Raw genomic sequence first — 70,850 nt, 5'->3', positions numbered from 1 at the left:
GGTATGGGTTACGGTTAGGGTTAGGGTTAGTGTTAGGGTTAGGGCTCGGTTTAGGGTATTGGTTAAGATTAGGGTACGTGTTAGTGTTAAGGTAGGGGTTAGGGTTAGGGTACGCGTTAGTGTTAGGGTAGTTATTAAAACTATCCCACTCTCTAGATACCCCTTGGCACATAAAGGAATATTATTCGGAGGTCCAGCCATGGAGAAGAGTTTAGACACGAGGATAAGATAAGGAACACACGCATTATAAAGAAATCACATTAGGATTCTCTTTTTAAGCTGTTCCTTAAAACACTAGTGCTTAGGAAATCTATTGGAGGCAGAAGCAGTCAAGGGTAGCCTAGGGTTAGGGTTAGGCTTAGGGTACGGCTTAGGGTACGGCTTAGGGTACGGGTTCGGGGAGGGGTCCGGGTACGGCGTAGGGAATGGGGTAGGGTTAGGTTTAGGGTTAGTGTTAGGGTTAGGGCTCGGTTTAGGGTATTGGTTAGGATTAGGGTACGTGTTAGGGTTAGGGTAGGGGTTAGGGTTAGGGTACGCGTTAGTGTTAGGGTATTTATTAAAGCTATCCCACTCTCTAAATACCCCTTAGCACGTAAAGGTATATTATTTGGAGGTCCAGCCATGGAGAAGAGTTTAGACACGAGGATAAGATAAGGAACACACCTATTATAAAGAAATCACATTAGGATTCTCTTTTTAAGCTGTTCCTTAAAACACTAGTGCTTAGGAAATCTATTGGAGGTAGAAGCAGTCAAGGGTAGCCTAGGGTTAGGGTTAGGCTTAGGGTACGGCTTAGGGTACGGCTTAGGGTACGGGTTCGGGGAGGGGTTCGTGTACGGCGGAGGGTATGGGTTAGGGTTAGGGTTTGGGTTAGTGTTAGGGTTAGGGCTCCGTTTAGGCTACGGGATAGGATTAGGGTACGTGTTAGGGTTAGAGTAGGGGTTAAGGTTAGGGTACGCGTTAGGGTTAGGGTAGTTATTAAACCTATCCCACTCTCTAGATACCCCTTAGCACGTAAAGGAATATTATTTCTGGGTCCAGCCATGGAGAAGAGTTTAGACAGTAGGATAAGATAAGGAACACACCCATTATAAAGAAATCACATTAGGATTCTCTTTTTAAGCTGTTCCTTAAAACACTAGTGCTTAGGAAATCTATTGTAGGCAGAAGCAGTCAAGGGTAGCCTAGGGTTAGGGTTAGGCTTAGGGTTAGGCTTAGGGTGCGGCTTAGGGTACGGGTTCGGGGAGGGCTTCTGGTACGGCGTAGGGTATGGGTTGGGGTTAGGGTTAGGGTTAGTGTTAGGGTTAGGGCTCGGTTTAGGGTACGGGTTAGGATTAGGGTACGTGTTAGGGTTAGGGTAGGGGTTAGGGTTAGGGTACGCATTACGGTTAGGGTAGTTATTAAACCTATCCCACTATCTAGATACCCCTTAGCAGGTAAAGCCATATTATTTGGGGGTCCATCCATGGAGAAGAGTTTAGACACTAGGATAAGACAAGGAACACACCCATTATAAAGAAATCACATTAGGATTCTCTTTTTAAGCTGTTCCTTAAAACACTAGTGCTTAGGAAATCTATTGGAGGCATAAGCAGTCAAGGGTAGCCTAGGGTTAGGGTTAGGCTTAGGGTTAGGCTTAGGGTATGGGTTCGGTGAGGGCTTCGGGTACGGCGTAGTGTATCAGTTAGGGATAGGGTTAGGGTTAGTGTTAGGGTTAGGGCTCGGTTTAGGGTACGGGTTAGGATTAGGGTACGTGTTATGGTTAGGGTAGGGGTTAGGGTTAGGGTACGCGTTAGTGTTAGGGTAGTTATTAAACCTATCCCACTATCTAGATACCCCTTAGCACGTAAAGGAATATTATTTGGGGGTCCAGCCATGGAGAAGAGTTTAGACACTAGGATAAGATATGGAACACACCCATTATAAAGAAATCACATTAGGATTCTCTTTTTAAGCTGTTCCTTAAAACACTAGTGCTTAGGAAATCTATTGGAGGCAGAAGCAGTCAAGGGTAGCCTAGGGTTAGGGTTAGGCTTAGGGTTAGGCTTAGGGTACGGCTTAGGGTACGGGTTCGGGGAGGGCTTCTGGTACGGCGTAGGGTATGGGTTGGGGTTAGGGTTAGGGTTAGTGTTAGGGTTAGGGCTCGGTTTAGGGTACGGGTTAGGATTAGGGTACGTGTTAGGGTTAGGGTAGGGGTTAGGGTTAGGGTAAGCATTACGGTTAGGGTAGTTATTAAACCTATCCCACTATCTAGATACCACTTATCAGGTAAAGCCATATTATTTCGGGGTCCATCCATGGAGAAGAGTTTAGACACTAGGATAAGATATGGAACACACCCATTATAAAGAAATCACATTAGGATTCTCTTTTTAAGCTGTTCCTTAAAACACTAGTGCTTAGGAAATCTATTGGAGGCAGAAGCAGTCAAGGGTAGCCTAGGGTTAGGGTTAGGCTTAGGGTACGGCTTAGGGTCCGGCTTAGGGTATGTGTTCGGGGAGGGCTTCGGGTACGGCGTAGGGTATGGGTTAGGGTTAGGGTTAGGGTTAGTGTTAGGGTTAGGGCTCGGTTTAGGGTATTGGTTAGGATTAGGGTACGTGTTAGTGTTAGGGTAGGGGTTAGGGTTAGGGTACGCGTTAGTGTTAGGGTAGTTATTAAACCTATCCCACTCTCTAGATACCCCTTAGCACGTAAAGGAATATTATTTGGAGGTCCAGCCATGGAGAAGAATTTAGACACTTGGATATGATAAGGAACACACCTATTATAAAGAAATCACATTAGGATTCTCTTTTTAAGCTGTTCCTTAAAACACTAGTGCTTAGGAAACCTACTGGAGGCAGAAGCAGTCAAGGGTAGCCTAGGGTTAGGGTTAGGCTTAGGGTTAGGGTTAGGGTACGGCTTAGGGTACGGGTTCGGGGAGGGGTTCGGGCACGGCGTAGGGTATGGTTTAGGGTTAGGGTTAGGGTTAGTGTTAGGGTTAGGGATCGGTTTAGGGTACGGGTTAGGATTAGGGTATGTGTTAGGGTTAGGGTAGGGGTTAGGGTTAGGGTACGCGTTAGGGTTAGGGTAGTTATTAAACCTATCCCACTCTCTAGATACCCCTTAGCACGTAAAGGAATATTATTTGGAGGTCCAGCCATGGAGAAGAGTTTAGACACTTGGATATGATAAGGAACACACCCATTATAAAGACATCACATTAGGATTCTCTTTTTAAGCTGTTCCTTAAAACACTAGTGCTTAGGAAATCTATTGGAGGCAGAAGCAGTCAAGGGTAGCCTAGGGTTAGGGTACGGCTTAGGGTACGGCTTAGGGTACGGCTTAGGGTACAGGTTCGGGGAGGGCTTCGGGTACGGCGTAGGGTATGGGTTAGGGTTAGGGTTAGGGTTAGTGTTAGGGTTAGGGCTCCTTTTAGGGTATTCGTTAGGATTAGGGTACGTGTTAGGGTTAGGGTAGGGGTTAGGGTTAGGGTACGCGTTAGTGTTAGGGTAGTTATTAAACCTATCCCACTCTCTAGATACCCCTTAGCACGTAAAGGAATATTATTTGGAGGTCCAGCCATGGAGAAGAGTTTAGACACTAGGATAAAATAAGGAACACACCCATTATAAAGAAATCACATTAGGATTCTCTTTTTAAGCTGTTCCTTAAAACACTAGTGCTTAGGAAATCTATTGGAGTCAGAAGCAATCAAGGGTAGCCTAGGGTTAGGGTTAGGCTTGGGTTTAGGCTTAGGGTACGGCTTAGGGTACGAGTTCGGGGAGGGCTTCGGGTACGGCGTAGGGTATGGGTTACGGTTAGGGTTAGGGTTAGTGTTAGGGTTAGGGCTCGGTTTAGGGTATTGGTTAAGATTAGGGTACGTGTTAGTGTTAAGGTAGGGGTTAGGGTTAGGGTACGCGTTAGTGTTAGGGTAGTTATTAAAACTATCCCACTCTCTAGATACCCCTTGGCACATAAAGGAATATTATTCGGAGGTCCAGCCATGGAGAAGAGTTTAGACACGAGGATAAGATAAGGAACACACCCATTATAAAGAAATCACGTTAGGATTCTCTTTTTAATCTGTTCCTTAAAACACTAGTGCTTAGGAAATCTATTGGAGGCAGAAGCAGTCAAGGGTAGCCTAGGGTTAGGGTTAGGCTTAGGGTACGGCTTAGGGTACGGCGTACGGTACGGGTTCGGGGAGGGCTTCGGGTACGGCGTAGGGTATGGGTTAGGGTTAGGGTTAGGGTTAGTGTTAGGGTTAGGGTTCAGTTTAGGGTATTGGTTAGGATTAGGGTACAGGTTAGGGTTAGGGTACACGTTAGTGTTAGGGTAGTTATTAAACCTATCCCACTCTCTAGATACCCCTTAGCACGTAAAGGAATATTATTTGGAGGTCCACCCATGGAGAAGAGTTTAGACACTAGGATAAGATAAGGAACACACCCATTATAAAGAAATCTCATTAGGATTCTTTTTTTAAGCTGTTCCTTAAAACACTAGTGCTTAAGAAATCTATTGGAGGCATAAGCATTCAAGGGTAGCCTAGTGTTAGGGTTAGGCTTAGGGTTAGGCTTAGGGTACGGCTTAGGGTACAGGTTCGGTGAGGGCTTCGGGTACGGCGTAGGGTATGGGTTAGGGTTAGGGTTAGGGTTAGTGTTAGGGTTAGGGCTCGGTTTAGGATACGGGTTAGGATTAGGGTACGTGTTAGGGCTAGGGTAGAGGTTAGGGTTAGGGTACGCGTTAGGGTTAGGGTAGTTATTAAACCTATCCCACTCTCTAGATACCCCTTAGCACGTAAAGGAATATTGTTTGGGGGTGCAGACATGGAGAAGAGTTTTGACACCAGGATAAGATAAGGTACACACCCATTATAAAGAAATCACATTAGGATTCTCTTTTTAAGCTGTTCCTTAAAACACTAATGCTTAGGAAACCTACTGGAGGCAGAAGCAGTCAAGGGTAGCCTAGGGTTAGGGTTAGGCTTAGGGTTAGGGTTAGGGTACGGCTTAGGGTACGGGTTCGGGGAGGGGTTCGGGCACGGCGTAGGGTATGGTTTAGGGTTAGGGTTAGGGTTAGTGTTAGGGTTAGGGATCGGTTTAGGGTACGGGTTAGGATTAGGGTATGTGTTAGGGTTAGGGTAGGGGTTAGGGTTAGGGTACGCGTTAGGGTTAGGGTAGTTATTAAACCTATCCCACTCTCTAGATACCCCTTAGCACGTAAAGGAATATTATTTGGGGTTCCAGCCATGGAGAAGAGTTTAGACACTAGGATAAGATAAGGAACACACCCATTATAAAGAAATCACATTAGGATTCTCTTTTTAATCTGTTCCTTAAAACACTAGTGCTTAGGAAATCTATTGGAGGCAGAAGCAGTCAAGGGTAGCCTAGGGTTAGGGTTAGGCTTAGGGTACGGCTTAGCGTACGGCTTACGGTACGGGTTCGGGGAGGGCTTCGGGTACGGCGTAGGGTATGGGTTAGGGTTAGGGTTAGGGTTAGTGTTAGGGTTAGGGTTCAGTTTAGGGTATTGGTTAGGATTAGGGTACAGGTTAGGGTTAGGGTACACGTTAGTGTTAGGGTAGTTATTAAACCTATCCCACTCTCTAGATACCCCTTAGCACGTAAAGGAATATTATTTGGAGGTCCAGCCATGGAGAAGAGTTTAGACACTTGGATATGATAAGGAACACACCCATTATAAAGAAATCACATTAGGATTCTCTTTTTAAGCTGTTCCTTAAAACACTAGTGCTTAGGAAATCTATTGGAGGCAGAAGCAGTCAAGGGTAGCCTAGGGTTAGGGTTAGGCTTAGGGTTAGGCTTAGGGTACGGCTTAGGGTACGGGTTCGGGGAGGGGTCTGGGTACGGCGTAGGGAATGGGTTAGGGTTAGGTTTAAGGTTAGTTTTAGGGTTAGGGCTCGGTTTAGGGTATTGGTTAGGATTAGGGTACGTGTTAAGGTTAGGGTAGGGGTTAGGGGTAGGGTACGCGTTAGTGTTAGGGTACTTATTAAAGCTATCCCACTCTCTAAATACCCCTTAGCACGTAAAGGTATATTATTTGGAGGTCCAGCCATGGAGAAGAATTTAGACACTAGGATAAGATAAGGAACACACCCATTATAAAGAAATCACATTAGGATTCTCTTTTTAAGCTGTTCCTTAAAACACTAGTGCTTAGGAAATCTATTGTAGGCAGAAGCAGTCAAGGGTAGCCTAGGGTTAGGGTTAGGCTTAGGGTTAGGCTTAGGGTACGGCTTCGGGTACGGATTCGGGGAGGGCTTCTGGTACGGCGTAGGGTATGGGTTGGGGTTAGGGTTAGGGTTAGTGTTAGGGTTAGGGCTCGGTTTAGGGTACGGGTTAGGATTAGGGTACGTGTTAGGGTTAGGGTAGGGGTTAGGGTTAGGGTACGCATTACGGTTAGGGTAGTTATTAAACCTATCCCACTCTCTAGATACCCCTTAGCAGGTAAAGCCATATTATTTGGGGGTCCATCCATGGAGAAGAGTTTAGACACTAGGATAAGACAAGGAACACACCCAATATAAAGAAATCACATTAGGATTCTCTTTTTAAGCTGTTCCTTAAAACACTAGTGCTTAGGAAATCTATTGGAGGCATAAGCAGTCAAGGGTAGCCTAGGGTTAGGGTTAGGCTTAGGGTTAGGCTTAGGGTACGGGTTCGGTGAGGGCTTCGGGTACGGCGTAGTGTATCGGTTAGGGTTAGGGTTAGGGTTAGTGTTAGAGTTAGGGCTCGGTTTAGGGTACGGGTTAGGATTAGGGTACGTGTTATGGTTAGGGTAGGGGTTAGGGTTAGGGTACGCGTTAGAGTTAGGGTAGTTATTAAACCTATCCCACTCTCTAGATACCCCTTAGCACGTAAAGGAATATTATTTGGGGGTCCAGCCATGGAGAAGAGTTTAGACACTAGGATAAGATATGGAACACACCCATTATAAAGAAATCACATTAGGATTCTCTTTTTAAGCTGTTCCTTAAAACACTAGTGCTTAGGAATTCTATTGGAGGCAGAAGCAGTCAAGGGTAGCCTAGGGTTAGGGTTAGGCTTAGGGTTAGGCTTAGGGTACGGCTTAGGTTACGGGTTCGGGGAGGGCTTCTGGTACGGCGTAGGGTATGGGTTGGGGTTAGGGTTAGGGTTAGTGTTAGGGTTAGGGCTCGGTTTAGGGTACGGGTTAGGATTAGGGTACGTGTTAGGGTTAGGGTAGGGGTTAGGGTTAGGGTACACATTACGGTTAGGGTAGTTATTAAACCTATCCCACTATCTAGATACCCCTTAGCAGGTAAAGCCATATTATTTGGGGGTCCATCCATGGAGAAGAGTTTAGACACTAGGATAAGACAAGGAACACACCCATTATAAAGAAATCACATTAGGATTCTCTTTTTAAGCTGTTCCTCAAAACACTAGTGCTTAGGAAATCTATTGGAGGCATAAGCAGTCAAGGGTAGCCTAGGGTTAGGGTTAGGCTTAGGGTTAGGCTTAGGGTACGGCTTAGGGTACGGGTTCGGTGAGGGCTTCGGGTACGGCGTAGTGTATCTGTTAGGGTTAGGGTTAGGGTTAGTGTTAGGGTTAGGGCTCGGTTTAGGGTACGGGTTAGGATTAGGGTACGTGTTATGGTTAGGGTAGGGGTTAGGGTTAGGGTACGCGTTAGGGTTAGGGTAGTTATTGAACCTATCCCACTCTCTAGATACCCCTTAGCACGTAAAGGAATATTATTTGGGGGTCCAGCCATGGAGAAGAGTTTAGACACTAGGATAAGTTATGGAACACACCCATTATAAAGAAATCACATTAGGATTCTCTTTTTAAGCTGTTCCTTAAAACACTAGTGCTTAGGAAATCTATTGGAGGCAGAAGCAGTCAAGGGTAGCCTAGGGTTAGGGTTAGGCTTAGGGTACGGCTTAGGGTATGGCTTAGGGTATGGGTTCGGGGAGGGCTTCGGGTACGGCGTAGGGTATGGGTTAGGGTTAGGGTTAGGGTTAGTGTTAGGGTTAGGGCTCGGTTTAGGGTATTGGTTAGGATTAGGGTACGTGTTAGTGTTAGGGTAGGGGTTAGGGTTAGGGTTAGGGTTAGGGTTAGGGTTAGGGTTAGGGTTAGGGTTAGGGTTAGGTTTAGGGTTAGGGTTAGGGTTAGGGTTAGGGTACGGGTTCGGGGAGGGGTTCGTGTACGGCGGAGGGTATGGGTTAGGGTTAGGGTTTGGGTTAGTGTTAGGGTTAGGGCTCCGTTTAGGCTACGGGATAGGATTAGGGTACGTGTTAGGGTTAGAGTAGGGGTTAAGGTTAGGGTACGCGTTAGGGTTAGGGTAGTTATTAAACCTATCCCACTCTCTAGATACCCCTTAGCACGTAAAGGAATATTATTTCTGGGTCCAGCCATGGAGAAGAGTTTAGACAGTAGGATAAGATAAGGAACACACCCATTATAAAGAAATCACATTAGGATTCTCTTTTTAAGCTGTTCCTTAAAACACTAGTGCTTAGGAAATCTATTGTAGGCAGAAGCAGTCAAGGGTAGCCTAGGGTTAGGGTTAGGCTTAGGGTTAGGCTTAGGGTGCGGCTTAGGGTACGGGTTCGGGGAGGGCTTCTGGTACGGCATAGGGTATGGGTTGGGGTTAGGGTTAGGGTTAGTGTTAGGGTTAGGGCTCGGTTTAGGGTACGGGTTAGGATTAGGGTACGTGTTAGGTTTAGGGTAGGGGTTAGGGTTAGGGTACGCATTACGGTTAGGGTAGTTATTAAACCTATCCCACTATCTAGATACCCCTTAGCAGGTAAAGCCATATTATTTGGGGGTCCATCCACGGAGAAGAGTTTAGACACTAGGATAAGACAAGGAACACACCCATTATAAAGAAATCACATTAGGATTCTCTTTTTAAGCTGTTCCTTAAAACACTAGTGCTTAGGAAATCTATTGGAGGCATAAGCAGTCAAGGGTAGCCTAGGGTTAGGGTTAGGCTTAGGGTTAGGCTTAGGGTACGGGTTCGGTGAGGGCTTCGGGTACGGCGTAGTGTATCAGTTAGGGATAGGGTTAGGGTTAGTGTTAGGGTTAGGGCTCGGTTTAGGGTACGGGTTAGGATTAGGGTACGTGTTATGGTTAGGGTAGGGGTTAGGGTTAGGGTACGCGTTAGTGTTAGGGTAGTTATTAAACCTATCCCACTATCTAGATACCCCTTAGCACGTAAAGGAATATTATTTGGGGGTCCAGCCATGGAGAAGAGTTTAGACACTAGGAAAAGATATGGAACACACCCATTATAAAGAAATCACATTAGGATTCTCTTTTTAAGCTGTTCCTTAAAACACTAGTGCTTAGGAAATCTATTGGAGGCAGAAGCAGTCAAGGGTAGCCTAGGGTTAGGGTTAGGCTTAGGGTACGGCTTAGGGTACGGGTTCGGGGAGGGCTTCTGGTACGGCGTAGGGTATGGGTTGGGGTTAGGGTTAGGGTTAGTGTTAGGGTTAGGGCTCGGTTTAGGGTACGGGTTAGGATTAGGTTACGTGTTAGGGTTAGGGTAGGGGTTAGGGTTAGGGTAAGCATTACGGTTAGGGTAGTTATTAAACCTATCCCACTATCTAGATACCACTTATCAGGTAAAGCCATATTATTTCGGGGTCCATCCATGGAGAAGAGTTTAGACACTAGGATAAGACAAGGAACACAACCATTATAAAGAAATCACATTAGGATTCTCTTTTTAAGCTGTTCCTTAAAACACTAGTGCTTAGGAAATCTATTGGAGGCATAAGCAGTCAAGGGTAGCCTAGGGTTAGGGTTAGGCTTAGGGTTAGGCTTAGGGTACGGCTTAGGGTACGGGTTCGGTGAGGGCTTCGGGTACGGCGTAGTGTATCGGTTAGGGTTAGGGTTAGGGTTAGTGTTAGGGTTAGGGCTCGGTTTAGGGTACGGGTTAGGATTAGGGTACGTGTTATGGTTAGGGTAGGGGTTAGGGTTAGGGTACGCGTTAGGGTTAGGGTAGTTATTAAACCTATCCCACTCTCTAGATACCCCTTAGCACGTAAAGGAATATTATTTGGGGGTCCAGCCATGGAGAAGAGTTTAGACACTAGGATAAGATATGGAACACACCCATTATAAAGAAATCACATTAGGATTCTCTTTTTAAGCTGTTCCTTAAAACACTAGTGCTTAGGAAATCTATTGGAGGCAGAAGCAGTCAAGGGTAGCCTAGGGTTAGGGTTAGGCTTAGGGTACGGCTTAGGGTCCGGCTTAGGGTATGGGTTCGGGGAGGGCTTCGGGTACGGCGTAGGGTATGGGTTAGGGTTAGGGTTAGGGTTAGTGTTAGGGTTAGGGCTCGGTTTAGGGTATTGGTTAGGATTAGGGTACGTGTTAGTGTTAGGGTAGGGGTTAGGGTTAGGGTACGCGTTAGTGTTAGGGTAGTTATTAAACCTATCCCACTCTCTAGATACCCCTTAGCACGTAAAGGAATATTATTTGGAGGTCCACCCATGGAGAAGAGTTTAGACACTAGGATAAGATAAGGAACACACCCATTATAAAGAAATCTCATTAGGATTCTCTTTTTAAGCTGTTCCTTAAAACACTAGTGCTTAAGAAATCTATTGGAGGCATAAGCATTCAAGGGTAGCCTAGGGTTAGGTTTAGGCTTAGGGTTAGGCTTAGGGTACGGCTTAGGGTACGGGTTCGGTGAGGGCTTCGGGTACGGCGTAGGGTATGGGTTAGGGTTAGGGTTAGGGTTAGTGTTAGGGTTAGGGCTCGGTTTAGGATACGGGTTAGGATTAGGGTACGTGTTAGGGCTAGGGTAGAGGTTAGGGTTAGGGTACGCGTTAGGGTTAGGGTAGTTATTAAACCTATCCCACTCTCTAGATACCCCTTAGCACGTAAAGGAATATTATTTGGGGGTGCAGACATGGAGAAGAGTTTTGACACCAGGATAAGATAAGGTACACACCCATTATAAAGAAATCACATTAGGATTCTCTTTTTAAGCTGTTCCTTAAAACACTAATGCTTAGGAAACCTACTGGAGGCAGAAGCAGTCAAGGGTAGCCAAGGGTTAGGGTTAGGCTTAGGGTTAGGGTTAGGGTACGGCTTAGGGTACGGGTTCGGGGAGGGGTTCGGGCACGGCGTAGGGTATGGTTTAGGGTTAGGGTTAGGGTTAGTGTTAGGGTTAGGGATCGGTTTAGGGTACGGGTTAGGATTAGGGTATGTGTTAGGGTTAGGGTAGGGGTTAGGGTTAGGGTACGCGTTAGGGTTAGGGTAGTTATTAAACCTATCCCACTCTCTAGATACCCCTTAGCACGTAAAGGAATATTATTTGGAGGTCCAGCCATGGAGAAGAGTTTAGACACTTGGATATGATAAGGAACACACCCATTATAAAGAAATCACATTAGGATTCTCTTTTTAAGCTGTTCCTTAAAACACTAGTGCTTAGGAAATCTATTGGAGGCAGAAGCAGTCAAGGGTAGCCTAGGGTTAGGGTACGGCTTAGGGTACGGCTTAGGGTACGGCTTAGGGTACAGGTTCGGGGAGGGCTTCGGGTACGGCGTAGGGTATGGGTTAGGGTTAGGGTTAGGGTTAGTGTTAGGGTTAGGGCTCGTTTTAGGGTATTCGTTAGGATTAGGGTACGTGTTAGGGTTAGGGTAGGGGTTAGGGTTAGGGTACGCGTTAGTGTTAGGGTAGTTATTAAACCTATCCCACTCTCTAGATACCCCTTAGCACGTAAAGGAATATTATTTGGAGGTCCAGCCATGGAGAAGAGTTTAGACACTAGGATAAAATAAGGAACACACCCATTATAAACAAATCACATTAGGATTCTCTTTTTAAGCTGTTCCTTAAAACACTAGTGCTTAGGATATCTATTGGAGTCAGAAGCAATCAAGGGTAGCCTAGGGTTACGGTTAGGCTTGGGGTTAGGCTTAGGGTACGGCTTAGGGTACGAGTTCGGGGAGGGGTTCGGGTACGGCGTAGGGTATGGGTTAGGGTTAGGGTTAGGGTTAGTGTTAGGGTTAGGGCTCGGTTTAGGGTACGGGTTAGGATTAGGGTACATGTTAGGGTTAGGGTAGGGGTTAGGGTTAGGGTACGCGTTAGGGTTAGGGTAGTTATTAAACCTATCCCACTCTCTAGATACCCCTTAGCACGTAAAGGAATATTATTTGGGGTTCCAGCCATGGAGAAGAGTTTAGACACTAGGATAAGATAAGGAACACACCCATTATAAAGAAATCACGTTAGGATTCTCTTTTTAATCTGTTCCTTAAAACACTAGTGCTTAGGAAATCTATTGGAGGCAGAAGCAGTAAAGGGTAGCCTAGGGTTAGGGTTAGGCTTAGGGTACGGCTTAGGGTACGGCGTACGGTACGGGTTCGGGGAGGGCTTCGGGTACGGCGTAGGGTATGGGTTAGGGTTAGGGTTAGGGTTAGTGTTAGGGTTAGGGTTCAGTTTAGGGTATTGGTTAGGATTAGGGTACAGGTTAGGGTTAGGGTACACGTTAGTGTTAGGGTAGTTATTAAACCTATCCCACTCTCTAGATACCCCTTAGCACGTAAAGGAATATTATTTGGAGGTCCACCCATGGAGAAGAGTTTAGACACTAGGATAAGATAAGGAACACACCCATTATAAAGAAATCTCATTAGGATTCTTTTTTTAAGCTGTTCCTTAAAACACTAGTGCTTAAGAAATCTATTGGAGGCATAAGCATTCAAGGGTAGCCTAGTGTTAGGGTTAGGCTTAGGGTTAGGCTTAGGGTACGGCTTAGGGTACGGGTTCGGTGAGGGCTTCGGGTACGGCGTAGGGTATGGGTTAGGGTTAGGGTTAGGGTTAGTGTTAGGGTTAGGGCTCGGTTTAGGATACGGGTTAGGATTAGGGTACGTGTTAGGGCTAGGGTAGAGGTTAGGGTTAGGGTACGCGTTAGGGTTAGGGTAGTTATTAAACCTATCCCACTCTCTAGATACCCCTTAGCACGTAAAGGAATATTGTTTGGGGGTGCAGACATGGAGAAGAGTTTTGACACCAGGATAAGATAAGGTACACACCCATTATAAAGAAATCACATTAGGATTCTCTTTTTAAGCTGTTCCTTAAAACACTAATGCTTAGGAAACCTACTGGAGGCAGAAGCAGTCAAGGGTAGCCTAGGGTTAGGGTTAAGCTTAGGGTTAGGGTTAGGGTACGGCTTAGGGTACGGGTTCGGGGAGGGGTTCGGGCACGGCGTAGGGTATGGTTTAGGGTTAGGGTTAGGGTTAGTGTTAGGGTTAGGGATCGGTTTAGGGTACGGGTTAGGATTAGGGTATGTGTTAGGGTTAGGGTAGGGGTTAGGGTTAGGGTACGCGTTAGGGTTAGGGTAGTTATTAAACCTATCCCACTCTCTAGATACCCCTTAGCACGTAAAGGAATATTATTTGGGGTTCCAGCCATGGAGAAGAGTTTAGACACTAGGATAAGATAAGGAACACACCCATTATAAAGAAATCACATTAGGATTCTCTTTTTAATCTGTTCCTTAAAACACTAGTGCTTAGGAAATCTATTGGAGGCAGAAGGAGTCAAGGGTAGCCTAGGGTTAGGGTTAGGCTTAGGGTACGGCTTAGCGTACGGCTTACGGTACGGGTTCGGGGAGGGCTTCGGGTACGGCGTAGGGTATGGGTTAGGGTTAGGGTTAGGGTTAGTGTTAGGGTTCAGTTTAGGGTATTGGTTAGGATTAGGGTACAGGTTAGGGTTAGGGTACACGTTAGTGTTAGGGTAGTTATTAAACCTATCCCACTCTCTAGATACCCCTTGGCACATAAAGGAATATTATTCGGAGGTCCAGCCATGGAGAAGAGTTTAGACACAAGGATAAGATAAGGAACACACCCATTATAAAGAAATCACATTAGGATTCTCTTTTTAAGCTGTTCCTTAAAACACTAGTGCTTAGGAAATCTATTGGAGGCAGAAGCAGTCAAGGGTAGCCTAGGGTTAGGGTTAGGCTTAGGGTTAGGCTTAGGGTACGGCTTAGGGTACGGGTTCGGGGAGGGGTCCAGGTACGGCGTAGGGAATGGGTTAGGGTTAGGTTTAGGGTTAGTGTTAGGGTTAGGGCTCGGTTTAGGGTATTGGTTAGGATTAGGGTACGTGTTAGGGTTAGGGTAGGGGTTAGGGTTAGGGTACGCGTTAGTGTTAGGGTACTTATTAAAGCTATCCCACTCTCTAAATACCCCTTAGCACGTAAAGGTATATTATTTGGAGGTCCAGCCATGGAGAAGAGTTTAGACACGAGGATAAGATAAGGAACACACCTATTATAAAGAAATCACATTAGGATTCTCTTTTTAAGCTGTTCCTTAAAACACTAGTGCTTAGGAAATCTACTGGAGGTAGAAGCAGTCAAGGGTAGCCTAGGGTTAGGGATAGGCTTAGGGTACGGCTTAGGGTACGGCTTAGGGTACGGGTTCGGGGAGGGGTTCGTGTACGGCGGAGGGTATGGGTTAGGTTTACGGTTTCAGTTAGTGTTAGGGTTAGGGCTCCGTTTAGGGTACGGGATAGGATTAGGTTACGTGTTAGGGTTAGGGTAGGGGTTAGGGTTAGGGTACGCGTTAGTGTTAGGGTAGTTATTAAACCTATCCCACTCTCTAGATACCCCTTAGCACGTAAAGGAATATTATTTGGAGGTCCAGCCATGGAGAAGAGTTTAGACACTAGGATAAGATAAGGAACACACCCATTATAAAGAAATCACATTAGGATTCTCTTTTTAAGCTGTTCCTTAAAACACTAGTGCTTAGGAAATCTACTGGAGGTAGAAGCAGTCAAGGGTAGCCTAGGGTTAGGGTTAGGCTTAGGGTATGGCTTAGGGTACGGCTTAGGGTACGGGTTCGGGGAGGGGTTCGTGTACGGCGGAGGGTATGGGTTAGGGTTAGGGTTTGGGTTAGTGTTACGGTTAGGGCTCAGTTTAGGGTAGGGGTTAGGATTAGGTTACGTGTTAGGGTTAGGGTAGGGGTTAGGGTTAGGGTACGCGTTAGTGTTAGGGTAGTTATTAAACCTATCTCACTATCTAGATACCCCTTAGCACGTAAAGGAATATTATTTGGGGGTCCAGCCATGGAGAAGAGTTTAGACACTAGGATAAGATATGGAACACACCCATTATAAAGAAATCACATTAGGATTCTCTTTTTAAGCTGTTCCTTAAAACACTAGTGCTTAGGAAATCTATTGGAGGCAGAAGCAGTCAAGGGTAGCCTAGGGTTAGGGTTAGGCTTAGGGTTAGGCTTAGGGTACGGCTTAGGGTACGGTTTCGGGGAGGGCTTCTGGTACGGCGTAGGGTATGGGTTGGGGTTAGGGTTAGGGTTAGTGTTAGGGTTAGGGCTCGGTTTAGGGTACGGGTTAGGATTAGGGTACGTGTTAGGGTTAGGGTAGGGGTTAGGGTTAGGGTAAGCATTACGGTTAGGGTAGTTATTAAACCTATCCCACTATCTAGATACCACTTATCAGGTAAAGCCATATTATTTCGGGGTCCATCCATGGAGAAGAGTTTAGACACTAGGATAAGACAAGGAACACACCCATTATAAAGAAATCACATTAGGATTCTCTTTTTAAGCTGTTCCTTAAAACACTAGTGCTTAGGAAATCTATTGGAGGCATAAGCAGTCAAGGGTAGCCTAGGGTTAGGGTTAGGCTTAGGGTTAGGCTTAGGGTACGGCTTAGGGTACGGGTTCGGTGAGGGCTTCGGGTACGGCGTAGTGTATCGGTTAGGGTTAGGGTTAGGGTTAGTGTTAGGGTTAGGGCTCGGTTTAGGGTACGGGTTAGGATTAGGGTACGTGTTATGGTTAGGGTAGGGGTTAGGGTTAGGGTACGCGTTAGGGTTAGGGTAGTTATTAAACCTATCCCACTCTCTAGATACCCCTTAGCACGTAAAGGAATATTATTTGGGGGTCCAGCCATGGAGAAGAGTTTAGACACTAGGATAAGATATGGAACACACCCATTATAAAGAAATCACATTAGGATTCTCTTTTTAAGCTGTTCCTTAAAACACTAGTGCTTAGGAAATCTATTGGAGGCAGAAGCAGTCAAGGGTAGCCTAGGGTTAGGGTTAGGCTTAGGGTACGGCTTAGGGTCCGGCTTAGGGTATGGGTTCGGGGAGGGCTTCGGGTACGGCGTAGGGTATGGGTTAGGGTTAGGGTTAGGGTTAGTGTTAGGGTTAGGGCTCGGTTTAGGGTATTGGTTAGGATTAGGGTACGTGTTAGTGTTAGGGTAGGGGTTAGGGTTAGGGTACGCGTTAGTGTTAGGGTAGTTATTAAACCTATCCCACTCTCTAGATACCCCTTAGCACGTAAAGGAATATTATTTGGAGGTCCAGCCATGGAGAAGAGTTTAGACACTAGGATAAAATAAGGAACACACCCATTATAAAGAAATCACATTAGGATTCTCTTTTTAAGCTGTTCCTTAAAACACTAGTGCTTAGGAAATCTATTGGAGTCAGAAGCAATCAAGGGTAGCCTAGGGTTAGGGTTAGGCTTGGGGTTAGGCTTAGGGTACGGCTTAGGGTACGAGTTCGGGGAGGGGTTCGGGTACGGCGTAGGGTATGGGTTAGGGTTAGGGTTAGGGTTAGTGTTAGGGTTAGGGCTCGGTTTAGGGTACGGGTTAGGATTAGGGTACATGTTAGGGTTAGGGTAGGGGTTAGGGTTAGGGTACGCGTTAGGGTTAGGGTAGTTATTAAACCTATCCCACTCTCTAGATACCCCTTAGCACGTAAAGGAATATTATTTGGGGTTCCAGCCATGGAGAAGAATTTAGACACTAGGATAAGATAAGGAACACACCCATTATAAAGAAATCACGTTAGGATTCTCTTTTTAATCTGTTCCTTAAAACACTAGTGCTTAGGAAATCTATTGGAGGCAGAAGCAGTCAAGGGTAGCCTAGGGTTAGGGTTAGGCTTAGGGTACGGCTTAGGGTACGGCGTACTGTACGGGTTCGGGGAGGGCTTCGGGTACGGCGTAGGGTATGGGTTAGGGTTAGGGTTAGGGTTAGTGTTAGGGTTAGGGTTCAGTTTAGGGTATTGGTTAGGATTAGGGTACAGGTTAGGGTTAGGGTACACGTTAGTGTTAGGGTAGTTATTAAACCTATCCCACTCTCTAGATACCCCTTAGCACGTAAAGGAATATTATTTGGAGGTCCACCCATGGAGAAGAGTTTAGACACTAGGATAAGATAAGGAACACACCCATTATAAAGAAATCTCATTAGGATTCTCTTTTTAAGCTGTTCCTTAAAACACTACTGCTTAAGAAATCTATTGGAGGCATAAGCATTCAAGGGTAGCCTAGGGTTAGGGTTAGACTTAGGGTTAGGCTTAGGGTACGGCTTAGGGTACGGGTTCGGTGAGGGCTTCGGGTACGGCGTAGGGTATGGGTTAGGGTTAGGGTTAGGGTTAGTGTTAGGGTTAGGGATCGGTTTAGGGTACGGGTTAGGATTAGGGTATGTGTTAGGGTTAGGGTAGGGGTTAGGGTTAGGGTACGCGTTAGGGTTAGGGTAGTTATTAAACCTATCCCACTCTCTAGATACCCCTTAGCACGTAAAGGAATATTATTTGGGGTTCCAGCCATGGAGAAGAGTTTAGACACTAGGATAAGATAAGGAACACACCCATTATAAAGAAATCACATTAGGATTCTCTTTTTAATCTGTTCCTTAAAACACTAGTGCTTAGGAAATCTATTGGAGGCAGAAGCAGTCAAGGGTAGCCTAGGGTTAGGGTTAGGCTTAGGGTACGGCTTACGGTACGGGTTCGGGGAGGGCTTCGGGTACGGCGTAGGGTATGGGTTAGGGTTAGGGTTAGGGTTAGTGTTAGGGTTAGGGTTCAGTTTAGGGTATTGGTTAGGATTAGGGTACAGGTTAGGGTTAGGGTACACGTTAGTGTTAGGGTAGTTATTAAACCTATCCCACTCTCTAGATACCCCTTAGCACGTAAAGGAATATTATTTGGAGGTCCACCCATGGAGAAGAGTTTAGACACTAGGATAAGATAAGGAACACACCCATTATAAAGAAATCACATTAGGATTCTCTTTTTAAGCTGTTCCTTAAAACACTAGTGCTTAGGAAATCTCTTGGAGGCAGAAGCAGTCAAGGGTAGCCTAGTGTTAGGGTTAGGCTATGGAACGGCTTAGGGTACGGCTTAGGGTACGGGTTCGGGGAGGGCTTCCGGTACGGCGTAGGGTATGGGTTAGGGTTAGGGTTAGGGTTAGTGTTAGGGTTAGGGCTCGGTTTAGGGTATTGGTTAAGATTAGGGTACGTGTTAGTGTTAAGGTAGGGGTTAGGGTTAGGGTACGCGTTAGTGTTAGGGTAGTTATTAAACCTATCCCACTCTCTAGATACCCCTTAGCACGTAAAGGAATATTATTTGGGGGTCCAGCCATGGAGAAGAGTTTAGACACTAGGATAAGATATGGAACACACCCATTATAAAGAAATCACATTAGGATTCTCTTTTTAAGCTGTTCCTTAAAACACTAGTGCTTAGGAAATCTATCGGAGGCAGAAGCCGTCAAGGGTAGCCTAGGGTTAGGGTTAGGCTTAGGGTTAGGCTTAGGGTACGGCTTAGGGTACGGGTTCGGTGAGGGCTTCGGCTACGGCGTAGGGTATGGGTTAGGGTTAGGGTTAGGGTTAGTGTTAGGGTTAGGGCTCGGTTTAGGGTATGGGTTAGGATTAGGGTACGTGTTAGGGCTAGGGTAGAGGTTAGGGTTAGGGTACGCGTTAGGGTTAGGGTAGTTATTAAACCTATCCCACTCTCTAGATACCCCTTAGCACGTAAAGGAATATTATTTGGGGGTGCAGACATGGAGAAGAGTTTTGACACCAGGATAAGATAAGGAACACACCTATTATAAAGAAATCACATTAGGATTCTCTTTTTAAGCTGTTCCTTAAAACACTAGTGCTTAGGAAATCTATTGGTGGTAGAAGCAGTCAAGGGTAGCCTAGGGTTAGGGTTAGGCTTAGGGTACGGCTTAGGGTACGGCTTAGGGAACGGGTTCGGGGAGGGGTTCGTGTACGGCGGAGGGTATGGGTTAGGGTTAGGGTTTGGGTTAGTGTTAGGGTTAGGGCTCCGTTTAGGCTACGGGATAGGATTAGGGTACGTGTTAGGGTTAGAGTACGGGTTAAGGTTAGGGTACGCGTTAGGGTTAGGGTAGTTATTAAACCTATCCCACTCTCTAGATACCCCTTAGCACGTAAAGGAATATTATTTCTGGGTCCAGCCATGGAGAAGAGTTTAGACACTAGGATAAGATAAGGAACACACCATTATAAAGAAATCACATTAGGATTCTCTTTTTAAGCTGTTCCTTAAAACACTAGTGCTTAGGAAATCTATTGTAGGCAGAAGCAGTCAAGGGTAGCCTAGGGTTAGGGTTAGGCTTAGGGTTAGGCTTAGGGTACGGCTTCGGGTACGGGTTCGGGGAGGGCTTCTGGTACGGCGTATGGTATGGGTTGGGGTTAGGGTTAGGGTTAGTGTTAGGGTTAGGGCTCGGTTTAGGGTACGGGTTAGGATTAGGGTACGTGTTAGGGTTAGGGTAGGGGTTAGGGTTAGGGTACGCATTACGGTTAGGGTACTTATTAAACCTATCCCACTATCTAGATACCCCTTAGCAGGTAAAGCCATATTATTTGGGGGTCCATCCATGGAGAAGAGTTTAGACACTAGGATAAGACAAGGAACACACCCATTATAAAGAAATCACATTAAGATTCTCTTTTTAAGCTGTTCCTTAAAACACTAGTGCTTAAGAAATCTATTGGAGGCATAAGCAGTCAAGGGTAGCCTAGGGTTAGAGTTAGGCTTAGGGTTAGGCTTAGGGTACGGGTTCGGTGAGGGTTTCGGGTACGGCGTAGTGTATCAGTTAGGGTTAGGGTTAGGGTTAGTGTTAGAGTTAGGGCTCGGTTTAGGGTACGGGTTAGATTTAGGGTACGTGTTATGGTTAGGGTAGGGGTTAGGGTTAGGGTACGCGTTAGGGTTAGGGTAGTTATTAAACCTATCCCACTCTCTAGATACCCTTTAGCACGTAAAGGAATATTATTTGGGGGTTCAGCCATGGAGAAGAGTTTAGACACTAGGATAAGTTATGGAACACACCGATTATAAAGAAATCACATTAGGATTCCCTTTTTAAGCTGTTCCTTAAAACACTAGTGCTTAGGAAATCTATTGGAGGCAGAAGCAGTCAAGGGTAGCCTAGGGTTAGGGTTAGGCTTAGGGTACGGCTTAGGGTACGGCTTAGGGTATGGGTTCGGGGAGGGCTTCGGGTACGGCGTAGGGTATGGGTTAGGGTTAGGGTTAGTGTTAGGGTTAGGGTTCAGTTTAGGGTATTGGTTAGGATTAGGGTACAGGTTAGGGTTAGGGTACACGTTAGTGTTAGGGTAGTTATTAAACCTATCCCACTCTCTAGATACCCCTTAGCACGTAAAGGAATATTATTTGGAGGTCCACCCATGGAGAAGAGTTTAGACACTAGGATAAGATAAGGAACACACCCATTATAAAGAAATCACATTAGGATTCTCTTTTTAAGCTGTTCCTTAAAACACTAGTGCTTAGGAAATCTATTGGAGGCAGAAGCAGTCAAGGGTAGCCTAGTGTTAGGGTTAGGCTATGGAACGGCTTAGGGTACGGCTTAGGGTACGGGTTCGGGGAGGGCTTCGGGTACGGCGTAGGGTATGGGTTAGGGTTAGGGTTAGGGTTAGTGTTAGGGTTAGGGCTCGGTTTAGGGTATTGGTTAAGATTAGGGTACGTGTTAGTGTTAAGGTAGGGGTTAGGGTTAGGGTACGCGTTAGTGTTAGGGTAGTTATTAAAACTATCCCACTCTCTAGATACCCCTTAGCACATAAAGGAATATTATTCGGAGATCCAGCCATGGAAAAGAGTTTAGACACTAGGATAAGATAAGGAACACACCCATTATAATGAAATCACATTAGGATTCTCTTTTTAAGCTGTTCCTTAAAACAGTAGTGCTTAGGAAATCTATTGGAGGCAGAAGCAGTCAAGGGTAGCCTAGGGTTAGGGTTAGGCTTAGGGTTAGGCTTAGGGTACGGCTTAGGGTACGGGTTCGGGGAGGGGTCCGCGTACGGCGTAGGGAATGGGTTAGGGTTAGGTTTAAGGTTAGTGTTAGGGTTAGGGCTCGGTTTAGGGTATTGGTTAGGATTAGGGTACGTGTTAGGGTTAGGGTAGGGGTTAGGGTTAGGGTACGCGTTAGTGTTAGGGTACTTATTAAAGCTATCCCACTCTCTAAATACCCCTTAGCACGTAAAGGTATATTATTTGGAGGTCCAGCCATGGAGAAGAGTTTAGACACGAGGATAAGATAAGGAACACACCTATTATAAAGAAATCACATTAGGATTCTCTTTTTAAGCTGTTCCTTAAAACACTAGTGCTTAGGAAATCTATTGGTGGTAGAAGCAGTCAAGGGTAGCCTAGGGTTAGGGTTAGGCTTAGGGTACGGCGTAGGGTACGGCTTAGGGTACGGGTTCGGGGAGGGGTTCGTGTACGGCGGAGGGTATGGGTTAGGGTTAGGGTTTGGGTTAGTGTTAGGGTTAGGGCTCCGTTTAGGCTACGGGATAGGATTAGGGTACGTGTTAGGGTTAGAGTAAGGGTTAAGGTTAGGGTACGCGTTAGGGTTAGGGTAGTTATTAAACCTATCCCACTCTCTAGATACCCCTTAGCACGTAAAGGAATATTATTTCTGGGTCCAGCCATGGAGAAGAGTTTAGACACTAGGATAAGATAAGGAACACACCATTATAAAGAAATCACATTAGGATTCTCTTTTTAAGCTGTTCCTTAAAACACTAGTGCTTAGGAAATCTATTGTAGGCAGAAGCAGTCAAGGGTAGCCTAGGGTTAGGGTTAGGCTTAGGGTTAGGCTTAGGGTACGGCTTCGGGTACGGGTTCGGGGAGGGCTTCTGGTACGGCGTAGGGTATGGGTTGGGGTTAGGGTTAGGGTTAGTGTTAGGGTTAGGGCTCGGTTTAGGGTACGGGTTAGGATTAGGGTACGTGTTAGGGTTAGGGTAGGGGTTAGGGTTAGGGTACGCATTACGGTTAGGGTACTTATTAAACCTATCCCACTATCTAGATACCCCTTAGCAGGTAAAGCCATATTATTTGGGGGTCCATCCATGGAGAAGAGTTTAGACACTAGGATAAGACAAGGAACACACCCATTATAAAGAAATCACATTAAGATTCTCTTTTTAAGCTGTTCCTTAAAACACTAGTGCTTAAGAAATCTATTGGAGGCATAAGCAGTCAAGGGTAGCCTAGGGTTATGGTTAGGCTTAGGGTTAGGCTTAGGGTACGGGTTCGGTGAGGGCTTCGGGTACGGCGTAGTGTATCGGTTAGGGTTAGGGTTAGGGTTAGTGTTAGAGTTAGGGCTCGGTTTAGGGTACGGGTTAGGATTAGGGTACGTGTTATGGTTAGGGTAGGGGTTAGGGTTAGGGTACGCGTTAGGGTTAGGGTAGTTATTAAACCTATCCCACTCTCTAGATACCCCTTAGCACGTAAAGGAATATTATTTGGGGGTTCAGCCATGGAGAAGAGTTTAGACACTAGGATAAGTTATGGAACACACCGATTATAAAGAAATCACATTAGGATTCCCTTTTTAAGCTGTTCCTTAAAACACTAGTGCTTAGGAAATCTATTGGAGGCAGAAGCAGTCAAGGGTAGCCTAGGGTTAGGGTTAGGCTTAGGGTACGGCTTAGGGTACGGCTTAGGGTATGGGTTCGGGGAGGGCTTCGGGTACGGCGTAGGGTATGGGTTAGGGTTAGGGTTAGTGTTAGGGTTAGGGTTCAGTTTAGGGTATTGGTTAGGATTAGGGTACAGGTTAGGGTTAGGGTACACGTTAGTGTTAGGGTAGTTATTAAACCTATCCCACTCTCTAGATACCCCTTAGCACGAAAAGGAATATTATTTGGAGGTCCACCCATGGAGAAGAGTTTAGACACTAGGATAAGTTAAGGAACACACCCATTATAAAGAAATCACATTAGGATTCTCTTTTTAAGCAGTTCCTTAAAACACTAGTGCTTAGGAAATCTATTGGAGGCAGAAGCAGTCAAGGGTAGCCTAGTGTTAGGGTTAGGCTATGGAACGGATTAGGGTACGGCTTAGGGTACGGGTTCGGGGAGGGCTTCTGGTACGGCGTAGGGTATGGGTTAGGGTTAGGGTTAGGGTTAGGGTTAGGGCTCGGTTTAGGGTATTGGTTAAGATTAGGGTACGTGTTAGTGTTAAGGTAGGGGTTAGGGTTAGGGTACGCGTTAGTGTTAGGGTAGTTATTAAAACTATCCCACTCTCTAGATACCCCTTAGCACATAAAGGAATATTATTCGGAGATCCAGCCATGGAGAAGAGTTTAGACATTGGATAAGATAAGGAACACACCCATTATAAAGAAATCACATTAGGATTCTCTTTTTAAGCTGTTCCTTAAAACACTAGTGCTTAGGAAATCTATTGGAGGCAGAAGCAGTCAAGGGTAGCCTAGGGTTAGGGTTAGGCTTAGGGTTAGGCTTAGGGTACGGCTTAGGGTACGGGTTCGGGGAGGGGTCCGGGTACGGCGTAGGGAATGGGTTAGGGTTAGGTTTAGGGTTAGTGTTAGGGTTAGGGCTCGGTTTAGGCTATTGGTTAGGATAAGGGTACGCTTTAGGGTTAGGGTAGGGGTTAGGGTTAGGGTACGCGTTAGTGTTAGGGTACTTATTAAAGCTATCCCACTCTCTAAATACCCCTTAGCACGTAAAGGTATATTATTTGGAGGTCCAGCCATGGAGAAGAGTTTAGACACGAGGATAAGATAAGGAACACACCTATTATAAAGAAATCACATTAGGATTCTCTTTTTAAGCTGTTCCTTAAAACACTAGGGCTTAGGAAATCTATTGGAGGTAGAAGCAGTCAAGGGTAGCCTAGGGTTAGGGTTAGGCTTAGGGTACGGCTTAGGGTACGGCTTAGGGTACGGGTTCGGGGAGGGGTTCGTGTACGGCGGAGGGTATGGGTTAGGGTTAGGGTTTGGGTTAGTGTTAGGGTTAGGGCTCCGTTTAGGCTACGGGATAGGATTAGGGTACGTGTTAGGGTTAGAGTACGGGTTAAGGTTAGGGTACGCGTTAGGGTTAGGGTAGTTATTAAACCTATCCCACTCTCTAGATACCCCTTAGCACGTAAAGGAATATTATTTCTGGGTCCAGCCATGGAGAAGAGTTTAGACTCTAGGATAAGATAAGGAACACACCCATTATAAAGAAATCACATTAGGATTCTCTTTTTAAGCTGTTTCTTAAAACACTAGTGCTTAGGAAATCTATTGTAGGCAGAAGCAGTCAAGGGTAGCCTAGGGTTAGGGTTAGGCTTAGGGTTAGGCTTAGGGTACGGCTTCGGATACGGGTTCGGGGAGGGCTTCTGGTACGGCGTAGGGTATGGGTTGGGGATAGGGTTAGCGTTAGTGTTAGGGTTAGGGCTCGGTTTAGGGTACGGGTTAGGATTAGGGTACGTGTTAGGGTTAGGGTAGGGGTTAGGGTTAGGGTACGCATTACGGTTAGGGTAGTTATTAAACCTATCCCACTATCTAGATACCCCTTAGCAGGTAAAGCCATATTATTTGGGGGTCCATCCATGGAGAAGAGTTTAGACACTAGGATAAGACAAGGAACACACCCATTATAAAGAAATCACATTAGGATTCTCTTTTTAAGCTGTTTCTTAAAACACTAGTGCTTAGGAAATCTATTGGAGGCAGAAGCAGTCAAGGGTAGCCTAGGGTTAGGGTTAGGCTTAGGGTTAGGCTTAGGGTACGGCTTAGGGTACGGGTTCGGTGAGGGCTTCGGGTACGGCGTAGTGTATCGGTTAGGGTTAGGGTTAGGGTTAGTGTTAGGGTTAGGGCTCGGTTTAGGGTACGGGTTAGGATTAGGGTACGTGTTATGGTTAGGGTAGGGGTTAGGGTTAGGGTACGCGTTAGGGTTAGGGTAGTTATTAAACCTATCCCACTCTCTAGATACCCCTTAGCACATAAAGTAATATTATTTGGGGGTCCTGGCATGGAGAAGAGTTTAGACACAAGAATAAGATAAGGAACACACCCATTATAAAGAAATCACATTAGGATTCTCTTTTTAAGCTGTTCCTTAAAACACTAATGCTTAGGATATCTATTGGAGGCAGAAGCAGTCAAGGGTAGCCTAGGGTTAGGGTTAGGCTTAGGGTTAGGGTTAGGGTACGGATTAGGGTACGGGTTCGGTGAGGGGTTCGGGCACGGCGTAGGGTATGGGTTAGGGTTAGGTTTAGGGTTAGTGTTAGGGTTAGGGATCGGTTTAGGGTACGGGTTAGGATTAGGGTACACGTTAGGGTTAGGGTAGGGGTTAGGGTTAGGGTAGGCGTTAGGGTTAGGGTAGTTATTAAACCTATCCCACTCTCTAGATACACCTTAGCACGTAAAGGAATATTATTTGGGGGTCCAGCCATGGAGAAGCGTTTAGACACTAGGATAAGATAAGGAACACACCCATTATAAAGAAATCACATTAGGATTCTCTTTTTAAGCTGTTCCTTAAAACACTAGTGCTTAGGAAATCTATTGGAGGCAGAAGCAGTCAGGGGTAGCCTAGTGTTAGGTTTAGGCTATGGAACGGCTTAGGGTACGGCTTAGGGTACGGGTTCGGGGAGGGCTTCAGGTACGGTGTAGGGTATTGGTTAGGGTTAGGGTTAGGGTTAGTGTTAGGGTTAGGGCTCGGTTTAGGGTATTGATTAGGATTAGGGTACGTGTTAGGGTTAGGGTAGGGGTTAGGGTTAGGGTACGTGTTAGGGTTAGGGTAGTTATTAAACCTATCACACTATCTAGATACCCCTTAGCAGGTAAAGCCATATTATTTGGGGGTCCATCCATGGAGAAGAGCTTAGACTCTAAGATAATATAAGGAACACACACATTATAAATAAATCACATTAGGATTCTCTTTTTAAGCTGTTCCTTAAAACACTAGTTCTTAGGAAATCTATTGGAGGCAGAAGCAGTCAAGGGTAGCCTAGGGTTAGGGTTAGGCTTGGGGTTAGGCTTAGGGTACGGCTTAGGGTACGGGTTCGGGGAGGGGTTCGGGTACAGCGTAGGATATGGGTTAGGGTTAGGGTTAGGGTTAGGGCTCCGTTTAGGGTACGGGTTAGGATTAGGTTACGTGTTAGGGTTAGGGTAGGGGTTAGGGTTAAGGTACGCATTAGGGTTAGGGTAGTTATTAAACCTATCCCACTCTCTAGATACCCCTAAGCACGTAAAGGAATATTATTTGGGGGTCCAGCGATGGAGAAGAGTTTAGACACGAGGATAAGGTAAGGAACACACCCATTATAAAGAAATCACATTAGGATTCTCTTTTTAAGCTGTTCCTTAAAACACTAGTGCTTACGAAATCTATTGGAGGCAGAAGCACTCAAGGGTAGCCTAGGGTTAGGGTTAGGCTTAGGGTACGGCTTAGGGTACTGCTTAGGGTACGGGTTCGGGGAGGGGTTCGGGCACGGCGTAGGGTATGGGTTAGGGTTAGGGTTAGGGTTAGTGTTAGGGTTAGGGCTCGGTTTAGGGTACGGGTTAGGATTAGGGTACGTGTTAGGGTTAGGGTATGGGTTAGGGTTAGGGTACGCGTTAGGGTTAGGGGAGTTATTAAACCTATCCCACTCTCTAGATACCCCTTAGCACGTAAAGGAATATTATTTGGGGTTCCAGCCATGGAGAAGAATTTAGACACTAGGATAAGATAAGGAACACACCCATTATCAAGAAATCACATTAGGATTCTCTTTTTAAGCTGTTCCTTAAAACACTAGGGCTTAGGAAATCTATTGGAGGCAGAAGCACTCAAGGGTAGCCTAGGGTTAGGGTTAGGCTTAGGGTACGGCTTAGGGTACGGCTTAGGGTACGGGTTCGGGGAGGGGTTCGGGCACGGCGTAGGGTATGGGTTAGGGTTAGGGTTAGGGTTAGTGTTAGGCTTAGGGCTCGGTTTAGGGTACGGGTTAGGATTAGGGTACGTGTTAGGGTTAGGGTATGGGTTAGGGTTAGGGTACGCGTTAGGGTTAGGGTAGTTATTAAACCTATCCCACACTCTAGATACCCCTTAGCACGTAAAGGAATATTATTTGGGGTTCCAGCCATGGAGAAGAGTTTAGACACTAGGATAAGATAAGGAACACACCCATTATCAAGAAATCACATTAGGATTCTCTTTTTAAGCTGTTCCTTAAAACACTAGGGCTTAGGAAATCTATTGGAGGCAGAAGCACTCAAGGGTAGCCTAGGGTTAGGGTTAGGCTTAGGGTTAGGCTTAGGGTACGGCTTAGGGTACGGGTTCGGCGAGGGCTTCGTGTACGGCGTAGGGTATGGGTTAGGGTTAGGGTTAGGGTTAGTGCTAGGGTTAGGGCTAGGTTTAGGGTATTGGTTAGGATTAGAGTACGTGTTAGGGTTAGGGTAGAGGTTAGGGTTAGGGTACGTGTTAGTGTTAGGGTAGTTATTAAACCTATCCCACTCTCTAGATACCCCTTAGCACGTAAAGGAATATTATTTGGAGGTCCAGCCATGGAGAAGATTTTAGACACTAGGATAAGATAAGGAACACACCCATTATCAAGAAATCACATTAGGATTCTCTTTTTAAGCTGTTCCTTAAAACACTAGTGCTTAGGAAATCTATTGGAGGCAGAAGCAGTCAAGGGTAGCCTAGGGTTAGGGTTAGGCTTGGGGTTAGACTTAGGGTACGGCTTAGGTTACGGGTTCGGGGAGGGGTTCGGGTACGGCGTAGGGTATGGGTTAGGGTTAGGGTTAGGGTTAGTGTTAGGGTTAGGGCTCGGTTTAGGGTACGGGTTAGGATTAGGGTACGTGTTAGGGCTAGGGTAGAGGTTAGGGTTAGGGTACGCGTTAGGGTTAGGGTAGTTATTAAACCTATCCCACTCTCTAGATACCCCTTAGCACGTAAAGGAATATTATTTGGGGGTGCAGACATGGAGAAGAGTTTTGACACCAGGATAAGATAAGGAACACACCTATTATAAAGAAATCACATTAGGATTCTCTTTTTAAGCTGTTCCTTAAAACACTAGTGCTTAGGAAATCTATTGGTGGTAGAAGCAGTCAAGGGTAGCCTAGGGTTAGGGTTAGGCTTAGGGTACGGCTTAGGGTACGGCTTAGGGAACGGGTTCGGGGAGGGGTTCGTGTACGGCGGAGGGTATGGGTTAGGGTTAGGGTTTGGGTTAGTGTTAGGGTTAGGGCTCCGTTTAGGCTACGGGATAGGATTAGGGTACGTGTTAGGGTTAGAGTACGGGTTAAGGTTAGGGTACGCGTTAGGGTTAGGGTAGTTATTAAACCTATCCCACTCTCTAGATACCCCTTAGCACGTAAAGGAATATTATTTCTGGGTCCAGCCATGGAGAAGAGTTTAGACACTAGGATAAGATAAGGAACACACCATTATAAAGAAATCACATTAGGATTCTCTTTTTAAGCTGTTCCTTAAAACACTAGTGCTTAGGAAATCTATTGTAGGCAGAAGCAGTCAAGGGTAGCCTAGGGTTAGGGTTAGGCTTAGGGTTAGGCTTAGGGTACGGCTTCGGGTACGGGTTCGGGGAGGGCTTCTGGTACGGCGTATGGTATGGGTTGGGGTTAGGGTTAGGGTTAGTGTTAGGGTTAGGGCTCGGTTTAGGGTACGGGTTAGGATTAGGGTACGTGTTAGGGTTAGGGTAGGGGTTAGGGTTAGGGTACGCATTACGGTTAGGGTACTTATTAAACCTATCCCACTATCTAGATACCCCTTAGCAGGTAAAGCCATATTATTTGGGGGTCCATCCATGGAGAAGAGTTTAGACACTAGGATAAGACAAGGAACACACCCATTATAAAGAAATCACATTAAGATTCTCTTTTTAAGCTGTTCCTTAAAACACTAGTGCTTAAGAAATCTATTGGAGGCATAAGCAGTCAAGGGTAGCCTAGGGTTAGAGTTAGGCTTAGGGTTAGGCTTAGGGTACGGGTTCGGTGAGGGTTTCGGGTACGGCGTAGTGTATCAGTTAGGGTTAGGGTTAGGGTTAGTGTTAGAGTTAGGGCTCGGTTTAGGGTACGGGTTAGATTTAGGGTACGTGTTATGGTTAGGGTAGGGGTTAGGGTTAGGGTACGCGTTAGGGTTAGGGTAGTTATTAAACCTATCCCACTCTCTAGATACCCTTTAGCACGTAAAGGAATATTATTTGGGGGTTCAGCCATGGAGAAGAGTTTAGACACTAGGATAAGTTATGGAACACACCGATTATAAAGAAATCACATTAGGATTCCCTTTTTAAGCTGTTCCTTAAAACACTAGTGCTTAGGAAATCTATTGGAGGCAGAAGCAGTCAAGGGTAGCCTAGGGTTAGGGTTAGGCTTAGGGTACGGCTTAGGGTACGGCTTAGGGTATGGGTTCGGGGAGGGCTTCGGGTACGGCGTAGGGTATGGGTTAGGGTTAGGGTTAGTGTTAGGGTTAGGGTTCAGTTTAGGGTATTGGTTAGGATTAGGGTACAGGTTAGGGTTAGGGTACACGTTAGTGTTAGGGTAGTTATTAAACCTATCCCACTCTCTAGATACCCCTTAGCACGTAAAGGAATATTATTTGGAGGTCCACCCATGGAGAAGAGTTTAGACACTAGGATAAGATAAGGAACACACCCATTATAAAGAAATCACATTAGGATTCTCTTTTTAAGCTGTTCCTTAAAACACTAGTGCTTAGGAAATCTATTGGAGGCAGAAGCAGTCAAGGGTAGCCTAGTGTTAGGGTTAGGCTATGGAACGGCTTAGGGTACGGCTTAGGGTACGGGTTCGGGGAGGGCTTCGGGTACGGCGTAGGGTATGGGTTAGGGTTAGGGTTAGGGTTAGTGTTAGGGTTAGGGCTCGGTTTAGGGTATTGGTTAAGATTAGGGTACGTGTTAGTGTTAAGGTAGGGGTTAGGGTTAGGGTACGCGTTAGTGTTAGGGTAGTTATTAAAACTATCCCACTCTCTAGATACCCCTTAGCACATAAAGGAATATTATTCGGAGATCCAGCCATGGAAAAGAGTTTAGACACTAGGATAAGATAAGGAACACACCCATTATAATGAAATCACATTAGGATTCTCTTTTTAAGCTGTTCCTTAAAACAGTAGTGCTTAGGAAATCTATTGGAGGCAGAAGCAGTCAAGGGTAGCCTAGGGTTAGGGTTAGGCTTAGGGTTAGGCTTAGGGTACGGCTTAGGGTACGGGTTCGGGGAGGGGTCCGCGTACGGCGTAGGGAATGGGTTAGGGTTAGGTTTAAGGTTAGTGTTAGGGTTAGGGCTCGGTTTAGGGTATTGGTTAGGATTAGGGTACGTGTTAGGGTTAGGGTAGGGGTTAGGGTTAGGGTACGCGTTAGTGTTAGGGTACTTATTAAAGCTATCCCACTCTCTAAATACCCCTTAGCACGTAAAGGTATATTATTTGGAGGTCCAGCCATGGAGAAGAGTTTAGACACGAGGATAAGATAAGGAACACACCTATTATAAAGAAATCACATTAGGATTCTCTTTTTAAGCTGTTCCTTAAAACACTAGTGCTTAGGAAATCTATTGGTGGTAGAAGCAGTCAAGGGTAGCCTAGGGTTAGGGTTAGGCTTAGGGTACGGCGTAGGGTACGGCTTAGGGTACGGGTTCGGGGAGGGGTTCGTGTACGGCGGAGGGTATGGGTTAGGGTTAGGGTTTGGGTTAGTGTTAGGGTTAGGGCTCCGTTTAGGCTACGGGATAGGATTAGGGTACGTGTTAGGGTTAGAGTAAGGGTTAAGGTTAGGGTACGCGTTAGGGTTAGGGTAGTTATTAAACCTATCCCACTCTCTAGATACCCCTTAGCACGTAAAGGAATATTATTTCTGGGTCCAGCCATGGAGAAGAGTTTAGACACTAGGATAAGATAAGGAACACACCATTATAAAGAAATCACATTAGGATTCTCTTTTTAAGCTGTTCCTTAAAACACTAGTGCTTAGGAAATCTATTGTAGGCAGAAGCAGTCAAGGGTAGCCTAGGGTTAGGGTTAGGCTTAGGGTTAGGCTTAGGGTACGGCTTCGGGTACGGGTTCGGGGAGGGCTTCTGGTACGGCGTAGGGTATGGGTTGGGGTTAGGGTTAGGGTTAGTGTTAGGGTTAGGGCTCGGTTTAGGGTACGGGTTAGGATTAGGGTACGTGTTAGGGTTAGGGTAGGGGTTAGGGTTAGGGTACGCATTACGGTTAGGGTACTTATTAAACCTATCCCACTATCTAGATACCCCTTAGCAGGTAAAGCCATATTATTTGGGGGTCCATCCATGGAGAAGAGTTTAGACACTAGGATAAGACAAGGAACACACCCATTATAAAGAAATCACATTAAGATTCTCTTTTTAAGCTGTTCCTTAAAACACTAGTGCTTAAGAAATCTATTGGAGGCATAAGCAGTCAAGGGTAGCCTAGGGTTATGGTTAGGCTTAGGGTTAGGCTTAGGGTACGGGTTCGGTGAGGGCTTCGGGTACGGCGTAGTGTATCGGTTAGGGTTAGGGTTAGGGTTAGTGTTAGAGTTAGGGCTCGGTTTAGGGTACGGGTTAGGATTAGGGTACGTGTTATGGTTAGGGTAGGGGTTAGGGTTAGGGTACGCGTTAGGGTTAGGGTAGTTATTAAACCTATCCCACTCTCTAGATACCCCTTAGCACGTAAAGGAATATTATTTGGGGGTTCAGCCATGGAGAAGAGTTTAGACACTAGGATAAGTTATGGAACACACCGATTATAAAGAAATCACATTAGGATTCCCTTTTTAAGCTGTTCCTTAAAACACTAGTGCTTAGGAAATCTATTGGAGGCAGAAGCAGTCAAGGGTAGCCTAGGGTTAGGGTTAGGCTTAGGGTACGGCTTAGGGTACGGCTTAGGGTATGGGTTCGGGGAGGGCTTCGGGTACGGCGTAGGGTATGGGTTAGGGTTAGGGTTAGTGTTAGGGTTAGGGTTCAGTTTAGGGTATTGGTTAGGATTAGGGTACAGGTTAGGGTTAGGGTACACGTTAGTGTTAGGGTAGTTATTAAACCTATCCCACTCTCTAGATACCCCTTAGCACGAAAAGGAATATTATTTGGAGGTCCACCCATGGAGAAGAGTTTAGACACTAGGATAAGTTAAGGAACACACCCATTATAAAGAAATCACATTAGGATTCTCTTTTTAAGCAGTTCCTTAAAACACTAGTGCTTAGGAAATCTATTGGAGGCAGAAGCAGTCAAGGGTAGCCTAGTGTTAGGGTTAGGCTATGGAACGGATTAGGGTACGGCTTAGGGTACGGGTTCGGGGAGGGCTTCTGGTACGGCGTAGGGTATGGGTTAGGGTTAGGGTTAGGGTTAGGGTTAGGGCTCGGTTTAGGGTATTGGTTAAGATTAGGGTACGTGTTAGTGTTAAGGTAGGGGTTAGGGTTAGGGTACGCGTTAGTGTTAGGGTAGTTATTAAAACTATCCCACTCTCTAGATACCCCTTAGCACATAAAGGAATATTATTCGGAGATCCAGCCATGGAGAAGAGTTTAGACATTGGATAAGATAAGGAACACACCCATTATAAAGAAATCACATTAGGATTCTCTTTTTAAGCTGTTCCTTAAAACACTAGTGCTTAGGAAATCTATTGGAGGCAGAAGCAGTCAAGGGTAGCCTAGGGTTAGGGTTAGGCTTAGGGTTAGGCTTAGGGTACGGCTTAGGGTACGGGTTCGGGGAGGGGTCCGGGTACGGCGTAGGGAATGGGTTAGGGTTAGGTTTAGGGTTAGTGTTAGGGTTAGGGCTCGGTTTAGGCTATTGGTTAGGATTAGGGTACGTGTTAGGGTTAGGGTAGGGGTTAGGGTTAGGGTACGCGTTAGTGTTAGGGTACTTATTAAAGCTATCCCACTCTCTAAATACCCCTTAGCACGTAAAGGTATATTATTTGGAGGTCCAGCCATGGAGAAGAGTTTAGACACGAGGATAAGATAAGGAACACACCTATTATAAAGAAATCACATTAGGATTCTCTTTTTAAGCTGTTCCTTAAAACACTAGGGCTTAGGAAATCTATTGGAGGTAGAAGCAGTCAAGGGTAGCCTAGGGTTAGGGTTAGGCTTAGGGTACGGCTTAGGGTACGGCTTAGGGTACGGGTTCGGGGAGGGGTTCGTGTACGGCGGAGGGTATGGGTTAGGGTTAGGGTTTGGGTTAGTGTTAGGGTTAGGGCTCCGTTTAGGCTACGGGATAGGATTAGGGTACGTGTTAGGGTTAGAGTACGGGTTAAGGTTAGGGTACGCGTTAGGGTTAGGGTAGTTATTAAACCTATCCCACTCTCTAGATACCCCTTAGCACGTAAAGGAATATTATTTCTGGGTCCAGCCATGGAGAAGAGTTTAGACTCTAGGATAAGATAAGGAACACACCCATTATAAAGAAATCACATTAGGATTCTCTTTTTAAGCTGTTTCTTAAAACACTAGTGCTTAGGAAATCTATTGTAGGCAGAAGCAGTCAAGGGTAGCCTAGGGTTAGGGTTAGGCTTAGGGTTAGGCTTAGGGTACGGCTTCGGATACGGGTTCGGGGAGGGCTTCTGGTACGGCGTAGGGTATGGGTTGGGGATAGGGTTAGCGTTAGTGTTAGGGTTAGGGCTCGGTTTAGGGTACGGGTTAGGATTAGGGTACGTGTTAGGGTTAGGGTAGGGGTTAGGGTTAGGGTACGCATTACGGTTAGGGTAGTTATTAAACCTATCCCACTATCTAGATACCCCTTAGCAGGTAAAGCCATATTATTTGGGGGTCCATCCATGGAGAAGAGTTTAGACACTAGGATAAGACAAGGAACACACCCATTATAAAGAAATCACATTAGGATTCTCTTTTTAAGCTGTTTCTTAAAACACTAGTGCTTAGGAAATCTATTGGAGGCAGAAGCAGTCAAGGGTAGCCTAGGGTTAGGGTTAGGCTTAGGGTTAGGCTTAGGGTACGGCTTAGGGTACGGGTTCGGTGAGGGCTTCGGGTACGGCGTAGTGTATCGGTTAGGGTTAGGGTTAGGGTTAGTGTTAGGGTTAGGGCTCGGTTTAGGGTACGGGTTAGGATTAGGGTACGTGTTATGGTTAGGGTAGGGGTTAGGGTTAGGGTACGCGTTAGGGTTAGGGTAGTTATTAAACCTATCCCACTCTCTAGATACCCCTTAGCACATAAAGTAATATTATTTGGGGGTCCAGGCATGGAGAAGAGTTTAGACACAAGAATAAGATAAGGAACACACCCATTATAAAGAAATCACATTAGGATTCTCTTTTTAAGCTGTTCCTTAAAACACTAATGCTTAGGATATCTATTGGAGGCAGAAGCAGTCAAGGGTAGCCTAGGGTTAGGGTTAGGCTTAGGGTTAGGGTTAGGGTACGGATTAGGGTACGGGTTCGGTGAGGGGTTCGGGCACGGCGTAGGGTATGGGTTAGGGTTAGGTTTAGGGTTAGTGTTAGGGTTAGGGATCGGTTTAGGGTACGGGTTAGGATTAGGGTACACGTTAGGGTTAGGGTAGGGGTTAGGGTTAGGGTAGGCGTTAGGGTTAGGGTAGTTATTAAACCTATCCCACTCTCTAGATACACCTTAGCACGTAAAGGAATATTATTTGGGGGTCCAGCCATGGAGAAGCGTTTAGACACTAGGATAAGATAAGGAACACACCCATTATAAAGAAATCACATTAGGATTCTCTTTTTAAGCTGTTCCTTAAAACACTAGTGCTTAGGAAATCTATTGGAGGCAGAAGCAGTCAGGGGTAGCCTAGTGTTAGGTTTAGGCTATGGAACGGCTTAGGGTACGGCTTAGGGTACGGGTTCGGGGAGGGCTTCAGGTACGGTGTAGGGTATTGGTTAGGGTTAGGGTTAGTGTTAGTGTTAGGGTTAGGGCTCGGTTTAGGGTATTGATTAGGATTAGGGTACGTGTTAGGGTTAGGGTAGGGGTTAGGGTTAGGGTACGTGTTAGGGTTAGGGTAGTTATTAAACCTATCACACTATCTAGATACCCCTTAGCAGGTAAAGCCATATTATTTGGGGGTCCATCCATGGAGAAGAGCTTAGACTCTAAGATAATATAAGGAACACACACATTATAAATAAATCACATTAGGATTCTCTTTTTAAGCTGTTCCTTAAAACACTAGTGCTTAGGAAATCTATTGGAGGCAGAAGCAGTCAAGGGTAGCCTAGGGTTAGGGTTAGGCTTGGGGTTAGGCTTAGGGTACGGCTTAGGGTACGGGTTCGGGGAGGGGTTCGGGTACAGCGTAGGATATGGGTTAGGGTTAGGGTTAGGGTTAGGGCTCCGTTTAGGGTACGGGTTAGGATTAGGTTACGTGTTAGGGTTAGGGTAGGGGTTAGGGTTAAGGTACGCATTAGGGTTAGGGTAGTTATTAAACCTATCCCACTCTCTAGATACCCCTAAGCACGTAAAGGAATATTATTTGGGGGTCCAGCGATGGAGAAGAGTTTAGACACGAGGATAAGGTAAGGAACACACCCATTATAAAGAAATCACATTAGGATTCTCTTTTTAAGCTGTTCCTTAAAACACTAGTGCTTACGAAATCTATTGGAGGCAGAAGCACTCAAGGGTAGCCTAGGGTTAGGGTTAGGCTTAGGGTACGGCTTAGGGTACGGCTTAGGGTACGGGTTCGGGGAGGGGTTCGGGCACGGCGTAGGGTATGGGTTAGGGTTAGGGTTAGGGTTAGTGTTAGGGTTAGGGCTCGGTTTAGGGTACGGGTTAGGATTAGGGTACGTGTTAGGGTTAGGGTATGGGTTAGGGTTAGGGTACGCGTTAGGGTTAGGGGAGTTATTAAACCTATCCCACTCTCTAGATACCCCTTAGCACGTAAAGGAATATTATTTGGGGTTCCAGCCATGGAGAAGAATTTAGACACTAGGATAAGATAAGGAACACACCCATTATCAAGAAATCACATTAGGATTCTCTTTTTAAGCTGTTCCTTAAAACACTAGGGCTTAGGAAATCTATTGGAGGCAGAAGCACTCAAGGGTAGCCTAGGGTTAGGGTTAGGCTTAGGGTACGGCTTAGGGTACGGCTTAGGGTACGGGTTCGGGGAGGGGTTCGGGCACGGCGTAGGGTATGGGTTAGGGTTAGGGTTAGGGTTAGTGTTAGGCTTAGGGCTCGGTTTAGGGTACGGGTTAGGATTAGGGTACGTGTTAGGGTTAGGGTATGGGTTAGGGTTAGGGTACGCGTTAGGGTTAGGGTAGTTATTAAACCTATCCCACACTCTAGATACCCCTTAGCACGTAAAGGAATATTATTTGGGGTTCCAGCCATGGAGAAGAGTTTAGACACTAGGATAAGATAAGGAACACACCCATTATCAAGAAATCACATTAGGATTCTCTTTTTAAGCTGTTCCTTAAAACACTAGGGCTTAGGAAATCTATTGGAGGCAGAAGCACTCAAGGGTAGCCTAGGGTTAGGGTTAGGCTTAGGGTTAGGCTTAGGGTACGGCTTAGGGTACGGGTTCGGCGAGGGCTTCGTGTACGGCGTAGGGTATGGGTTAGGGTTAGGGTTAGGGTTAGTGCTAGGGTTAGGGCTAGGTTTAGGGTATTGGTTAGGATTAGAGTACGTGTTAGGGTTAGGGTAGAGGTTAGGGTTAGGGTACGTGTTAGTGTTAGGGTAGTTATTAAACCTATCCCACTCTCTAGATACCCCTTAGCACGTAAAGGAATATTATTTGGAGGTCCAGCCATGGAGAAGATTTTAGACACTAGGATAAGATAAGGAACACACCCATTATCAAGAAATCACATTAGGATTCTCTTTTTAAGCTGTTCCTTAAAACACTAGTGCTTAGGAAATCTATTGGAGGCAGAAGCAGTCAAGGGTAGCCTAGGGTTAGGGTTAGGCTTGGGGTTAGACTTAGGGTACGGCTTAGGTTACGGGTTCGGGGAGGGGTTCGGGTACGGCGTAGGGTATGGGTTAGGGTTAGGGTTAGGGTTAGTGTTAGGGTTAGGGCTCGGTTTAGGGGACGGGTTAGGATTAGGGTACGTGTTAGGGTTAGGGTATGGGTTAGGGTTAGGGTACGCGTTAGGGTTAGGGTAGTTATTAAACCTATCCCACTCTCTAGATACCCCTTAGCACGTAAAGGAATATTATTTGGGGTTCCAGCCATGGAGAAGAGTTTAGACACTAGGATAAGATAAGGAACACACCCATTATCAAGAAATCACATTAGGATTCTCTTTTTAAGCTGTTCCTTAAAACACTAGGGCTTAGGAAATCTATTGGAGGCAGAAGCACTCAAGGGTAGCCTAGGGTTAGGGTTAGGCTTAGGGTTAGGCTTAGGGTAAGGCTTAGGGTACGGGTTCGGCGAGGGCTTCGGGTACGGCGTAGGGTATGGGTTAGGGTTAGGGTTAGGGTTAGTGTTAGGGTTAGGGCTCGGTTTAGGGTATTGATTAGGATTAGGGTACGTGTTAGGGTTAGGGTAGGGGTTAGGGTTAGGGTACGCGTTAGGGTTAGGGTAGTTATTAAACCTATCCCACTCTCTAGATACCCCTTAGCACGTAAAGGAATATTATTTGGGGGTTCAGCCATGGAGAAGAGTTTAGACACTAGGATAAGTTATGGAACACACCGATTATAAAGAAATCACATTAGGATTCCCTTTTTAAGCTGTTCCTTAAAACACTAGTGCTTAGGAAATCTATTGGAGGCAGAAGCAGTCAAGGGTAGCCTAGGGTTAGGGTTAGGCTTAGGGTACGGCTTAGGGTACGGCTTAGGGTATGGGTTCGGGGAGAGCTTCGGGTACGGCGTAGGGTATGGGTTAGGGTTAGGGTTAGTGTTAGGGTTAGGGTTCAGTTTAGGGTATTGGTTAGGATTAGGGTACAGGTTAGGGTTAGGGTACACGTTAGTGTTAGGGTAGTTATTAAACCTATCCCACTCTCTACATACCCCTTAGCACGAAAAGGAATATTATTTGGAGGTCCACCCATGGAGAAGAGTTTAGACACTAGGATAAGTTAAGGAACACACCCATTATAAAGAAATCACATTAGGATTCTCTTTTTAAGCAGTTCCTTAAAACACTAGTGCTTAGGAAATCTATTGGAGGCAGAAGCAGTCAAGGGTAGCCTAGTGTTAGGGTTAGGCTATGGAACGGATTAGGGTACGGCTTAGGGTACGGGTTCGGGGAGGGCTTCTGGTACGGCGTAGGGTATGGGTTAGGGTTAGGGTTAGGGTTAGGGTTAGGGCTCGGTTTAGGGTATTGGTTAAGATTAGGGTACGTGTTAGTGTTAAGGTAGGGGTTAGGGTTAGGGTACGCGTTAGTGTTAGGGTAGTTATTAAAACTATCCCACTCTCTAGATACCCCTTAGCACATAAAGGAATATTATTCGGAGATCCAGCCATGGAGAAGAGTTTAGACATTGGATAAGATAAGGAACACACCCATTATAAAGAAATCACATTAGGATTCTCTTTTTAAGCTGTTCCTTAAAACACTAGTGCTTAGGAAATCTATTGGAGGCAGAAGCAGTCAAGGGTAGCCTAGGGTTAGGGTTAGGCTTAGGGTTAGGCTTAGGGTACGGCTTAGGGTACGGGTTCGGGGAGGGGTCCGGGTACGGCTTAGGGAATGGGTTAGGGTTAGGTTTAGGGTTAGTGTTAGGGTTAGGGCTCGGTTTAGGCTATTGGTTAGGATTAGGATACGTGTTAGGGTTAGGGTAGGGGTTAGGGTTAGGGTACGCGTTAGTGTTAGGGTACTTATTAAAGCTATCCCACTCTCTAAATACCCCTTAGCACGTAAAGGTATATTATTTGGAGGTCCAGCCATGGAGAAGAGTTTAGACACGAGGATAAGATAAGGAACACACCTATTATAAAGAAATCACATTAGGATTCTCTTTTTAAGCTGTTCCTTAAAACACTAGGGCTTAGGAAATCTATTGGAGGTAGAAGCAGTCAAGGGTAGCCTAGGGTTAGGGTTAGGCTTAGGGTACGGCTTAGGGTACGGCTTAGGGTACGGGTTCGGGGAGGGGTTCGTGTACGGCGGAGGGTATGTGTTAGGGTTAGGGTTTGGGTTAGTGTTAGGGTTAGGGCTCCGTTTAGGCTACGGGATAGGATTAGGGTACGTGTTAGGGTTAGAGTACGGGTTAAGTTTAGGGTACGCGTTAGGGTTAGGGTAGTTATTAAACCTATCCCACTCTCTAGATACCCCTTAGCACGTAAAGGAATATTATTTCTGGGTCCAGCCATGGAGAAGAGTTTAGACTCTAGGATAAGATAAGGAACACACCCATTATAAAGAAATCACATTAGGATTCTCTTTTTAAGCTGTTTCTTAAAACACTAGTGCTTAGGAAATCTATTGTAGGCAGAAGCAGTCAAGGGTAGCCTAGGGTTAGGGTTAGGCTTAGGGTTAGGCTTAGGGTACGGCTTCGGATACGGGTTCGGGGAGGGCTTCTGGTACGGCGTAGGGTATGGGTTGGGGATAGGGTTAGCGTTAGTGTTAGGGTTAGGGCTCGGTTTAGGGTACGGGTTAGGATTAGGGTACGTGTTAGGGTTAGGGTAGGGGTTAGGGTTAGGGTACGCATTACGGTTAGGGTAGTTATTAAACCTATCCCACTATCTAGATACCCCTTAGCAGGTAAAGCCATATTATTTGGGGGTCCATCCATGGAGAAGAGTTTAGACACTAGGATAAGACAAGGAACACACCCATTATAAAGAAATCACATTAGGATTCTCTTTTTAAGCTGTTTCTTAAAACACTAGTGCTTAGGAAATCTATTGGAGGCAGAAGCAGTCAAGGGTAGCCTAGGGTTAGGGTTAGGCTTAGGGTTAGGCTTAGGGAACGGCTTAGGGTACGGGTTCGGTGAGGGCTTCGGGTACGGCGTAGTGTATCGGTTAGGGTTAGGGTTAGGGTTAGTGTTAGGGATAGGGCTCGGTTTAGGGTACGGGTTAGGATTAGGGTACGTGTTATGGTTAGGGTAGGGCTTAGGGTTAGGGTACGCGTTAGGGTTAGGGTAGTTATTAAACCTATCCCACTCTCTAGATACCCCTTAGCACATAAAGTAATATTATTTGGGGGTCCAGGCATGGAGAAGAGTTTAGACACAAGGATAAGATAAGGAACACACCCATTATAAAGAAATCACATTAGGATTCTCTTTTTAAGCTGTTCCTTAAAACACTAATGCTTAGGATATCTATTGGAGGCAGAAGCAGTCAAGGGTAGCCTAGGGTTAGGGTTAGGCTTAGGGTTAGGGTTAGGGTACGGATTAGGGTACGGGTTCGGTGAGGGGTTCGGGCACGGCGTAGGGTATGGGTTAGGGTTAGGTTTAGGGTTAGTGTTAGGGTTAGGGATCGGTTTAGGGTACAGGTTAGGATTAGGGTACACGTTAAGGTTAGGGTAGGGGTTAGGGTTAGGGTAGGCGTTAGGGTTAGGGTAGTTATTAAACCTATCCCACTCTCTAGATACACCTTAGCACGTAAAGGAATATTATTTGGGGGTCCAGCCATGGAGAAGCGTTTAGACACTAGGATAAGATAAGGAACACACCCATTATCAAGAAATCACATTAGGATTCTCTTTTTAAGCTGTTCCTTAAAACACTAGTGCTTAGGAAATCTATTGGAGGCAGAAGCAGTCAAGGGTAGCCTAGGGTTAGGGTTAGGCTTGGGGTTAGACTTAGGGTACGGCTTAGGTTACGGGTTCGGGGAGGGGTTCGGGTACGGCGTAGGGTATGGGTTAGGGTTAGGGTTAGGGTTAGTGTTAGGGTTAGGGCTCGGTTTAGGGGACGGGTTAGGATTAGGGTACGTGTTAGGGTTAGGGTATGGGTTAGGGTTAGGGTACGCGTTAGGGTTAGGGTAGTTATTAAACCTATCCCACTCTCTAGATACCCCTTAGCACGTAAAGGAATATTATTTGGGGTTCCAGCCATGGAGAAGAGTTTAGACACTAGGATAAGATAAGGAACACACCCATTATCAAGAAATCACATTAGGATTCTCTTTTTAAGCTGTTCCTTAAAACACTAGGGCTTAGGAAATCTATTGGAGGCAGAAGCACTCAAGGGTAGCCTAGGGTTAGGGTTAGGCTTAGGGTTAGGCTTAGGGTAAGGCTTAGGGTACGGGTTCGGCGAGGGCTTCGGGTACGGCGTAGGGTATGGGTTAGGGTTAGGGTTAGGGTTAGTGTTAGGGTTAGGGCTCGGTTTAGGGTATTGATTAGGATTAGGGTACGTGTTAGGGTTAGGGTAGGGGTTAGGGTTAGGGTACGCGTTAGGGTTAGGGTAGTTATTAAACCTATCCCACTCTCTAGATACCCCTTAGCACGTAAAGGAATATTATTTGGGGGTTCAGCCATGGAGAAGAGTTTAGACACTAGGATAAGTTATGGAACACACCGATTATAAAGAAATCACATTAGGATTCCCTTTTTAAGCTGTTCCTTAAAACACTAGTGCTTAGGAAATCTATTGGAGGCAGAAGCAGTCAAGGGTAGCCTAGGGTTAGGGTTAGGCTTAGGGTACGGCTTAGGGTACGGCTTAGGGTATGGGTTCGGGGAGAGCTTCGGGTACGGCGTAGGGTATGGGTTAGGGTTAGGGTTAGTGTTAGGGTTAGGGTTCAGTTTAGGGTATTGGTTAGGATTAGGGTACAGGTTAGGGTTAGGGTACACGTTAGTGTTAGGGTAGTTATTAAACCTATCCCACTCTCTACATACCCCTTAGCACGAAAAGGAATATTATTTGGAGGTCCACCCATGGAGAAGAGTTTAGACACTAGGATAAGTTAAGGAACACACCCATTATAAAGAAATCACATTAGGATTCTCTTTTTAAGCAGTTCCTTAAAACACTAGTGCTTAGGAAATCTATTGGAGGCAGAAGCAGTCAAGGGTAGCCTAGTGTTAGGGTTAGGCTATGGAACGGATTAGGGTACGGCTTAGGGTACGGGTTCGGGGAGGGCTTCTGGTACGGCGTAGGGTATGGGTTAGGGTTAGGGTTAGGGTTAGGGTTAGGGCTCGGTTTAGGGTATTGGTTAAGATTAGGGTACGTGTTAGTGTTAAGGTAGGGGTTAGGGTTAGGGTACGCGTTAGTGTTAGGGTAGTTATTAAAACTATCCCACTCTCTAGATACCCCTTAGCACATAAAGGAATATTATTCGGAGATCCAGCCATGGAGAAGAGTTTAGACATTGGATAAGATAAGGAACACACCCATTATAAAGAAATCACATTAGGATTCTCTTTTTAAGCTGTTCCTTAAAACACTAGTGCTTAGGAAATCTATTGGAGGCAGAAGCAGTCAAGGGTAGCCTAGGGTTAGGGTTAGGCTTAGGGTTAGGCTTAGGGTACGGCTTAGGGTACGGGTTCGGGGAGGGGTCCGGGTACGGCTTAGGGAATGGGTTAGGGTTAGGTTTAGGGTTAGTGTTAGGGTTAGGGCTCGGTTTAGGCTATTGGTTAGGATTAGGATACGTGTTAGGGTTAGGGTAGGGGTTAGGGTTAGGGTACGCGTTAGTGTTAGGGTACTTATTAAAGCTATCCCACTCTCTAAATACCCCTTAGCACGTAAAGGTATATTATTTGGAGGTCCAGCCATGGAGAAGAGTTTAGACACGAGGATAAGATAAGGAACACACCTATTATAAAGAAATCACATTAGGATTCTCTTTTTAAGCTGTTCCTTAAAACACTAGGGCTTAGGAAATCTATTGGAGGTAGAAGCAGTCAAGGGTAGCCTAGGGTTAGGGTTAGGCTTAGGGTACGGCTTAGGGTACGGCTTAGGGTACGGGTTCGGGGAGGGGTTCGTGTACGGCGGAGGGTATGTGTTAGGGTTAGGGTTTGGGTTAGTGTTAGGGTTAGGGCTCCGTTTAGGCTACGGGATAGGATTAGGGTACGTGTTAGGGTTAGAGTACGGGTTAAGTTTAGGGTACGCGTTAGGGTTAGGGTAGTTATTAAACCTATCCCACTCTCTAGATACCCCTTAGCACGTAAAGGAATATTATTTCTGGGTCCAGCCATGGAGAAGAGTTTAGACTCTAGGATAAGATAAGGAACACACCCATTATAAAGAAATCACATTAGGATTCTCTTTTTAAGCTGTTTCTTAAAACACTAGTGCTTAGGAAATCTATTGTAGGCAGAAGCAGTCAAGGGTAGCCTAGGGTTAGGGTTAGGCTTAGGGTTAGGCTTAGGGTACGGCTTCGGATACGGGTTCGGGGAGGGCTTCTGGTACGGCGTAGGGTATGGGTTGGGGATAGGGTTAGCGTTAGTGTTAGGGTTAGGGCTCGGTTTAGGGTACGGGTTAGGATTAGGGTACGTGTTAGGGTTAGGGTAGGGGTTAGGGTTAGGGTACGCATTACGGTTAGGGTAGTTATTAAACCTATCCCACTATCTAGATACCCCTTAGCAGGTAAAGCCATATTATTTGGGGGTCCATCCATGGAGAAGAGTTTAGACACTAGGATAAGACAAGGAACACACCCATTATAAAGAAATCACATTAGGATTCTCTTTTTAAGCTGTTTCTTAAAACACTAGTGCTTAGGAAATCTATTGGAGGCAGAAGCAGTCAAGGGTAGCCTAGGGTTAGGGTTAGGCTTAGGGTTAGGCTTAGGGAACGGCTTAGGGTACGGGTTCGGTGAGGGCTTCGGGTACGGCGTAGTGTATCGGTTAGGGTTAGGGTTAGGGTTAGTGTTAGGGATAGGGCTCGGTTTAGGGTACGGGTTAGGATTAGGGTACGTGTTATGGTTAGGGTAGGGCTTAGGGTTAGGGTACGCGTTAGGGTTAGGGTAGTTATTAAACCTATCCCACTCTCTAGATACCCCTTAGCACATAAAGTAATATTATTTGGGGGTCCAGGCATGGAGAAGAGTTTAGACACAAGGATAAGATAAGGAACACACCCATTATAAAGAAATCACATTAGGATTCTCTTTTTAAGCTGTTCCTTAAAACACTAATGCTTAGGATATCTATTGGAGGCAGAAGCAGTCAAGGGTAGCCTAGGGTTAGGGTTAGGCTTAGGGTTAGGGTTAGGGTACGGATTAGGGTACGGGTTCGGTGAGGGGTTCGGGCACGGCGTAGGGTATGGGTTAGGGTTAGGTTTAGGGTTAGTGTTAGGGTTAGGGATCGGTTTAGGGTACGGGTTAGGATTAGGGTACACGTTAAGGTTAGGGTAGGGGTTAGGGTTAGGGTAGGCGTTAGGGTTAGGGTAGTTATTAAACCTATCCCACTCTCTAGATACACCTTAGCACGTAAAGGAATATTATTTGGGGGTCCAGCCATGGAGAAGCGTTTAGACACTAGGATAAGATAAGGAACACACCCATTATAAAGAAATCACATTAGGATTCTCTTTTTAAGCTGTTCCTTAAAACACTAGTGCTTAGGAAATCTATTGGAGGCAGAAGCAGTCAGGGGTAGCCTAGTGTTAGGTTTAGGCTATGGAACGGCTTAGGGTACGGCTTAGGGTACGGGTTCGGGGAGGGCTTCAGGTACGGTGTAGGGTATTGGTTAGGGTTAGGGTTAGGGTTAGTGTTAGGGTTAGGGCTCGGTTTAGGGTATTGATTAGGATTAGGGTACGTGTTAGGGTTAGGGTAGGGGTTAGGGTTAGGGTACGTGTTAGGGTTAGGGTAGTTATTAAACCTATCACACTATCTAGATACCCCTTAGCAGGTAAAGCCATATTATTTGGGGGTCCATCCATGGAGAAGAGCTTAGACTCTAAGATAATATAAGGAACACACACATTATAAATAAATCACATTAGGATTCTCTTTTTAAGCTGTTCCTTAAAACACTAGTGCTTAGGAAATCTATTGGAGGCAGAAGCAGTCAAGGGTAGCCTAGGGTTAGGGTTAGGCTTGGGGTTAGGCTTAGGGTACGGCTTAGGGTACGGGTTCGGGGAGGGGTTCGGGTACAGCGTAGGATATGGGTTAGGGTTAGGGTTAGGGTTAGGGCTCCGTTTAGGGTACGGGTTAGGATTAGGTTACGTGTTAGGGTTAGGGTAGGGGTTAGGGTTAAGGTACGCATTAGGGTTAGGGTAGTTATTAAACCTATCCCACTCTCTAGATACCCCTAAGCACGTAAAGGAATATTATTTGGGGGTCCAGCGATGGAGAAGAGTTTAGACACGAGGATAAGGTAAGGAACACACCCATTATAAAGAAATCACATTAGGATTCTCTTTTTAAGCTGTTCCTTAAAACACTAGTGCTTACGAAATCTATTGGAGGCAGAAGCACTCAAGGGTAGCCTAGGGTTAGGGTTAGGCTTAGGGTACGGCTTAGGGTACGGCTTAGGGTACGGGTTCGGGGAGGGGTTCGGGCACGGCGTAGGGTATGGGTTAGGGTTAGGGTTAGGGTTAGTGTTAGGGTTAGGGCTCGGTTTAGGGTACGGGTTAGGATTAGGGTACGTGTTAGGGTTAGGGTATGGGTTAGGGTTAGGGTACGCGTTAGGGTTAGGGGAGTTATTAAACCTATCCCACTCTCTAGATACCCCTTAGCACGTAAAGGAATATTATTTGGGGTTCCAGCCATGGAGAAGAATTTAGACACTAGGATAAGATAAGGAACACACCCATTATCAAGAAATCACATTAGGATTCTCTTTTTAAGCTGTTCCTTAAAACACTAGGGCTTAGGAAATCTATTGGAGGCAGAAGCACTCAAGGGTAGCCTAGGGTTAGGGTTAGGCTTAGGGTACGGCTTAGGGTACGGCTTAGGGTACGGGTTCGGGGAGGGGTTCGGGCACGGCGTAGGGTATGGGTTAGGGTTAGGGTTAGGGTTAGTGTTAGGCTTAGGGCTCGGTTTAGGGTACGGGTTAGGATTAGGGTACGTGTTAGGGTTAGGGTATGGGTTAGGGTTAGGGTACGCGTTAGGGTTAGGGTAGTTATTAAACCTATCCCACACTCTAGATACCCCTTAGCACGTAAAGGAATATTATTTGGGGTTCCAGCCATGGAGAAGAGTTTAGACACTAGGATAAGATAAGGAACACACCCATTATCAAGAAATCACATTAGGATTCTCTTTTTAAGCTGTTCCTTAAAACACTAGGGCTTAGGAAATCTATTGGAGGCAGAAGCACTCAAGGGTAGCCTAGGGTTAGGGTTAGGCTTAGGGTTAGGCTTAGGGTACGGCTTAGGGTACGGGTTCGGCGAGGGCTTCGTGTACGGCGTAGGGTATGGGTTAGGGTTAGGATTAGGGTTAGTGCTAGGGTTAGGGCTAGGTTTAGGGTATTGGTTAGGATTAGAGTACGTGTTAGGGTTAGGGTAGGGGTTAGGGTTAGGGTACGTGTTAGTGTTAGGGTAGTTATTAAACCTATCCCACTCTCTAGATACCCCTTAGCACGTAAAGGAATATTATTTGGAGGTCCAGCCATGGAGAAGATTTTAGACACTAGGATAAGATAAGGAACACACCCATTATAAAGAAATCACATTAGGATTCTCTTTTTAAGCTGTTCCTTAAAACACTAGTGCTTAGGAAATCTATTGGAGGCAGAAGCAGTCAAGGGTAGCCTAGGGTTAGGGTTAGGCTTGGGGTTAGACTTAGGGTACGGCTTAGGTTATGGGTTCGGGGAGGGGTTCGGGTACGGCGTAGGGTATGGGTTAGGGTTAGGGTTAGGGTTAGTGTTAGGGTTAGGGCTCGGTTTAGGGTACGGGTTAGGATTAGGGTACGTGTTAGGGCTAGGGTAGAGGTTAGGGTTAGGGTACGCATTAGGTTTAGGGTAGTTATTAAAGCTATCCCACTCTCTAGATACCCCTTAGCACATAAAGGAATATTATTTGGGGGTCCTGCCATGGAGAAGAGTTTAGACACGAGGATAAAATAAGGAACACACCCATTATAAAGATATCACATTAGGATTCTCTTTTTAAGTTGTTCCTTAAAACACTAGTGCTTATGAAATCTATTGGAGGCAGAAGCACTCAAGGGTAGCCTAGGGTTAGGGTTAGGCTTAGGGTTAAGCTTAGGGTACGGCTTAGGGTACGGGTTCGGCGAGGGCTTCGGGTACGGCGTAGGGTATGGGTTAGGGTTAGGGTTAGGGTTAGTGTTAGGATTAGGGCTCGGTTTAGGGTACGGGTTAGGATTAGGGTACATATTAGGGCTAGGGTAGAGGTTAGGGTTAGGGTACGCGTTAGTGTTAGGGTAGTTATTAAACCTATCCCACTCTCTAGATACCCCTTAGCACGTAAAGGAATATTATTTGGGGTCCAGCCATGGAGAAGAGTTTAGACACGAGGATAAGATAAGCAACACACCCATTATAAAGAAATCACATTAGGATTCTCTTTTTAAGCTGTTCCCTAAAACACTAGTGCTTAGGAAATCTATTGGAGGCAGAAGCAGTCAAGGGTAGCCTAGGGTTAGGGTTAGGCTTAGGGTACGGCTTAGGGTACGGCTTAGGGTACGGGTTCGTGAAGGGGTTCGGGCATGGCGTAGGGTATGGTTTAGGGTTAGTGTTAGGGTTAGGGCTCGGTTTAGGGTACGGGTTAGGATTAGGGTACGTGTTAGGGTTAGGGTAGGGGTTAGGGTTAGGGTACGCGTTAGTGTTAGGGTAGTTATTAAACCTATCCCACTCTCTAGATACCCCTTAGCACGTAAAGGAATATTATTTGGGGGTCCAGCCATGGAGAAGAGTTTAGACATTAGGATAAGATAAGGAACACACCCATTATAAAGAAATCACATTAGGATTCTCTTTTTAAGCTGTTCCTTAAAACACTACTGGTTTGGAAATCTATTGGAAGCAGAAGCAGTCAAGGGTAGCCTAGGGTTAGGGTTAGGCTTAGGGTACGGCTTAGGGTACGGCTTAGGGTACGGGTTCGGGGAGGGGTTCGGGCACGGCGTAGGGTATGGGTTAGGGTTAGGGTTAGGGTTAGTGTTAGGTTTATGGCTCGGTTTAGGGAACGGGTTAGGATTAGGGTACGTGTTAGGGTTAGGGTATGGGTTAGGGTTAGGGTACGCGTTAGGGTTAGGGTAGTTATTAAACCTATCCCACTCTCTAGATACCCCTTAGCACGTAAAGGAATATTATTTGGGGTTCCAGCCATGGAGAAGAGTTTAGACACTAGGATAAGATAAGGAACACACCCATTATCAAGAAATCACATTAGGATTCTCTTTTTAAGCTGTTCCTTAAAACACTAGGGCTTAGGAAATCTATTGGAGGCAGAAGCACTCAAGGGTAGCCTAGGGTTAGGGTTAGGCTTAGGGTACGGCTTAGGGTACAGCTTAGGGTACGGGTTCGGGGAGGGGTTCGGGCACGGCGTAGGGTATGGTTTAGGGTTAGTGTTAGGGTTAGTGTTAGGGTTAGGGCTCGGTTTAGGGTACGGGTTAGGATTAGGGTACGTGTTAGGGTTAGGGTATGGGTTAGGGTTAGGGTACGCGTTAGGGTTAGGGTAGTTATTAAACCTATCCCACTCTCTAGATACCCCTTAGCACGTAAAGGAATATTATTTGGGGTTCCAGCCATGGAGAAGAGTTTAGACACTAGGATAAGATAAGGAACACACCCATTATCAAGAAATCACATTAGGATTCTCTTTTTAAGCTGTTCCTTAAAACACTAGGGCTTAGGAAATCTATTGGAGGCAGAAGCACTCAAGGGTAGCCTAGGGTTAGGGTTAGGCTTAGGGTTAGGCTTAGGGTAAGGCTTAGGGTACGGGTTCGGCGAGGGCTTCGGGTACGGCATAGGGTATGGGTTAGGGTTAGGGTTAGGGTTAGTGTTAGGGTTAGGGCTCGGTTTAGGGTATTGTTTAGGATTAGGGTACGTGTTAGGGTTAGGGTAGGGGTTAGGGTTAGGGTACGTACGCGTTAGTGTTAGGGTAGTTATTAAACCTATCCCACTCTCTAGATACCCCTTCGCACGTAAAGGAATATTATTTGGAGGTCCAGCCATGGAGAAGAGTTTAGACACTAGGATAAGTTAAGGAACACACCCATTATAAAGAAATCACATTAGGATTCTCTTCTTAAGCTGTTCCTTAAAACACTAGTGCATAGGAAATCTATTGGAGGCAGAAGCAGTCAAGGGTAGCCTAGGGTTAGGGTTAGGCTTGGGGTTAGGCTTAGGGTACGGCTTAGGGTACGGGGTCGGGGAGGTGTTCAGGTACGGCGTAGGGTATGGGTTAGGGTTAGGGTTAGTGTTAGAGTTAGGGTTAGGGCTCGGTTTAGGGTATGGGTTAGGATTACGGTACGTGTTAGGGATAGGGTAGGGGTTAGGGTTAGGGTACGCGTTAGTGTTAGGGTAGTTATTAAACCTATCCCACTCTCTAGATACCCCTTAGCACGTAAAGGAATATTATTTGGAGGTCGAGCCATGGAGAAGAGTTTAGACACTAGGATAAGATAAGGAACACACCCATTATAAAGAAATCACATTAGGATTCTCTTTTTAAGCTGTTCCTTAAAACACTAGTGCTTAGGAAATCTATTGGAGGCAGAAGCAGTCAAGGGTAGCCTAGGGTTAGGGTTAGGCTTAGGGTATGGCTTAGCCTACGGCTTAGGGTACGGGTTCGGGGTGGGCTTCTGGTACGGCGTAGGGTATGGGTTAGGGTTAGGGTTAGGGTTATTGTTAGGGTTAGGGCTCGGTTTAGGGTATTGGTTAGGATTAGGGTACGTGTTAGGGATAGGGTAGGGGTTAGGGTTAGGGTACGTGTTAGTGTTAAGGTAGTTATTAAAACTATCCCAAAGATGGCGGGGGGGGTCCTCGGGAAGATGGCGGAAGAGTAAGACGCGGAGATCACCTTCCTTCCCACAGATACAGTAGAAATACATCTACACGTGGAACTGCTCCCTCAGAATACCCACTGAACGCTGGCAGAAAACGTCCGATCTCCAAAAAGGCAAGAAACTCCCCCCGTACTTGGGTAGGGCAAAAGAAAAAAGAAATAACAGAGACAAAAGAATAGGGACCGCACCTGCACTAGTGGGAGGGAGCCGTGAAGGAGGAAAGATTTCCACGCACTAGGAAGCCCCTTAGCGGGCGGAGACTGCGGGTGGCAGAGGGGGGAAGCTTCGGAGCCACGGAGGAGAGCGCAGCCACAGGGGTGCGGAGGGCAAAGCTGAGAGGTTCCCGCACGGAGGCTCGGCGCCGACCAGCACTCTCCAGCCCAAGAGGCTTGTCTGCTCACCCGCCGGGGCGGGCGGGGCTGGGAGCTGAGGCTCGGGCTTCGGTCGGATCGCAGGGAGAGGACTGGGGTTGGCGGCGTGAACACAGCCTGAAGGCGTTAGTGCACCACAGCTAGCCAAGAGGGAGTCCGGGAAAAAGTCTGCAGCTGCCGAAGAGGCAAGAGACTTTTTCTTCCCTCTTTGTTTCCTGGTGCGCGAGGAGAGGGGATTCAGAGCGCCGCCTAAACGAACTTCAGAGACGGGCGCGAGCCGCAGCTACCAACGCGGATCCCACAGCAACAGGGGCGCAGAGGGAAAAACGGAGAGATTCCCGCACAGAGGCTCGGCGCCGAGCAGCACTCTCCAGCCCGAGAGGCTTGTCTGCTCCCCCGCCGGGGCGGGCGGGGCTGGGAGCTGAGGCTCCGGTTTCGGTTTCGGTTGGATCGCAGGGAGAGGACTGAGGCTGGCAGCGTGAACACAGCCTGAAGGGATTAGCGCACAACAGCTGGCTGGGAGGGAGACCGGGAAAAAGTCTGCAGCTGCCGAAGAGGCAAGGGACTTTTTCTTGCCTCTTTGTTTCGCGGCGCGCAAGGAGAGGGGATTCAGAGCGCCGCCTAAACGAACTCCAGAGAAAGGCGCGAGCCGCGGCGATCACCGCAGACCCCACAGCAACAGGGGCGCAGAGAAAAAAAAACGGAGAGACTCCTGCACAGAGGCTCGGCGCGGAGCAGCACTCACCAGCCCGAGAGGCTTGTCTGCTCACCTGCCAGGGCGGGCGGGGCTGGGAGCTGAGGCTCGGGTTTCGGTTTCGGTTGGATCGCAGGGAGAGGACTGGGGCTGGCGGCGTGAACACAGCCTGAAGGGGTTAGCGCACCACAGCTGGCTGGTAGGGAGTCCGGGAAAAAGTCTGCAGCTGCCGAAGAGGCAAGAGACTTTCTTGCCTCTTTGTTTCGCGGCGCGCAAGGAGAGGGGATTCAGAGTGCCACCTAAACGAACTCCAGAGAAAGGCGTGAGCCGCGGCGATCAGCACGGACCCCAGAGACGGGCGTGAGACGCTGGGGCTGCTGCTGCCGCCTCCAAAAAGCCTGTGTGTGAGCACAAGTCACTCTCCACATCGCCCCTCCCGGGAGCCTGTGCAGCCCGCCACTGCCAGGGTCCCGTGATCCGGGGACAAGTTCCCCGGGAGAACGCACTGCCCGCCTCAGGCTGGTGCAACGTCACGCCGGCCTCGGCCGCCGCAGGCTCACCCCGCCTCCTCTGTACACCTCCCTCCCCGCGGCCTGAGTGAGCCAGAGCCCCCGAAGCAGCTGCTCCTTTAACCCCGTCCTGTCTGTGCGGGGAATAGACGCCCTCAGGCGACCTACACGCAGAGGCGGGTCCAAATCCAAAGCTGAACCCCAGGAACTGTGCGAACAGGGAAGATAAGGGGAAATCTCTCCCAGCAACCTTAGAAGCAGAGGATTAAAACTCCACAAACAACTTGATGTGCCTGCATCTGGTGAATACCTGAATAGACAACGAATCATCCCAAATTCAGGAGGTGGACTTTGGGAGCAGGATATATTAATTTTTCCCCTTTTCCTTTATTTGTGAGTGTATATGTATATGCTTCTGGGTGCGATTTTGTCTGTATAGCTTTGCTTTACTATAGCTTTATTTTACTTCACTATATTATAGCCTCTTTCTTTCTTTCTTTCTTTCTTTCTATTTTTTCTCCCTTCTACTCTGAGCCGTGTGGACGAAAGGCTCTTGGTGCTCCAGCCAGGCATCAGGGCCGTGCCTCTGAGGTGGGAGAGCCAACTTCAGGACACTGGTCCACAAGAGACCTCCCAGCTTCACGTAATACCAAACGGCAAACATCTCTCAGAGATCTCCATCTCAACATCAAGACCCAGCTTCACTCAACGACCAACAAGCTACAGTGCTGGACACCCTATGCCAAACAACTAGCAAGACAGGAACACAGCCCCATCCATTAGCAGAGAGGCTGCCTAAAATCATAATAAGGCCACAGACACCCCAAAATACACCACCAGACGTGGACGTGCCCACCAGAAAGACAAGAGCCAACCTCATCCACCAGAGCTCAGGCACTAGTTCCCTCCACCAGGAAGCCTACACAACCCACTGAACCAACCTTAGCCACTGGGGACAGATACCAAAAACAACAGGAACTACGAACCTGCAGCCTGTGAAAAGGAGACCCCAAACACAGTAAGATAAGCAAAATGAGACGACAGAAAAACACACAGCAGATGAAGGAGCAGGGTCAGAACATACCAGACTTAACAAATGAAGAGGAAATAGGTAGTCTACCTGAAAAAGAATTCAGAATAATGATAGTAAGGATGATCCAAAATCTTGGAAATAGAATAGACAAAATGCAAGAAACATTTAACAAGGACGTAGAAGAACTAAAGAGGAACCAAGCAATGATGAAAACCACAATAAATGAAATTAAAAATACTCTAGATGGGATCAATAGCAGAATAACTGAGGCAGAAGAAAGGATAAGTGACCTGGAAGATAAAATGGTGGAAATAACTACTGCAGAGCAGGATAAAGAAAAAAGAATGAAAAGAACTGAGGACAGTCTCAGAGACCTCTGGGACAACATTAAACGCGCCAACATTCGAATTATAGGGGTCCCAGAAGAAGAAGAGAAAAAGAAAGGGACTGAGAAGATATTTGAAGAGATTATAGTTGAAAACTTCCCTAATATGGGAAAGGAAATAGTTAATCAAGTCCTGGAAGCACAGAGAGTCCCATACAGGATAAACCCAAGGAGAAACACACCAAGACACATATTAATCAAACTATCAAAAATTAAATATAAGGAAAACATATTAAAGGCAGCAAGGGAAAAAAAACAAATAACACACAAGGGAATCCCCATAAGGTTAACATCTGATCTTTCAGCAGAAACTCTGCAAGCCAGAAGGGAGTGGCAGGATATACTTAAAGTGATGAAGGAGAAAAACCTGCAACCAAGATTACACTACCCAGCAAGGATCTCATTCAGATTCGATGGAGAAATTAAAACCTTTACAGACAAGCAAAAGCTGAGAGAGTTCAGCACCACCAAACCAGCTTTACAACAAATGCTAAAGGAACTTCTCTAGGCAAGAAACACAAGAGAAGGAAAACACCTACAATAACAAACCCAAAACATTTAAGAAAATGGGAATAGGAACATACATATCGATAATTACCTTGAATGTAAATGGATTAAATGCTCCCACCAAAAGACACAGGCTGGCTGAATGGATACAAAAACAAGACCCATATATATGCTGTCTACAAGAGACCCACTTCAGACCTAGAGACACATATAGACTGAAAGTGAGGGGATGGAAAAAGATATTCCATGCAAATGGAAATCAAAAGAAAGCTGGAGTAGCAATTCTCATATCAGACAAAATAGACTTTAAAATAAAGACTATTACAAGAGACAAAGAAGGACACTATATAATGATCAAGGGATCGATACAAGAGGAAGGTATAACAATTGTAAATATTTATGCACCCAACATAGGAGCACCTCAATACATAAGGCAAATACTAACAGCCATAAAAGGGGACATCGACAGCAACACAATCATAGTAGGGGACTTTAACACCCCACTCTCACCAATGGACAGATCATCCAAAATGAAAATAAATAAGGAAACACAAGCTTTAAATGATACATTAAACAAGATAGACTTAATTGATATTTATAGGACATTCCATCCAAAAACAACAGAATACACATTTTTCTCAAGTGCTCATGGAACATTCTCCAGGATAGATCATATCTTGGGTCACAAATCAAGCCTTGGTAAATTTAAGAAAATTGAAATAGTATCAAGTATCTTTTCCGACCACAACGCTATGAGACTAGATATCAATTACAGGAAAAGACCTGTAAAAAATACAAACACATGGAGGCTACACAATACATTACTTAATAACGAAGTGATCACTGAAGAAATCAAAGGGGAAATCAAAAAATACCTAGAAACAAATGACAATGGAGATACGACGACCCAAAACCTATGGGACGCAGCAAAAGCAGTGCTAAGAGGGAAGTTTATAGCAATACAAGCCTACCTCAAGAAACAGGAAACATCTCGAATAAACAACCTAACCTTGCACCTAAAGCAATTAGAGAAAGAAGAACAAAAAAACCCCAAAGCCAGCAGAAGGAAAGAAATTATAAAGATCAGGTCAGAAATAAATGAAAAAGAAATGAAGGAAACAATAGCAAAAATCAATGAAACTAAAAGCTGGTTCTTTGAGAAGATAAACAAAATTGATAAACCATTAGCCAGACTCATCAAGAGAAAAAGGGAGAAGACTCAGATCAATAGAATTAGAAATGAAAAAGGAGAAGTAACCACTGACACTGCAGAAATACAAAAGATCATGAGAGATTACTACAAGCAACTCTATGCCAATAAAATGGACAACCTGGAAGAAATGGACAGATTCTTAGAAAGGCACAAACTGCCGAGACTGAACCAGGAAGAAATAGAAAATATGAACAGACCAATCACAAGCACTGAAATTGAAACTGTGATTAAAAACCTTCCAACTAACAAAAGCCCAGGACCAGATGGCTTCACAGGTGAATTCTATCAAACATTTAGAGAAGAGCTAACACCTATCCTTCTCAAACTCTTCCAAAATATTGCAGAGGGAGGAACACTCCCAAACTCATTCTACGAGGCCACCATCACCCTGATACCAAAACCAGACAAAGATGTCACAAAGAAAGAAAACTACAGGCCAATATCACTGATGAACATAGATGCAAAAATCCTCAACAAAATACTAGCAAACAGAATCCAACAGCACATTAAAAGGATCATACACCATGATCAAGTGGGGTTTATCCCAGGAATGCAAGGATTCTTCAATATACGCAAATCAATCAATGTGATACATCATATTAACAAACTGAAGGAGAAAAACCATATGATCATCTCAATAGATGCAGAGAAAGCTTTCGACAAAATTCAACACCCATTTATGATAAAAGCCCTGCAGAAAGTAGGCATAGAGGGAACTTTCCTCAACATAATAAAGGCCATATATGACAAACCCACAGCCAACATTGTCCTCAATGGTGAAAAACTGAAACCATTTCCACTAAGATCAGGAGCAAGACAAGGTTGCCCACTCTCACCACTATTATTCAACATAGTTTTGGAAGTGTTAGCCACAGCAATCAGAGAAGACAAAGAAATAAAAGGAATCCAAATCGGAAAAGAAGAAGTAAAGCTGTCACTATTTGCAGATGACATGATACTATACATAGAGAATCCTAAAGATGCTACCAGAAAACTCCTAGAGCTAATCAATGAATTTGGTAAAGTAGCAGGATACAAAATTAATGCACAGAAATCTCTTGCATTTCTATACACTAATGATGAAAAATCTGAAAGTGAAATTAAGAAAACACTCCCATTTACCATTGCAACAAAAAGAATAAAATATCTAGGAATAAACCTACCTAAGGAGACAAAAGACCTGTATGCAGAAAATTATAAGACACTGATTAAAGAAATTAAAGATGATACAAATAGATGGAGAGATATACCATGTTCCTGGACTGGAAGAATCAACATTGTGAAAATGACTCTACTACCCAAAGCAATCTACAGATTCAATGCAATCCCTATCAAACTACCACTGGCATTTTTCACAGAACTAGAACAAAAAATTTCACAATTTGTATGGAAACACAAAAGACCCCGAATAGCCAAAGCAATCTTGAGAACGAAAAATGGAGCTGGGGGAATCAGGCTCCCTGACTTCAGACTATATTACAAAGCTTCAGTAATCAAGACAGTTTGGTACTGGCACAAAAACAGAAATATAGATCAATGGAACAGGATAGAAAGCCCAGAGATAAACCCACACACATATGGGAACCTTATTTTTGATAAAGGAGGCAAGCATATACAGTGGAGAAAAGACAGCCTCTTCAATAGGTGGTGCTGGGAAAATTGGACAGGTACATGTAAAAGTATGAAAATAGAACACTCCCTGACACCATGCACAAAAATAAACTCAAAATGGATTAAAGACCTAAGTGTAAGGGCAGACACTATCAAACTCTTAGAGGAAAACATAGGCAGAACACTCTATGACATACATCACAGCAAGATTCTTTTTGACCCAGCTCCCAGAGAAATGGAAATAAAAACACAAATAAACAAATGGGACCTAATGAAACTTAAAAGCTTTTGCACAGCAAAGGAAACCATAAACAAGACCAAAAGACAACCATCAGAATGGGAGAAAATATTTGCAAATGAAGCAACTGACAAAGGATTAATCTCCAAGATTTACAAGCAGCTCATGCAGCTCAATAACAAAAAAACGAACAACCCAATCCAAAAATGGGCCGAAGACCTAAATAGACATTTCTCCAAAGAAGATATACAGATGGCCTACAGACACATGAAAGAATGCTCAACATCATTAATCATTAGAGAAATGCAAATCAAAACTACAATGAGATATCATCTCACACCGGTCAGAATGGCCATCATCAAAAAATCTAGAAACAATAAATGCTGGAGAGGGTGTGGAGGAAAGGGAACACTCTTGCACTGTTGGTGGGAATGTAAATTGATACCGCCACTATGGAGAACAGTATGGAGGTTCCTTAAAAAACTACAAATAGAACTACCATACGACCCAGCAATCCCACTACTGGGCATATACCCTGAGAAAACCATAGGTCAAAAAGAGTCATGTACCAAAATGTTCATTGCAGCTCTATTTACAATAGCCAGGACATGGAAGCAATCTAAATGTCCATCGACAGATGAATGGATAAAGAAGATGTGGCACATATATACAATGGAATATTACTCAGCCATAAAAAGAAATGAAATGGAGGTATTTGTAATGAGGTGGATGGAGTTAGAGTCTGTCATACAGAGTGAAGTAAGTCAGAAAGAGAAAAACAAATACAGTATGCTAACACATATATACGGAATCTAAGGGGAAAAAAAAAAAAAAAAAAAAAGGCCATGAAGAACCTAGTGGCAAGACGGGAATAAAGACACAGACCTACTAGAGAATGGACTTGAGGATATGGGGAGGGGGTGGGGTGAGATGTGACAGGGTAAGAGAGTGTCATGGACATATATACACTACCAAATGTAAAATAGATAACTAGTGGGAAGCAGCCGCATAGCACAGGGAGATCAGCTCGGTGCTTTGTGACCATCTAGAGGGATGGGATGGGGAGGGTGGGAGGGAGGGAGATGCAAGAGGGAAGAGAAATGGGAACATACTGTATATGTATAACTGATTCACTTTGTTATAAAGCAGAAGCTAACACACCATTGTAAGGCAATTATACTTCAATAAAGATGTTAAAAAAAAAAAAAAAAAAAAAAAACTATCCCACTCTCTAGATACCCCTTAGCACGTAAAGGAATATTATTTGGAGATCCAGCCATGGAGAAGATTTTAGACACTAGGATAAGATAAGGAACACACCCATTATAAAGAAATCACATTAGGATTCTCTTTTTAAGCTGTTCCTTAAAACACTAGTGCTTAGGAAATCTATTGGAGGCAGAAGCAGTCAAGTGTAGCCTAGTGTTAGGGTTAGGCTTGGGGTTAGGCTTAGGGTACAGCATAGGTTACGGGTTCGGGGAGGGGTTCGGGTACGGCGTAGGGTATGGGTTAGGGTTAGGGTTAGGGTTAGTGTTAGGGATAGGGCTCGGTTTAGGGTACGGGTTAGGATTAGGGTACGTGTTAGGGCTAGGGTAGAGGTTAGGGTTAGGGTACGCGTAAGGGTTAGGGCAGTTATTAAAGCTATCCCACTCTCTAGATACCCCTTAGCACATAAAGGAATATTATTTGGGGGTCCTGCCATGGAGAAGAGTTTAGACACGAGGATAAAATAAGGAACACACCCATTATAAAGAAATCACATTAGGATTCTCTTTTTAAGCTGTTCCTTAAAACACTAGTGCTTAGGAAATCTATTGGAGGCAAAAGCACTCAAGGGTAGCCTAGGGTTAGGGTTAGGCTTAGGGTTAGGCTTAGGGTACGGCTTAGGGTACGGGTTCGGGGAGGGCTTCGGGTACGCCGTAGGGTATGGGTTAGGGTTAGGGTTAGGGTTAGTGTTAGGGTTAGGGCTCGGTTTAGGGTAATGGTTGGGATTAGGGTACGTGTTAAGGGTTAGTGTAGGGGTTAGGGTTAGGGTACGCGTTAGGGTTAGGGTAGTTATTAAACCTATCCCACTATCTAGATACCCCTTACCAGGGAAAGCCATATTATTTGGGGGTCCATCCATGGAGAAGAGCTTAGACACTAACATAATATAAGGAACACACCCATTATAAAGAAATCACATTAGGATTCTCTTTTTAAGCTGTTCCTTAAAACACTAGTGCTTAGGAAATCTATTGGAGGCAGAAGCAGTCAAGGGTAGCCTAGGGTTAGGGTTAGGCTTGGGGTTAGGCTTAGGGTACGGCTTAGGGTACGGATTCGGGGAGGGGTTCGGGTACGGCGTAGGGTACGGGTTAGGGTTAGGGTTAGTGTTAGTGTTAGGGTTAGGGCTCGGTTTAGGGTATGGGTTAGGATTAGGGTACGTGTTAGGGATAGGGTAGGGGTTAGGGTTAGGGTACGCGTTAGTGTTAGGGTAGTTATTAAACCTATCCCACTCTCTAGATACCCCTTAGCACGTAAAGGAATATTATTTGGGGGTCCAGCCATGGAGAAGAGTTTAGACATTAGGATAAGATAAGGAACACACCCATTATAAAGAAATCACATTAGGATTCTCTTTTTAAGCTGTTCCTTAAAACACTACTGCTTTGGAAATCTATTGGAAGCAGAAGCAGTCAAGGGTAGCCTAGGGTTAGGGTTAGGCTTAGGGTACGGCTTAGGGTACGGCTTAGGGTACGGGTTCGGGGAGGGGTTCGGGCAAGGCGTAGGGTATGGGTTAGGGTTAGGGTTAGGGTTAGTGTTAGGTTTATGGCTCGGTTTAGGGAACGGGTTAGGATTAGGGTACGTGTTAGGGTTAGGGTATGGGTTAGGGTTAGGGTACGCGTTAGGGTTAGGGTAGTTATTAAACCTATCCCACTCTCTAGATACCCCTTAGCACGTAAAGGAATATTATTTGGGGTTCCAGCCATGGAGAAGAGTTTAGACACTAGGATAAGATAAGGAACACACCCATTATCAAGAAATCACATTAGGATTCTCTTTTTTAGCTGTTCCTTAAAACACTAGTGCTTAGGAAATCTATTGGAGGCAGAAGCACTCAAGGGTAGCCTAGGGTTAGGGTTAGGCTTAGGGTACGGCTTAGGGTACAGCTAAGGGTACGGGTTCGGGGAGGGGTTCGGGCACGGCGTAGGGTATGGTTTAGGGTTAGTGTTAGGGTTAGTGTTAGGGTTAGGGCTCGGTTTAGGGTACGGGTTAGGATTAGGGTACGTGTTAGGGTTAGGGTATGGGTTAGGGTTAGGGTACGCGTTAGGGTTAGGGTAGTTATTAAACCTATCCCACTCTCTAGATACCCCTTAGCACGTAAAGGAATATTATTTGGGGTTCCAGCCATGGAGAAGAGTTTAGACACTAGGATAAGATAAGGAACACACCCATTATCAAGAAATCACATTAGGATTCTCTTTTTAAGCTGTTCCTTAAAACACTAGGGCTTAGGAAATCTATTGGAGGCAGAAGCACTCAAGGGTAGCCTAGGGTTAGGGTTAGGCTTAGGGTTAGGCTTAGGGTAAGGCTTAGGGTACGGGTTCGGCGAGGGCTTCGGGTACGGCGTAGGGTATGGGTTAGGGTTAGGGTTAGGGTTAGTGTTAGGGTTAGGGCTCGGTTTAGGGTATTGATTAGGATTAGGGTACGTGTTAGGGTTAGGGTAGGGGTTAGGGTTAGGGTACGTACGCGTTAGTGTTAGGGTAGTTATTAAACCTATCCCACTCTCTAGATACCCCTTCGCACGTAAAGAATATTATTTGGAGGTCCATCCATGGAGAAGAGTTTAGACACTAGGATAAGTTAAGGAACACACCCATTATAAAGAAATCACATTAGGATTCTCTTTTTAAGCTGTTCCTTAAAACACTAGTGCATAGGAAATCTATTGGAGGCAGAAGCAGTCAAGGGTAGCCTAGGGTTAGGGTTACGCTTGGGGTTAGGCTTAGGGTACGGCTTAGGGTACGGGGTCGGGGAGGTGTTCAGGTACGGCGTAGGGTATGGGTTAGGGTTAGGGTTAGTGTTAGAGTTAGGGTTAGGGCTCTGTTTAGGGTATGGGTAAGGATTACGGTACGTGTTAGGGATAGGGTAGGGGTTAGGGTTAGGGTACGCGTTAGTGTTAGGGTAGTTATTAAACCTATCCCACTCTCTAGATACCCCTTAGCACGTAAAGGAATATTATTTGGAGGTCGAGCCATGGAGAAGAGTTTAGACACTAGGATAAGATAAGGAACACACCCATTATAAAGAAATCACATTAGGATTCTCTTTTTAAGCTGTTCCTTAAAACACTAGTGCTTAGGAAATCTATTGGAGGCAGAAGCAGTCAAGGGTAGCCTAGGGTTAGGGTTAGGCTTAGGGTATGGCTTAGCCTACGGCTTAGGGTACGGGTTCGGGGAGGGCTTCTGGTACGGCGTAGGGTATGGGTTAGTGTTAGGGTTAGGGTTATTGTTAGGGTTAGGGCTCGGTTTAGGGTATTGGTTAGGATTAGGGTACGTGTTAGGGATAGGGTAGGGGTTAGGGTTAGGGTACGTGTTAGTGTTAAGGTAGTTATTAAAACTATCCCACTCTCTAGATACCCCTTAGCACGTAAAGGAATATTATTTGGAGATCCAGCCATGGAGAAGATTTTAGACACTAGGATAAGATAAGGAACACACCCATTATAAAGAAATCACATTAGGATTCTCTTTTTAAGCTGTTCCTTAAAACACTAGTGCTTAGGAAATCTATTGGAGGCAGAAGCAGTCAAGTGTAGCCTAGGGTTAGGGTTAGGCTTGGGGTTAGGCTTATGGTACAGCTTAGGTTACGGGTTCGGGGAGGGGTTCGGGTACGGCGTAGGGTATGGGTTAGGGTTAGGGTTAGGGTTAGTGTTAGGGATAGGGCTCGGTTTAGGGTACGGGTTAGGATTAGGGTACGTGTTAGGGCTAGGGTAGAGGTTAGGGTTAGGGTACGCGTAAGGGTTAGGGTAGTTATTAAAGCTATCCCACTCTCTAGATACCCCTTAGCACATAAAGGAATATTATTTGGGGGTCCTGCCATGGAGAAGAGTTTAGACACGAGGATAAAATAAGGAACACACCCATTATAAAGAAATCACATTAGGATTCTCTTTTTAAGCTGTTCCTTAAAACACTAGTGCTTAGGAAATCTATTGGAGGCAAAAGCACTCAAGGGTAGCCTAGGGTTAGGGTTAGGCTTAGGGTTAGGCTTAGGGTACGGCTTAGGGTACGGGTTCGGGGAGGGCTTCGGGTACGCCGTAGGGTATGGGTTAGGGTTAGGGTTAGGGTTAGTGTTAGGGTTAGGGCTCGGTTTAGGGTAATGGTTGGGATTAGGGTACGTGTTAAGGGTTAGTGTAGGGGTTAGGGTTAGGGTACGCGTTAGGGTTAGGGTAGTTATTAAACCTATCCCACTATCTAGATACCCCTTACCAGGGAAAGCCATATTATTTGGGGGTCCATCCATGGAGAAGAGCTTAGACACTAACATAATATAAGGAACACACCCATTATAAAGAAATCACATTAGGATTCTCTTTTTAAGCTGTTCCTTAAAACACTAGTTCTTAGGAAATCTATTGGAGGCAGAAGCAGTCAAGGGTAGCCTAGGGTTAGGGTTAGGCTTAGGGTACGGCTTAGCGTACGGCTTAGGGTACGGGTTCGGGGAGGGCTTCGTGTACGGCGTAGGGTATGGGTTAGGGTTAGGGTTAGGGTTAGTGTTAGGGTTAGGGCTAGGTTTAGGGTATTGGTTAGGATTAGGGTACGTGTTAGGGTTAGGGTAGGGGTTAGGGTTAGGGTACGTGTTAGTGTTAGGCTAGTTATTAAACCTATCCCACTCTCTAGATACCCCTTAGCACGTAAAGGAATATTATTTGGAGGTCCAGCCATGGAGAAGATTTTAGACACTAGGATAAGATAAGGAACACACCCATTATAAAGAAATCACATTAGGATTCTCTTTTTAAGCTGTTCCTTAAAACACTAGTGCTTAGGAAATCTATTGGAGGCAGAAGCAGTCAAGGGTATCCTAGGGGTTGTGTTAGGCTTGGGGTTAGGCTTAGGGTACGGCTTAGGTTACGGGTTCGGGGAGGGGTTCGGGTACGGTGTAGGGTATGGGTTAGGGTTAGGGTTAGGGTTAGTGTTAGGGTTAGGGCTCGGTTTAGGGTACGGGTTAGGATTAGGGTACGTGTTAGGGCTAGGGTAGAGGTTAGGGTTAGGGTACGTGTTAGGGTTAGGGTAGTTATTAAAGCTATCCCACTCTCTAGATACCCCTTAGCACATAAAGGAATATTATTTGGGGGTCCTGCCATGGAGAAGAGTTTAGACACGAGGATAAAATAAGGAACACACCCATTATAAAGAAATCACATTAGGATTCTCTTTTTAAGCTGTTCCTTAAAACACTAGTGCTTAGCAAATCTATTGGAGGCAGAAGCAGTCAAGGTTAGCCTAGGGTTAGGGTTAGGCTTAGGGTTAGGCTTAGATTACGGATTAGGGTACGGGTTCGGGGAGGGCTTCGGGTACGGCGTAGGGTATGGGTTAGGGTTAGGGTTAGGGTTAGTGTTAGGGTTAGGGCTCCGTTTAGGTTACGGGTTAGGATTAGGGTACGTGTTAGGGTTAGGGTAGGGGTTAGGGTTAGGGTACGCGTTAGGGTTAGGGTAGTTATTAAACCTATCCCACTCTCTAGATAACCCTTAGCACGTAAAGGAATATTATTTGGGGGTCCAGCCATGGAGAAGAGTTTAGACACTAGGATAAGATAAGGAACACACCCATTATAAAGAAATCACATTAGGATTCTCTTTTTAAGCTGTTCCTTAAAACACTAGTGCTTAGGAAATCTATTGGAGGCAGAAGCAGTCAAGGGTAGCCTAGGGTTAGGATTAGGCTTAGGGTACGGCTTAGCGTAAGGCTTAGGGTACGGGTTCGGGGAGGGCTTCGTGTACGGCGTAGGGTATGGGTTAGGGTTAGGGTTTGGGTTAGTGTTAGGGTTAGGGCTCGGTTTAGGGTATTGGTTAGGATTAGGGTACGTGTTAGGGTTAGGGTAGGGGTTAGGGTTAGGGTACGTGTTAGTGTTAGGGTAGTTATTAAACCTATCCCACTCTCTAGATACCCCTTAGCACGTAAAGGAATATTATTTGGGGGTCCAGCCATGGAGAAGAGTTTAGACACTAGGATAAGATAAGGAACACACCCATTATAAAGAAATCACATTAGGATTCACTTTTTAAGCTGTTCCTTAAAACACTAGTGTTTAGGAAATCTATTGGAGGCAGAAGCAGTCAAGGGTATCCTAGGGTTTGTGTTAGGCTTGGGGTTAGGCTTAGGGTACGGCTTAGGGTACGGGTTCGGGGAGGGGTTCGGGTACGGCGTAGGGTATGGGTTAGGGTTAGGGTTAGGGTTAGTGTTAGGGTTAGGGCTCGGTTTAGGGTAATGGTTAGGATTAGGGTACGTGTTAGTGTTAGGGTAGGGGTTAGGGTTAGGGTACGCATTAGTTTTAGGGTAGTTATTAAACCTATCCCACTCTCTAGATACCCCTTAGCACGTAAAGGAATATTATTTGGAGGCCCAGCCATGGAGAAGAGTTTAGACACTAGGATAAGATAAGGAACACACCCATTATAAAGAAATCACATTAGGATTCTCTTTTAAAGCTGTTCCTTAAAACACTAGTGCTTAGGAAATCTATTGGAGGCAGAAGCAGTCAAGGGTAGCCTAGGTTTAGGGTTAGGCTTGGGGTTAGGGTTAGGGTACGGCTTAGGGTACGGGTTCGGGGAGGGGTTCGGGTACGGCGTAGGGTATGTGTTTGGCTTAGGGTTAGGGTTAGTGTTAGGGTTAGGGTAGGGGTTAGGGTTAGGGTACGCGTTAGGGTTACGGTAGTTATTAAACCTATCCCACTCTCTAGATACACCTTAGCACGTAAAGGAATATTATTTGGGGGTCCAGCCATGGAGAAGAGTTTAGACACTAGGATAAGATAAGGAACACACGCATTATAAAGAAATCACATTAGGATTCCCATTTTAAGCTGTTGCTTAAAACAGTAGTGCTTAGGAAATCTATTGGAGGCAGAAGCAGTCAAGGGTAGCCTAGCGTTAGGGTTAGGCTTAGTGTACGGCTTAGGGTACGGCTTAGGGTACGGGTTCAGGGAGGGCTTCGGGTACGGCGTAGGGTATGGGTTAGGGTTAGGGTTAGTGTTAGTGTTAGGGTTAGGGCTCGGTTTAGGTTATGGGTTAGGATTAGGGTACGTGTTAGGGATAGGGTAGGGGTTAGGGTTAGGTTACGCGTTAGTGTTAGGGTAGTTATTAAACCTATCCCACTCTCTAGATTCCCCTTAGCACGTAAAGAAAATTATTTGGGGGTCCAGCCATGGAGAAGAGTTTAGACACTAGGATAAGATAAGGAACACACCCATTATAAAGAAATCACATTAGGATTCTCTTTTTATGCTGTTCCTTAAAACACTAGTGCCTAGGAAATCTATTGGAGGCAGAAGCAGTCAAGGGTAGCCTAGTGTTAGGGTTAGGCTTAGGGTTAGGCTTAGGGTACTGCTTAGGGTACGGGTTCGGGGAGGGCTTCGGGTACGGCGTAGGGTATGGGTTAGGGTAACGGTTAGGGTTAGTGTTAGGGTTAGGGCTCGGTTTAGGGTACGTGTTAGGGTTAGGGTAGGGGTTAGGGTTAGGGTACGTGTTAGGGTTAGGGTAGTTATTAAACCTATCCCACTCTCTAGATACCCCTTAGCACGTAAAGGAATATTATTTGGGGGTCCAGCCATGGAGAAGAGTTTAGATACTAGGATAAGATAAGGAACACACCCATTATAAAGAAATCACATTAGGATTCTCTTTTTAAGCTGTCCCTTGAAACACTAGTGCTTAGGAAATCTATTGTACGCAGAAGCAGTCAAGGGTAGCCTAGGGTTAGGGATAGGCTTAGGGTATGGCTTAGTGTACGGGTTCGGGGAGGGCTTCGGTTACGGTGTAGGGTATGGTTTAGGGTTAGGGTTAGGGTTAGTGTTAGTGTTAGGGCTCGGTTTAGTGTACGAGTTAGGATTAGGGTACGTGTTAGGGTTAGGGTAGGGGATAGGGTTAGGGTACGCGTTAGGTTTAGGGTAGTTATTAAACGTATCCCACTCTCTAGATACCCCTTAGCACGTAAAGGAATATTATTTGGGGGTCCAGCTATGGAGAAGCGTTTAGAGACTATTATAAGATAAGGAACACACCCATTATTAAGAAATCACATTAGGATTCTCTTTTTAAGCTGTTCCTTAAAACAGTAGTGGTTAGGAAATCTATTGTACGCAGAAGCACTCAAGGGTAGCCTAGGGTTAGTGTTAGGCTTAGGGATAGGCTTAGGGTACGGCTTAGGGTACGGGTTCGGGGAGGGCTTCAGGTACGGTGTCGGGTATGGGTTAAGGTTAGGGTTAGGGTTAGTGTTAGTGTTAGGGCTCGGTTTAGTGTACGAGTTAGGATTAGGGTACGTGTTAGGGTTAGGGTAGGGGTTAGGGTTAGGGTACGTGTTAGGGTTAGGGTAGTTTTTAAACCTATCCCACTCTCTAGATACCCCTTAGCACGTAAAGAATATTATTTGGGGGTCCAGCCATGGAGAAGAGTTTAGACACTAGGATAAGATAAGGAACACACCCATTATAAAGAAATCACATTAGGATTCTCTTTTTAAGCTGTTCCTTAAAACACTAGTGCTTAGGAAATCTATTGGAGGCAGAAGCAGTCAAGGGTAGCCTAGGGTTAGGGTTAGGCTTAGGGTTAGTCTTAGGGTACCGCTTAGGGTACGGGTTCGGTGAAGGGTTTGGGTACATCGTAGGGTATTGGTTAGGGTTAGGGTTAGTGTTAGGGTTAGGGCTCGGTTTAGGTTACGGGTTAGGATTAGGGTACGTGTTAGTGTTAGGTTAGGGGTTGGGGTTAGGGTTAGGGTTAGGGTTAGGGTTAGGGTTAGGGTTAGGGTTAGGGTTAGGGTAGTTATTAAACCTATCCCACTCTCTAGATACCTCTTAGCACATAAAGAATATTATTTGGCGGTCCAGCCATGGAGAAGAGTTTAGACACTAGGATAAGATAAGGAACACACCCATTATAAAGAAATCACATTAGGATTCTCTTTTTAAGCTATTCCTTAAAACAGTAGTGCTTAGGAAATCTATTGGAGGCAGAAGCAGTCAAGGGTAGCCTAGGGTTAGGGTTAGGCTTAGGGTTAGGCTAAGGGTACGGGTTAGGGTAGGGGTTCGGGGAGGGCTTCGGGGATGGCGTAGGGTATGGGTTAGGGTTAGGGTTAGGGTTAGGGCTCGGTTTAGAGTACGGTTTAGGATTAGGGTACGTGTTAGGTTTAGGGTAGGGGTTAGGGTTAGGGTACTTGTTAGGGTTAGGGTTATTAAACCTATCCCACACTCTAGATACCCCTTAGCACGTAAAGGAATATTATTTGAGGATCCAGCCATGGAGAAGAGTTTAGACACTGGGATAAGATAAGGAACACACACATTATAAAGAAATCACATTAGGATTCTCTTTTTAAGCTGTTCCTTAAAACACTAGTGCTTAGGAAATCTATTGGAGGCAGAAGCAGTCAAGGGTAGCCTAGGGTTAGGGTTAGGCTTAGGTTTAGGGTTAGGGTACTGCTTAGGGTATGGTTTCGGGGAGGGGTTCGGGCACGGCATAGAGTATGGGTTAGGGTTAGGGTTAGGGTTAGTGTTAGTGTTAGGGCTCGGTTTAGGGTATGGTTTAGGATTAGGGTACGTGTGAGGGTTAGGGTAGGGCTTAGGGTTAGGGTACGCGTTAGGGTTAGGGTAGTTATTAAACCTATCCCACTCTCTAGATACCCCTTAGCACGTAAAGGAATATTATTTGGGGGTCCAGCCATGGAGAAGCGTTCCGACACTAGGATAAGATAAGGAACACACCCATTATAAAGAAATCACATTAGGATTCTCTTTTTAAGCTGTTCCTTAAACCACTAGTGCTTAGGAGATCTATTGGAGGCAAAAGCAGTCAAGGGTAGCCTAGGGTTAGTGTTAGGCTTAGGATTAGGCTTAGGGTAGGGCTTAGGGTTCGGGTTCGGGGAGGGGTTCGTGTACGGCGTACGGTATGGGTTAGGGTTAGGGTTTGGGTTAGTGTTAGGGTTAGGGCTCCGTTTAGGGTACGGGTTAGGATTAGGGTACGTTTTAGGGTTAGGGTAGGGGTTAGGGTTAGGGTACGCGTTAGGGTTAGGGTAGTTATTAAACCTATCCCACTCTCTAGATACCCCTTAGCACGTAAAGGAATATTATTTGGGGGTCCAGGCACTGAGAAGAGTTTAGACACTAGGATAAGATAATGAACACACCCATTATAAAGAAATCACTTTAGGATTCTCTTTTTAAGCTCTTCCTTAAAACACTAGTGCTTAGGAAATCTATTGGAGGCAGAAGCAGTCAAGGGTAGCCTAGGGTTAGGGTTAGGCTTAGGGTTAGTCTTAGGGTACCGCTTAGGGTACGGGTTCGGTGAAGGGTTTGGGTACATCGTAGGGTATTGGTTAGGGTTAGGGTTAGTGTTAGGGTTAGGGCTCGGTTTAGGTTACGGGTTAGGATTAGGGTACGTGTTAGTGTTAGGTTAGGGGTTGGGGTTAGGGTTAGGGTTAGGGTTAGGGTTAGGGTTAGGGTTAGGGTTAGGGTTAGGGTAGTTATTAAACCTATCCCACTCTCTAGATACCTCTTAGCACATAAAGAATATTATTTGGCGGTCCAGCCATGGAGAAGAGTTTAGACACTAGGATAAGATAAGGAACACACCCATTATAAAGAAATCACATTAGGATTCTCTTTTTAAGCTATTCCTTAAAACAGTAGTGCTTAGGAAATCTATTGGAGGCAGAAGCAGTCAAGGGTAGCCTAGGGTTAGGGTTAGGCTTAGGGTTAGGCTAAGGGTACGGGTTAGGGTAGGGGTTCGGGGAGGGCTTCGGGGATGGCGTAGGGTATGGGTTAGGGTTAGGGTTAGGGTTAGGGCTCGGTTTAGAGTACGGTTTAGGATTAGGGTACGTGTTAGGTTTAGGGTAGGGGTTAGGGTTAGGGTACTTGTTAGGGTTAGGGTTATTAAACCTATCCCACACTCTAGATACCCCTTAGCACGTAAAGGAATATTATTTGAGGATCCAGCCATGGAGAAGAGTTTAGACACTGGGATAAGATAAGGAACACACACATTATAAAGAAATCACATTAGGATTCTCTTTTTAAGCTGTTCCTTAAAACACTAGTGCTTAGGAAATCTATTGGAGGCAGAAGCAGTCAAGGGTAGCCTAGGGTTAGGGTTAGGCTTAGGTTTAGGGTTAGGGTACTGCTTAGGGTATGGTTTCGGGGAGGGGTTCGGGCACGGCATAGAGTATGGGTTAGGGTTAGGGTTAGGGTTAGTGTTAGTGTTAGGGCTCGGTTTAGGGTATGGTTTAGGATTAGGGTACGTGTGAGGGTTAGGGTAGGGCTTAGGGTTAGGGTACGCGTTAGGGTTAGGGTAGTTATTAAACCTATCCCACTCTCTAGATACCCCTTAGCACGTAAAGGAATATTATTTGGGGGTCCAGCCATGGAGAAGCGTTCCGACACTAGGATAAGATAAGGAACACACCCATTATAAAGAAATCACATTAGGATTCTCTTTTTAAGCTGTTCCTTAAACCACTAGTGCTTAGGAGATCTATTGGAGGCAAAAGCAGTCAAGGGTAGCCTAGGGTTAGTGTTAGGCTTAGGATTAGGCTTAGGGTAGGGCTTAGGGTTCGGGTTCGGGGAGGGGTTCGTGTACGGCGTACGGTATGGGTTAGGGTTAGGGTTTGGGTTAGTGTTAGGGTTAGGGCTCCGTTTAGGGTACGGGTTAGGATTAGGGTACGTTTTAGGGTTAGGGTAGGGGTTAGGGTTAGGGTACGCGTTAGGGTTAGGGTAGTTATTAAACCTATCCCACTCTCTAGATACCCCTTAGCACGTAAAGGAATATTATTTGGGGGTCCAGGCACTGAGAAGAGTTTAGACACTAGGATAAGATAATGAACACACCCATTATAAAGAAATCACTTTAGGATTCTCTTTTTAAGCTCTTCCTTAAAACACTAGTGCTTAGGAAATCTATTGGAGGCAGAAGCTTTCAAGGGTAGCCTAGTGTTAGGGTTAGGCTTAGGGTTAGGCTTGGGGTACTGCTTAGGGTACGGGTTCGGGGAGGGCTTCGGGCACGGCGTAGGGTATGGGTTAGGGTAAGTGTTAGGGTTAGTGTTAGGGGTAGGGCTCGGTTTAGGGTACGATTTAGGATTAGGGTACGTGTTAAGGTTAGGGTAGGGGTCAGGGTTAGGGTACGTGTTAGGGTTAGGGTAGTTATTAAACCTATCCCACTCTCTAGATACCCCTTAGCACGTAAAGAAAATTATTTGGGGGTCCAGCCATGGAGAAGAGTTTAGACACTAGGATAAGATAAGGAACACACCCATTATAAAGAAATCACATAAGGATTCTCTTTTTATGCTGTTCCTTAAAACACTAGTGCTTAGGAAATCTATTGGAGGCAGAAGCAGTCAAGGGTAGCCTAGGGTTAGGGTTAGGCTTATGGTACGGCTTAGGGTACGGGTTCGGTGAGGGGTTCGGGTACGGCGTAGGGTATGGGTTAGGCTTAGGGTTAGGGTTAGTGTTAGGGTTAGGGCTCGGTTTAGGGTACGTGTTAGGGTTAGGGTAGGGGTTAGGTTTATGGTACGCATTAGGGTTAGGGTAGTTATTAAACCTATCCCACTCTCTAGATACACATTAGCACGTAAAGGAATATTATTTGGGGGTCCAGCCATGGAGAAGAGTTTAGACACTTGGATAAGATAAGGAACACACCCATTATAAAGAAATCACATTAGGATTCTCTTTTTAAGCTGTTCCTTAAACCAGTAGTGCTTAGGAAATCTATTGGAGGCAGAAGCAGTCAAGGGTAGCCTAGGGTTAGGGTAAGGCTTAGGGTTAGGCTTAGGGTACGGCTTAGGGTACGGGTTCGGGGAGGGGTTCGGGTACGGCGTACAGTATGGGGTAGGGTTAGGTTTTGGGTTAGTGTTAGGGCTCCGTTTAGGGTACGGGTTAGGATTAGGGTACGTTTCAGGGTTAGGGTAGGCGTTAGGGTTAGGGTAGTTATTAAACCTATCCCACTCTCTAGATACCACTTAGCACTTAAAGGAATATTATTTGTGCGTCCAGCCATTGAGAAGTGTTTAGACACTAGTATAAGATAAGGAACACACCCATTATAAAAAAATCACTTTAGGATTCGCTTTTTAAGCTGTTCCTTAAAACACTTTTGCTTAGGAAATCTATTGGAGGCAGAAGCATTCAAGGGTAGCCTAGTGTTAGGGTTAGGCTTAGGGTTAGGCTTAGGGTACTGCTTAGGGTACGGGATCGGGGAGGGCTTCGGGTACGGCGTAGGGTATGGGTTAGGGTAAGTGTTAGGGTTAGTGTTAGGGTTAGGGCTCGGTTTAGGGTACGTGTTA

The 70,850-nt window shown here is 45.7% G+C and overlaps 3 long non-coding RNA genes across 3 annotated transcripts; all 3 read left to right on the top strand.

The window, feature by feature from the left end:
* The first annotated feature begins 26,052 nt into the window (after positions 1-26,052).
* Positions 26,053-26,835, top strand: LOC309653487. Its single transcript, XR_014259217.1, has 2 exons — positions 26,053-26,343; positions 26,766-26,835. It is a non-coding gene; the product is annotated as an uncharacterized lncRNA (long non-coding RNA).
* Positions 26,836-35,331: 8,496 nt separating this feature from the next.
* Positions 35,332-36,023, top strand: LOC309653488. Its single transcript, XR_014259218.1, has 2 exons — positions 35,332-35,531; positions 35,954-36,023. It is a non-coding gene; the product is annotated as an uncharacterized lncRNA (long non-coding RNA).
* Positions 36,024-44,925: 8,902 nt separating this feature from the next.
* LOC309653486 lies at positions 44,926-45,652 on the top strand. The gene is made up of 2 exons (XR_014259216.1): positions 44,926-45,160; positions 45,583-45,652. It is a non-coding gene; the product is annotated as an uncharacterized lncRNA (long non-coding RNA).
* The last annotated feature ends 25,198 nt before the right edge of the window (positions 45,653-70,850 follow it).

Source organism: Balaenoptera physalus, assembly GCF_965194825.1.
Source record: "Balaenoptera physalus genome assembly, contig: HAP1_SCAFFOLD_367, whole genome shotgun sequence".
In the NCBI taxonomy this organism is placed as follows: domain Eukaryota; kingdom Metazoa; phylum Chordata; class Mammalia; order Artiodactyla; family Balaenopteridae; genus Balaenoptera; species Balaenoptera physalus.
Note: the sequence above shows the minus strand (reverse complement) of the source record. Positions and strands in the feature narration are given on the sequence as shown.